Source organism: Zophobas morio, unplaced genomic scaffold (genome assembly GCF_036711695.1).
Source record: "Zophobas morio isolate AGI-343-1 ecotype UQ-CSIRO unplaced genomic scaffold, CSIRO_AGI_Zmor_V1 ptg000969l, whole genome shotgun sequence".
NCBI lineage: Eukaryota > Metazoa > Arthropoda > Insecta > Coleoptera > Tenebrionidae > Zophobas > Zophobas morio.
The window spans coordinates 1-57601 of NW_026973071.1; the positions used below are offsets into that span (position 1 = coordinate 1).

Here is a 57601-nt window from a genome sequence, read left to right on the forward strand (position 1 = left end):
AGTGCACTCTATACATCTTATACTATTGCTCACTTGCTTTTACTTGCTAGTCTTGTTTCGCTTATCCTACGAGATCTTGGCTATATGATTGGGTAACCTCATTATACATAGTGATGATCATCAAAAGTTTTATCACTATTTTTATTTGCAGGAGCTTCAGAAAGAGAATGCAGAGCGTTTTACTGCACTGCTTCATATTTTAAGGGAGAGAGAACTCTCCGTTGTTGTGGCTGAAAAAGTAAATAACTCCTATGGAGTTCACTACGGTCCGTTTTATTACTAATTTCGTTCTGCCCTTATAAGTGACGTTCAATATTAGTTGTGATGCCGTCCCCTCACAACTTCAAGTTCCTTATTAAAGTATGGAGCCATGCTTTATTAGTGGACTGTACGTCACATGATAACAGTGCTTTCCCTTCCTTGCCACTGGAAGGCTTTAGTCACCAGGGAATTTGCTTTAAATAAACAACTTATTGCGGAGCCGTCCTCCTCGTCTGGGCAATATAAAAACTACGTGCTAAACCAGTTGTCAACTGTATGTTATTCCATACTTATCTTAAAACATCTAAATTTTCCTTTATTTGGTGTAAGCTTCGAATAGATAGCGAGTTCAACACGCTGGCGTATTCCTCTTACATTCCTCCCTTCTCTTTGGAAACAGGTCTTCATTATAATACTAATTTATTATACATCGCAGCATAAAGTTAAGGGTTTGCTTAAACTCACAGAACAGCAGAAAAACAGTGAAATATTCCAGCTATTCATTGATAGTAATAAGCCAAATAAACGGCGACGAGGTAGAAAGCCAACAATGATAGAGAAAAACTAAATTCACACTATCCACAGTGAGGTTTGATAGGTGTTTCCAGTAGATCTCTAAATTATAACTGATAAAGTTACATAATATTGATTTTAGCTTTTTCCTTTCTATGAAAAAATTATTTTTTAACCATAAATATACACCTCGCATATATATATATATATGAGATTAACTATAAGTCATAGAAGTGAGGGTAAAACACGTGTTACAAAGTTTAATATAAAGTTTTCGCTGAGGTTTAGTTTAAAGCACATTCAAAATCTACTTAACTTCAACCCTCTCCTTGCAAGTAATAATTTTACGTTACATAACTAATATTGCAGGAGTTTCTTTAATAATAAGGTATTTTCTTGCAAATTTCCATATATAAATTAGTCTTATAACTAATCTATACGTAATTTTATTCTGTTACAGAGGATATATGAGTTTTTATTCGTATCTGAACCCCCATAATTATGGCCACATCCCTAACAATCGCTCTCTTTGTTAGTTTCCTACTACACTACTGCGCTATCTTTATTAAAAATATCCAAGCAAGTTCTCGGTTTGACAGTAGAATTCATTGTCATATCTAACAAACCTAAAGCCGAAACCAGAAATAAAACAATACTTATTTTTATCACATTAATTTTGGTGTTAACTCTGATAAATCACTTGTTCATACCACGTGATACCTTGTACATGCGCCAATATACCACATGGATGTTTACGTATCGTTGCACATGTTTCTGTCCCGCGCTTTGGGTTACCTTTTACTCTCCCCGATTACTCTTCCTCTCTTTCTTCTTCATTATGCAACTCTTAGTAAAAGATGACGAGCGTACTCGTTGCTTTATCAAAAAAAAATACTTGCATTTGACAAGTTCAGTTTCTTGCATAATTTAGCTACTAAAACAGATGAAAAGTTAGTCTTGTAGACCTACCCGATATGACGCCGGTAAGCGGGTAGTGCCAGTACATTAGGCATATATGCTTAACTATCTAGAACTAGTTAAAAAACGTAGGCGAGCCCTAAGACAAAAGAGAGAAACCCGATATTGCTTTGATTGAGAGTCCAGAGCCTACAGAAGGACTCCAGTAAAAATGGTGTGCGTTTGGAGAATGAAAAATTTAAAATAATTCGCTAACTCGTTTAAAAACTAAAGCACACATGATGATATGAGTTTAAAAACTTAGGTGTTAAAAGCAAACGCAAGCCATTAGACCCTTTTTTTGCTGACTGTAGTGGGCTGTACATATCCTACGCTGTGGTAAGTTACATAAAAATATTAAACTGCCAGTTGCGATCATTAGGATAGATTTAGGGTTATACTATCCTGTATAATTGACGGGAGTTAAAATTAAACTCAGAGAATTCTTTCTTAAATACTGAACAAACGAACTAATGCCTATGCCAAACAATAATGAAATGTAGGTCACTGTCAAAGAGAACATCGTCAAAGGCAGTAAACAAAAGCCTAAATTTGCGAACTTATATTCGAGTCAGTATAACCCGCACAAAATGTTCTAGTAAGCGAAACCACGAGCTAAGGTACAGAGTCGACTGAAAGGTATAAATGGGGGTTCCAAGAGGTGGCGCACAACTTCACAAAAGTGTAGCTAGCCATAACTGTTTGATATAGCGCAAGACATTCCCTTTAATCTACTAGAAATTAATTTATATCAATATTAAAGTGCCAATTGCATTGTCGTATAGGAGACATTTTAGTAAAGGATTCATAGTCCCCTTAGCTGGGGCGCCCTACTTTTTGGCGTGGCGGGAAATCTATCAATGATATAACAAGTGAAAAATTTCCTGCTTAGATAAAGACAGTAACGACCTTTCGGATATTTATAACGTAAATGCCTCAACGAATATGAAAATGATACGTGATTGTAACAGTCAAGATTAACAAATATTTTAGCAGATTTATTCTATTTACTTGCACAAAATTTATGTGATATTCTTCATGCAAAATAAAGTATAAGTATGATCGTCAACTCTACGGACTTTCACTCTGAAAAATTATTAATAAAAATAAAATAATTACAACTTTGCAATCACTGTTTTTTAGCCATTACAACGCTCTTTCCAAAGAAAAATTTCTTAATAAATAGGTAAAGCACCTTGAAGAATATCATTAAGGTTAAATTGAATTAGAAAGGCCTGCATATGATTTAAAGTTCCTTGTTGTCCTAAAACTTAATAGGTAATAATTACTTGGTGGCTTTTGAATCGCTAGAATACAGTTAAGATAGCTTGAAAAAAGAATTTCCTTTTATCTGATATCACAAGTACGAGGGGATAACACTGATTCCCCGGCAGCCGTTTTTAGAATTATTTGGTAGCTAAGGCGTAACGGATACTCACTTCGATAAGGAAATACAGTCATTTACCAGATTAAGAAGTCACGAAGCAGGCTACTCCCTCCTTTTCTCACCTTACGCCAGCTTTACTATAGTATGGTATTGCTCCAACAATACTACTCCCAGAAGAGCTTAAATCGCCTTTAACTTTGAACACATAAATTTTTATTCTTGCCTAACATTGGCTCTTTGCAGAGTATTTGGTAGCCCCCAAGATTTGTAAGATGGACATAATGAACCATAAATCAAAGGTTACGTGTGCAGCTTTATATAAAAAGATACTGCCTGTAACGTTACTTAATAAAAGTATGACAGAAAGGATTACTATGTTTTTAAGAGAGACGAAAATTTTGAACTTTATTTGACAGAATTTAAGGAAAAGTAAGCATGAATTTTATATATATGATATAAAATTAACGTATAAGACTAGTTAGCTTAAAAAATTAAGAATTTTTCATTATTATTTTATAACCTTGTATTAGAAATAAAGAAGAGAAGGATGAAGTTTTTTCTAATGTACTTTCCATGTCTTCTGTTACCGGTGTTTCGGAAAAGACACTAATTTGGGTTATAAGTATAAAAATTAAATTTCATATCTATAAATAGATATTTTTTACTAATGAAAGGCTAAGAATGAACTTTTGCTTAGCACAGAATTTATTTATGTAAATAACAAAGCTAAGATTCTATTAGGTCCCTTTCAGTTACTTTGTTATTACTTAGCCCTCTTTAAAGAATTTCTACTGCTTTTATATAGGTTGTATGCGCTGCCTTTATGAAGATGAGAACTTTCTGAAATTATCAGAGAAAGTTTTAATCGACTGTCTTATAGAATTACTAGGGACCCAAAGCATAGTACACCAGTCGACGGCTTTTGAAATATGCCGATCATTATGCAAAAGTTGTAAGAATCGTTATAGTACTGTTAGCCTCTTCTTTGAAGGATTTCCTCTAGTCAAAGTAGAAGCAGACACCAGAATTCTGACGTTACAAGTATTAAGCATTCATGCTTATCAACTGCTTTTGTGGGTCCTGAGAGAGTGCCCCATCGCCTGCCCGCTCTGGGATAACTGCTTGTGCTGCTTTTTCTATGCAATGGACTCTTTACCCTTCGAGCCCCTCGTCTCTGTGTAAGTCCTCCTTTGCACAACTAACTGCTCTCTTGGTTACTTTCTCGCACGTCAAGCATTGACAAGCTGGATCCTTCGGTTCTCGGGGGCCTCTTCGAAAGTTCGCTTTTTCTTTCTTCTATCTGGACCGACAAGCTCATAAACTACTTCGAGCTCGCTTTGTAGGGATTATAAAGGATTGGAACCCACTAGCTTTTATACTCTTTTATTAAGCTTTGCAGATAAGATTCAACTCCGGGCTGATAAGTTTGCTATGCTCTGTGGTTAGCCTTTTTAAGTCCCTATATTTTGCAAAAAAACACCTTTGTGTATCTAATAGGCGGATTAGGCTCTCTCGAACGTTCAACGTTTATAGTTTGCAAATGGTCTATTGGCACTATTTCTGAAAGAGTTTGTTCTTAAAATATTTTTCAAGGATAAATATGTTAGAACTGGGCGACCTCAAGGAACTGAAGAGCTTTGCGAGGATCCTGCTAGCAGCGGCTTTGCAGGAGCAAAACGTTGTGTCGCCATCTAATCTTTTCTCCATCATTTCGAATGCTGAGAGCTTCTGCGTTTTCTTGAAGAAAGTTATGCAACCGCTTTGTTTCTCCTCTGTCTCTCGCTAACCCCTACTGCGAACGCCTGGCGTAGGTCTGCCTCTTACCCCCCTTGGCATTTTCAGAAGTAATTTATGCCATGTGATTTGTGGTTTGCCATGGAGTTAAATATGCATTGGCGCATTAGGCTGCCCTCCAAGAATGCAAACCGCTCGCGATGCTTTCTAGTAGTGCCGTTGACTGTATAGCTCAATTGCTTAGCTGCTTAGGAGACCTACTTGAGCGAGCACACAGAGTGTGTCATCTTCCACCGTCCCTACTTTTTGTTTAAGAGTCGCTTAAGGTACAGTCCTCCTTCTCGGGATTATACCAGCGGACCATGATGGGCAAGCTGTGTTCTAGTACAGCTTCCATCATACATGGGTTACTCCACAGCGAGCTAGTAGAAGATCGAGATAATGGGATGGTGCTCTTTATTATTTCTAAGTGGGCAGTTTGTAACTTGTACTGGCAGAAATGGCTTCTGCAGTTACTTTGCACAGGTGTAATCGGCTGGTCTACGTTGGAAAGCATTCTCATCGGTATTTTGGAAGCTCCACTACCGGAAGTTTATTATTTAGGATACAAACCTGCACGCAATACTACCCTACCCCACCAGGTGCAAAAGACCTTTTATATCATTATAATGGCCGTGTTCGAACAGGCACGTTGCCTGCAGCCTCTACATTTCGCGAATGACGGGTGAGTTATTTACTATTAACCTTAAAAACGAGTGTTTCATATATCCAACGCAGAATTTAGAGAGGTTTCGTAGTACATAGTTTAAAAGTAAAGATGCTTTTAACATAATAAGAATCTTAATAAGTTAACTTGTATATAAATTGCAGCGAGTTAACGGCTTGGGTGAACTGCATGCTAACTAAAAGTAACCTTATATAGTAAAACTTTATAACTCTGTTGTATGATATTCTCCAGGTGTGGTTGACCATGGAGAAAGTGGGCTTCAAAATACACTAATAGCAGCCCACATCCTATTTCTTTTGCTATTGGGTTCATAGTTGAAAATTTATTTTTTAAGTCTTCATTCTTAAGCTTTCTTTAGACGTCAGAGATCAGGAGCGTAACTTTCGTAGAGAGGAAATTACAAATATGATCCTACACGGTTGGTAGATAAAATAATACCTATTACAAGACGGCGGCCTCTTAACGAACTCCAGGCACTAAAGGCATAAAGAAAAAAGCTTTAAACGCTATTAATTCGCTGTTATTGAAGCAATTATATTGCTTTCTTGCAAATGCAGGTTTCAATAAATATATTTAAAATACCTTTTCTGGCTTCCTGCATTATTATTTCTTTCAGAAAGCATTGAAAAAGAAAGTGCGATGAAAACCAAACAGGCCATGCTAGTATTGCTTGTCCTTCAAAGTCAAGAAGAAGCTTTCTACAGAGCCATCGGAGGTCTTGCGGCCGGGCTATTCTGTTAGAGTTGCTCGCCATTCTGTATTAGGGCCACAGTTTTTCAACAACCTCCTTGAATCCAGCGACCCATTTGTGTTGCTTGTTGCTAGCGAGTTCTTAATTAACAGGGTTTCTTTATTAGGAAAAGGTTAGTCTTTTATAACTTCGTGAGTTAAGTAGTTGCTCAATTATTAAATATGAAGATATTCCTAATGTTTTGGTTAAGAAACACGTTTGGAGCGCCACTGAAACGCACCCTTTAAAAAAACTTAACAAATTAAGAAATTTTTTAACCTGTTGATTTCGTAGGCTATAATTCCGAGCACCTGTATATTATGGACAGCAGAGTAATATTATAAATATGAAGTATAATAAAACTAAATCGAAGTAGCGAAGAGCACCGTACAATTATTTGAATATTACAGACTACTTATGTGCACTAAACCCAACTGGGCAACAAATTAAGAGAAAGAAAAACTTCATGAGGCCCTCGAGTTATACTTATTTAACTACATGTGAACACAATCCTCATATTATTAACAAAACTTGAAAATTAAATCTCCATTCTTATAGGAGACAGCATGTGGTATCTAAAATAATGATACAAACTTAACGAGCTCAGCATTGCTAATTATAAATGTTAAGGGTAAAGTATTATCACTTTGCCAGGAATGCACGTGTCAGCTCTAAAGCACGAGATAGCAGGAGTGGGAAATTTTGTTTTGTTTGCAGTATTCCTTGATAATTTAGTCAACCAGCTGCATGATTTCTTACCAATCCATCAAATTAATATGTTTTACATATTCGGCTTTTTTTAACTTGTGCAGTCTAATAAGACAAGAGACAAAAAAAAGTTTATACCCATGTATTTAAAAGTATAAAAAATTTATAAAGAGCAAAAATAACAAAAAGCAATAAGAAATACAGTCACTAAAACAAAAATGCTAACTTTATTTCATTATTAGTAGCACTGATATTAAAAATCTTTATAACCTAAGTATATAACGCCCGCCTTCTAAAAAAAAATTGAGTCGTTTAAATAAACTTTAACTAAAGAACTGAAAAAGTAAACAAATTTTTATTTTTGCAAGTTATATTTTATGGCAAACGTTTTTGTGATTTAGTGAGTTTTTGCCATATTTGGAGATCTGCATTCTTCAATCTTTTACTACGGGTTTGGTTAAAGTATTTGACTTGTTTACCGATAATCCTCTTTATCTTAAATTTGTTGTATACACAAATATTAGTAACTTTAATACTCTAATTTACTTGTATATGTTGCTAAACATTAACTCCATGTACATTGTATTTATATCGAAGATTTCTAACTTTATATACTTTCCTTACGAACATATATAAATTTGCTCAACACGCTCTCTATTCCTTTAGGGTAAAAAAAATTTGAAACTTCCACCATAGAGATTACTAGCTATAAAAAGAAAAATTTAAAAAAACCTACAAATTGCGCTTAGCAGAATTAACTAGCTGAGGTTTGTTTACATTGAAAGTGTAAGCAAAAACAAACGAAAATCAAATTAATACCTTATAGTGATATAACTACTAAAATCCACAAAAATCATTATAAAATCAAAGGGTTTTTAATTGGCCACAAAAAGTATTATAAAAAAGCAATTACGAATTTTACAAGTGTATGCTTTCTATAGATAGACCTTCTTAAGTGTTAAAAGGAATTTCTTTAAAACTTGACTATAGCGCAGTCGAAGAGAATTCACGATTTATAAAATTACACCCCTTAAAGTTCGCTCGTTAAAAAGTTTCCGAAAAAAACGAAAAGCTCTTTTTTTTTGCCTATTCATTTATTAAAATTTAAAGTGAATTACTTTTGTCATTCACAATTTCGGTATAAGAACTCAAAACTTCAAAACATTTCTATGAATACGCCACTGACCTCTATTGGTCATAACCCTATGTTTCCCCAACTTTCAAGTGCGTCAGCTGCAAGAGGTCACATAAACTTCATACGAACTCCATATTGTCAAGGTGTGCACATCTCCAACTATCGAGGTTATTCTTGTTACGACCCTAAGATGGCAAGGTTCTCTGAAGGTAGTGAGAGCTTCTTGGAATAAATTGAAGCTAAGGCACAAATGATTTAAACCTGTGCACAAGCAGTAATAGAAGAAAAGAACTTTAGACGTACTAGAGCAGGCCAAAGAAAACACGATTCGACTTTATCCAACCTCACTAGTAGGTTTCCTCTCGAACCACTTACTCGTGCTTTATGGGATAGGCTCCCCTTATGTAATCTTCTGGATCAAATCCGAAGTATACATGAACAGGTGTAGATATAACGAACTAATTACACGGGCAATTAAGAACAACCTATTCAAAATTGTTTCTACAGTTACTATTAACAGTTTAGTGGTTTCCTATGAGACTACTATAACTCAAGCATGTATAACGGTTTTGTAAAGCACGCTTTCCTGAGGTTACTGCATATGATTCCTTAAAGAAAAGGGAAAGAACGAATACGTAACACCCAAAAACCCTTATAATTAATTTATTAATTACACACGTTAATAAGTCAAAATATGCTTTGATAAATTGCGCAATGAACCTTGGGGCTTGATGTTCGCTGAGTTTACAATTTTTAAACTCTATATCTTTTTTGGCGATTTGTCGAATACAGTAGAATTTACAGGAAATAATTACATTTAAATCTGATGAGTGACTATTATACCTACGATGACAAAGTTAAGGCGGATGTTTGCGTGCATAGTTGACTTAGCCTCAACCTAATTACAAAGAAGTAGCTCCTGCTATTTAAATAGCCCTAATCACAGCGACAATCTACAGTATAAGTTAAGGATAACGATATAAGACTCTAAAAAGCTAAAATGGTACCCGTCTTTGACGATGTAACCAACACGATTAGAAACTCTTAATAAGTTTTGTACATTTCCGAGTAATAAAAAATGGCAGCCGTCGAGTGCTTTCCTAACATCTTTCATGAGTTTATTGTCGTGTATGGGGAGTATAGCAGAAGCTGTAATTCTTGACCTGATCCTAAAGATTTTGGGGAGTATTTCTTGTTCCACAGTTTCAGTTTTAATCCTATAAGTGCTACTTTATTACGCGACAGTTATTCCATTTTTTTAGAAAATGGGTTCAATTATTTTTTTTTGTTGACAGGTGCGTTAATTTGTAGAGTTCAGAAAGCTTTATCGGATAAAACTATAAACCTGAAGGTACCAGATCCTCCTTTGTTTTTTTAACTTTTCTGCTTCAGAAAACAATATACCAAGCCGGTTTATATTTGAAAGAGTTGAGATTATGAGCCCCGCAGGATTCACTGCTATCTCCGATTCTATATAATTTGTCCATGTCGAATTCTCTGCCACATCACCTTTTTCATTATAGTTGGCAGGGCTCCAAATACGCTTATTTATTTGTTACTGCCTTGAGTTATGATTTGATTCGTGGCGTATTACAAGTAGCCTACTGAAGAGCAAAGCTAATTTCGTTACCGAAGACGGGAAACTAGGGAAACTAACTGAAATAATCTGTTAGACATCCCCTCTCTTTCTCCCGCTCGGCTTACGGAAGTTGAATGTATGGGCGTTTGGATCGATAAAGAATTTTTATAACGCCATCACAATAATATACCTCATGAACAAAGTTAAAAGAGATTGTACCTTCTTTTGTGTGGAAAGGGTCTATTTTAGCGCAAATTAATCAGCCGACTTTAATTCAAGCATCCGTCGTGCGGCCTGATAACACACAACGAAAAAGGAAAACAAGAGAACGGAAGTTGTTTTATTTTTTATAATTATTACGTGACATTGGCTTAATAGGAATCTAAATGGGCGCAAATACCAACCCGAAGGAATTTGCACTTTCACAACTGTCTCGAAGGGCTGTAAAAGCTGGAAATACCGGACCCGAACTTTCTGATATTCGCCCCAATGTGGCGGAAAACCGCCAAAAAAGCTACCACCGGTGGAGACGGTTTCATAAAAACTCAGTGGCCCAAAAACTCCGGCCAGCACATATGCCAGCCAGGCCTACCCAACTAAGGGTTCCCACCCAAGGGGGATTTAGGAGTTGCTTATTACAGGCTTCAGACCGTTTACAAAAGGTTAAAGATTTTCCATTTATGTATATCGTTTAGATTAAATTTAAGAATCTTAAATTTGACTCCGATAAAAAGATGCCTGCTGTAATTACCATATTTATATAGTAAATATTTTGTTTACAAAGCCCCTAGCAAACTGTTTAAAAATGCTTTTTCTAAAACATTAGTTTATGATGCCTTAATTTGGTTTTATTTTTTAATTATAGTTTCATATGGTTTCCTTCTGTTTAGTGTAGTTGTAGGTTTGTATGCATATATTCCATGATATAGTCTTACGGAAGTACTTAAATCAAAAAGCGGAGCTTCTAGGTTATGCGGGATGCTACCTTATACCGCGACCTGAAGTTAAGACGGCTTCCTAAATATTTTGACGTTTTAGTGCAGAAAGCTATCAATGAAACTTAGCTCGTTCTAACCATATAGTTACTTAAGCCATAACCTGTGACGCAGGTATTTACACTCTCTACAGGAGACCACGGCAACTGTTTTTATGATCCTGGAAATCATATGGCTCTCTGACGATAATGAGCGACCAAAGGTGAACTTATAAGAGCTAAAATATGTATGAGGAAAAACAAAAATAATACTATAATTTTTAACAGAACTAAGATCTTAGAGCAAGAATGCAACTAATGCACAACTATATCAAAGCGTGCACAAGGGGAAACAGAACTTAAGAAAGAACGTAGAATAGAAACAGCAGGACTCAGAACTTGGACGTAGAAACAAAAGTAACTTAAAAAGAAAACAAGCAATAGGCGCTTTATTGGTCGCGTGTAACATAAAAATATCCAATGAAAAATGAATGGATAGGGGCGCATGCTTCATCACACTTGTCAGGACGTAGAAATTTTCTTATTTAAAAAATTAGTTTTAGCTTCCTTTAGGTCCCCTTTTTACCTTGGACCTGAACTGTAGTATGATAACTTTGTAGGAAGAACTTTTAGCACTGTATAAGTGTTTCTTATTTTCTACAAGTTTTTCTTTATTAAAAAAAAGAAAAACTTGCAGGTTTAAATTTAAAATTTTTACTACCTAGCATTAATTTATTTATTTATGCTGTTGAGAGTTACAAAGAGGGGTTTAAACCCTTAAGTGCTTAATCCATCTTTATATTTATTTTAAAAAAAAAAGCGGCTGGCTTTGAATTTTACCGAAAAAAAAAGGAGAGGTTGGCACAGAGTTATTCTTAAAGTCGGACAACTAATCTGCTCTTGAGTAATGGATATGTACCTCATGTTATGAAATATATGGACTTGCAGTAATACAATTAGTTTGCGTTTAACGTTTCAGATAATAACTTGAGGTGCTTAATCTGACTGCTGGAATTGTTGTAGGAAAAACGTATGTAATAGTTTTTGATGGCAGTCATAATGAAAATTAATTTTTACTTGTATACAGCGGGCGTTGGTAATCGTTCGCAGGTCTCTATTATAAAAATTAAAATTTTTTAGTTCTCTTGCGAGGTATAAGGTTAGGTGGCCGAACGCATACAAACACTGTTAATTCTATGCACACTGTATAAATAAAGTGATGGCCCACAAACACCCGGCGAGCGCACCGGCAAAGCAAGCAGTTTATCCCGTTCTAGTTGAGAAATTTCTAGGAGCCTGATCAGTACTGCAGTAGCGACCACGTTGGCTACCACGTACAAAGCTCTCCCCGAGAGTTCGGATATGCAAAGTGCAGTTGACGAAAGATATATGCGATTACTTCTAATTGAGAGCTCGAGTTTTAGAAGTTGTTTAGTCGATCATGCACTAGGAACATTCACTTTTAAATATATTAATAAATAAGTAAAGCACTTAGTCCTAGGTTTTTTTCACCAGTATTACTGTATTTATATTTAACTCTTTATGTTGGAGTAAAAGTTTTAGGGTATTGAGATGATTTTGACTGCGATCGTTGACCTACTGGCAATATAAACTGAGGAGTTTGCATACATATATTTCATACAAAGAAAACAACATAGGTGCCAGAAATGTTTTTTAAGCACTGTGTTAAGATCTTCTGGCAGATAGCGGTTTTGCCTGGAATCGACTTGGTACTCATTAATAGGCTTGCTACAGTGACTATATTTCACAGCCTTTTAGAAATCACTGACCGTGTCACTTTCCTAACGCATGACAAAAGGCTTATAGACCGGGTTCACTTATCAGAGGCACTTTTTGTTATATTTGAAAACAAGTAAAAAAGTCGCAGTGTTTTGGTAATGTTATCTAAAATATCACGATTTTAGATGCTTAAAAATTAATTTGTCGAGACCATCAGATCCACATGTTTTCTGGAAAGAACCTCATCAACAATCTTACAAACCAAGTTAACCTGCTTTAATCATTAATATGTTATCGGGGTATGGCAATCGAGCGAAGGTTGCGGACTTGATTCCCACAGCGTTCTTTTACTTTTTTAATAATCGGTATGGCTTTAGACGGCGGGCTATTACCCAAAGGAAGTCTTTATAAGTAGTTAAGGACCTAATCGAAGTTTTATGGTATACCTTTGTGATTAGTAAGGACCACTTGGTCTGGCAGGTAATGGTTGAAAATATATCTTTCTCGGACTTGTAATAATGCAATTTTGAGTTGTCTTAGCTGAAGGTGAGGTTGATTGGCGTCCTCATCTTGTTAAATAGCCAGATTTACTGTATTACTTGAATGTGGAGAAAAAAGCTCCAGGTCTGTAAGTTGTATCCACAATTTTTTAAAATTGCGATTTGTGTGGGTGGCGCACGTCTATTTCAATCAGAAGTGTTTTGATCTAAAAAAGTGCTTTTGTAAAACAGAGAGCGATGCATGAAATGAGATATTATTCCTCTGGACGAAAAGTACGTAGATCCTCTAGGCCCTATTTTGAGGGTCCCATTTTATATGCTCCAGTCTATTAGAATTGATCTATTAAAATAAATACCTTAACTCTTAAGTTAATGTTCGCGTTTAAAAGGTTCTAATAGTGTTTCAGTCCCGGACATATAGGGCGTTTACATTGGACAGAGTTAATTAATATAGGTTAATCTTGCTAGGGAATATAAAAATCCCAAAAATTTTAAGCGGTTATAGTTCAAAATTCTAATTTGGATTCTGAAGAGGACACCCGACGGCACAACAACTTTTGCAGTTTATTGAACGGCCGACTCGGAACTTCAATTTTAAGAAATCCACGGGGGCGTCTTTCTCGACTTTGAAAAGGCCTTGAAACGCATATGTCACGAGATTCTCCTTCGCAAACTACGCACATTAGGTATCCCCTTAGCCCTCAAAGCACACGTGCGTCGTTTTTATGAGGCGCACGTTTTGACTTAGAGTTGGAGGTGCCGTCGCCTACCATCGGCTGACATCTAGTGTTCCGCAAGGCTCTATACTCTTATCCCCCCTCTTCGCGCTATACCTGCGAGACAGTTCACTCTCTGCGAAACCCTCACACCCGCTTTCCACGCTATGCCGGTGACACTGCAAAGTACGCCACCTCAAAGAGCCCCTCATTATTACGGCAAGGCAACACCTACAGTGTTATTTGGAAACATTTGCTAACTGGTATCGTCAGTGGGAAGTAACCGTTAATTATATGAAGAGCAGAGCGATTCTCATTTAAAGATGCATAATGCTACCCCCGCCTTTTACTTCTGGAAGATAGGGCTCAGGCCAAAAACTTGGGCGTCGTCATCGATAAGAATAACTTGGCGGTAACATGTAGCGTTCGTCACGACTAAGGTCAAAAGCAGCCAATTCACGCACACCACCCACTGCTGTGTGCTAAAAGCACAACGTCCCTGCGCAATAAACTGCGCCTTTATAAAGTATGCGTGCGCCATATTATGATTTTGCATCTGTCGCTTGGACATAAGAAAAACGTCGACGAGTGCACCCCCCAGTCTAAGCAAAATTAAAAGCCCCTGCGATTAATGACCGATACCTTATTTCGTGCGGAACGAAAAGTTGCACGGCGACCTAGGTTTGGAACGACTTGAAGTATGCAATTTCATTTTCTTTTTTTAAACGTGTCAGTAGGCATCCCAAACCACCACTAAATTCAAGAACTTATATACGGACCCTGGAAAGGCTCACGCTTTCAAAGATTCTGCGAAGCGCACAATTACAGTTATTGTAAGATGACCTGCCCAGCTAGCTACGGTCTAAGCCTAATAACTTTAATTATTGGCAAGACTAAGCAGGCTGCGCTCAATATTACCGAGCATCTGCACAATCCCTTGATAATAATAATAGAAAAAAATCAGTTATAGCATTGCAGGTATAAACTTAAACCCACAGCTCCAAGTTTCCTATCATTAACTTTCAAAGTTGAGTAAAAAATATGCCTGGTGGTAAATATTGCTACTTCTTTTAAACATTTAGCCTTACGATCTAATCTGTACCTCAAATAATTTAATAAGGAAAAGCTATCGCCATCTTTAAGTTGTTTCTTTGAAATTATATTATATTATCTTTAGCTGCACAATTACTCTCATGATTCACGTTCCTTCTCTCAAACCCCTAAGCATATTAACTAGGAAAAGGTTTATTAATGTTTCTAAAAAGTTCAGGTAGTCAATTATGACACTACAGTTTCTTAGAGGTTAATAATAATTTTAGTGCATGTGTTACTTGCACAGATGGTGAAGTATGACCAGGTTTACAATCATTAGAAGGAGGTATTGTTTTGAATAGCGCAAGAGCATTTTGAACGCTTAGGGGAAACCAATACACTCTCAGCTCTGGGTGAAGCATTGCTATTTTGTTTATAAAGCGGTGCTTTTTTTTTTATAGTAGTCAGCGTTAGCCTTGGCCGAATTCATTTTTATTACACTCCTCATGTAAACTTCTATATCTTAGTTTAAATATGTGTAGTATAACAGTAGCTATAGCATTTAAGCAAGTAAGCCTTCTAAATAGGGAAGACAGGATATGAAAAAAGTTGTGGATGGGCACGTTTTTAAAATTAGGTAAATAATACAAATTTGCGTTCGCAATTTACTAGCTCATAAACTATACTTTTTGTACTGCAATTAATAAATTACGCTTATCATTTGTTTATAGTGCGAGCTTTTATATAACTTTGCTACCTACCATCTTTTATCCGAAGCCCGGCCGAGCTAGCTATAAAAAAAACCATTTCCGTACTATGAAATAAAACTTGAGGCGTGAAAAGGAGGGTTTATGTGGTGGCAACCAACAAGTTAGGCCCGGCCAAGCAGCTCACAACTTTGAACACAATATATTTATTTTGTTATAAAGTTATATAGGCCAAATATTTAGAAACTTTTTTTTTATAACCTTAAAGAGAAGAGACTTACTGATCATATTAAACTACTTATACTATTATATTATTATTTTTTTAAGTTTGTTTTTATGCTATCGTTTACCGTATCTTTTTTAAAAAAAAAAACAACCATGCCTGGCAATCAAAGTTCTCTTCTGTAATATTTATACGTATTTAACTTATTGTTAATTTTTTTTAAAATTAATTCGTAAGGAAATTTTATGGCACAAAGATGCCTCACAAAAATGATACTCTGGTTACTGTCACTGGAAGTAAAGTACCTCATAGTGAGGATGCTACTTTGGTTGATTCTAAGAATAAAAGAAGTTATGATATAAAAGTTTACCTTCTAGTAGTATCTTAAAAAATACTTTTTAGCTAAAATTTCCTCCTCTGAAAACCTTGAACACTCTAGAGAGGTTAGTAGCTTATTAAAATATCATCTCTTTAAGTAAAACACATTATTTGACCTCTTTTTTTTGGTTATTTACTTTTATTAATATTATAGATTTTTATTTATTTGATACGTATATTTATGTGTAATATAATATTTATTAAATTTAAAACCAGCTTATAGTCATGATTTTAGGTTACCATAATCCTTGCTAACTTAGGGATATTTAGAAATTTAAATATTAAAGTTATATCTTTTTAGTACCTTTTACGTTATAAAAGTTTATAACATACCTAAAAGTTTATACTACGCTATTAAGGATTATATATACACGCTAGTAATTTAGTTTAAAATGGAGAGACTATTAGCTGTTGAGCTTTGTTTCTCCTATTTACATTTCGCAAACTTTATAAGAATGTTGCTATGATGGTGAGATCTCTTTAAATAATATGTAGTTAAAATCCCTATCGAAACTTTCTTACTTAAAATTGTATATACATCATTTTATTTTTAATAACTTTTAAATTTCTCTCTTTAATAATTAAACTATTCCGGCTTAACGCTTGGAAAAATTGATTGAAATTCGACATACACGTGAATTTAAGTGTAGTTATAATACTATTTCAAGTTGTTTATATTTGAGTACTTTAGTTTTTTTATAAAACTTGCAACTTTTGTAATTATTAATATTATTTTTCTACTATTTGTCATATAATAGGAAGATGGTTGGACTTGATTCTATAAACTGGAAATCTTTTGATCTTTTAGATAATTATAATAATTCACTAGTTGATAAGTTTATATATATATATATTAAATAATATTTACTTAGTGGGGCGGTTTCTTTGTATGTAGAATGAAATTATTTTCCTTTACCTAGAAATTTTCTATATTTTCATTTTTCTTTTTGAGTGTTACTATAATAATTATAATATAAAACGTTATGAAACTTGTTTTATTTTGCTATTGGCTTATTTTTTTAATCGAAGCAACTATTCGCCAGTATCCCAATAGAGTTGGTTATCGCATCTGGAGTGATGCAAGTTGGAAAATGAATGAACCGTAATTTACTATTTACTATGGATTATTTTTTATTTATTCTAATTCTAATATTTTTCTGTTTAATTTTTTTTGTATGTAGAGTTCCATACTCTATTCTTGCCGAGACGTTTGAAATCATTGAACAGGAGCCAAAACGGTTTTTTCTTTTTTCTTTTTTCTTTGGTTGTACTTTTTTTGCTTAACAATAAATCTCATTTGCAGTTTTTAAGTAGAGAAGCATTAGAAAACTGGACTTTTTATTATAAACACTTTTAGATTAAAAATCACCGAAATTGTCAGCGACTTACTGCGCTCCATCATTTACTTGACTCCGGAAGATCTCCTTCCCTGTGTCTATTTGTGTCTAAATAAGGTTTTTTTTGATAATTTTAAAGATTTTTAGAACCCAATTGAGCGCTTTTCTTCTTAAATCCGTAGCTCGGGCCCGCCTATGAGGGTGCGGAGCTGGGTGTGGGAGAGTCTCTTCTGGTCAAGGCCATGCGGGATGCGACGGGCAGGAGCATCAAGACCATCCAGGAGGACATCGAGGCTCTAGGCGACATCGGATTGGTCGCAGCGGTTGTTGCCGGCCTCCTGTTGGTGCTCGTCGACTCCTCAGCGTTGACCATTCAGTATTAGTAGAGCAGTCGGGGAAGACAGAAGACGCTGCTCCGCCCCAAGCCGATGACCGTGCGAGGCGTCTACGAAACTCTGAAAAAGATAGCCGCTGTCACCGGAAATACTGTGAGCAGCTTAAACGTAGTTATTGGTCAGCAGTGTAGCAGGCCTTTCATTATATATCTAGAGCACTCAGAAAAAAGTGGACCTGATCAAGAACGGGTTAGTTGCTTGTCGGTCGTCCTGCGAAGCCAAATTCTGGATTCGGTGGGTATTCCATTGTCTACGTGACAGAATGCCACTGTTGCTCCCCTTGCTTTTCTCTTTCATTCGCTGTGTGGTTTCCTTGTATTCTTACTATCCAGCATTTTCTAAAGTGCCCCCCTTCACGATATACTATTGGCTTGAGAAGATTGTTTCCCATTGACTATAGGTCCTTGTCTGGAAAACTTCGTATTGGATTGGCTGAGCAGACCGTGTTGACCAGCTTAGGTCACGCAATTGCTTTGACACCGCCGGCACACCTGGATGGTTTAATTTTTTAGAAATATTGTGGCGTACTTTTTATGTTTTCAATTGGGAGAACTTCTTACGTGCCCCTTTTTAGCTGAAGATGGCGCGCGCGCTAAACAGGAAACTTTGGACCGCTCGGTGTCTTTAGTGAAAACCGCATTTTGGTAGCCGCTTCATTATTATCGCCGTCCTGAATTATATTTTGGCTTAAGAAAGTCTGTATTATGCTCTTTTTTTAGTGAAATGCCAAGTTTGGACAAGTTAGTGCCTGCTTTGTTGGAGCATCCGTTGGAGGATATCCCACTCTACTGCACAGTCACTCCCGGTTTTATAGAAATATATAATTATTATCTTCTATTGATGTTCTTTTTTGTGCAGGAATTCCCGTCAAGCCGATGCTGGCGCACCCAACAAAGTGCATAAGGCAAATACTAAGCCGCTTCGAAGGCCACGCCTTTACTTGCGAGTACAAATACGACGGCGAACGGGCACAGCTGCACCTATGCGAGGACGGCACCGCGAAGGTATATAGTAGAAACCAAGAGGACACCACCCAGAAGTTTCCCGATATTATTGCTCGCGTTAATAAAGTAAGTGTACATTCACTAGAGGGTGTGAGGCAGTTTGCGATTCGCAGAAAGTGTTGATTTGTACTTTCTATCGGTTAGATTAAAAAGGATGAGACCATTCGCAGTTTTATACTGGATTGCGAAGCCGTCGCGTGGGACGCTAGCAAACGGGAGCTGCTTCCGTTTCAAGTTTTATCCACTAGAAAACGAAAAGTTATCATTAATATATTTGTTGGGCAATCAGCATGTGAGCATTTTCACAGGAAGTCGAAGCACAAGCCATATCAATACACGTGTGTGTCTTTGCTTTTGATCTTCTGTACCTCAACGGAACGGTACAGAATTTCAGGTGGTCTCCTGACTTTATGAACGGCTCTTCCACTGACAGCCTTGTCACCGCCTGCCCTTCTGCGATAGGCGGATGTTGTTAAAGGAAAACTTTATACCACTGGAAGGTGTCCGTTATAGCAAATGGCCGCTCTTCAATAAGAACTTTTTTTTTTCAGGACAATTTCAGTTCGCGAAGGGAATGGACTCGCAAGACACTGAAGATATTCAAGACTTTTTAGACCAATCCATCAAAGGCTTCGCCTTCCTATACTTCATGTGACCGCGTGCCAAACTTTTTAGTTCACTACAGACAAGTGCGAGGGGCTCATGATCAAAACTCTCTCCAGTCACGCCACATACGAAATTTCAAAGCGATCTCGCAATTGGCTGAAAGTTTATATCCTTTTTTTTACTCAATCATTATTGATGGATGCGCTCCAGCTAAAGGCCGATTACCTCGAGGGCATTGGAGATACCTTGGATCTCGTGGTCATCGGTAACTGCTCAGAGTTTTCTAATTGATTGTTTCATGCCCAATGCATTGGCTAAGGCGCGACTAAGGGCCAAGGGAAAAGGACTGGCGTCTATGGGAACTTTTTATTGGCTTGCTACAATCCGACTTCTGAGCAGTATGAAACAATTTGTAAAGTAAACAAGTCTTTGATTGGCGGTGCAGTTGCACTAAAATTCTCTTCAGCTGGGGACTGGGCTCTCTGAGGAAAACTTGGATGCGTTTACCAGTACTCTGCAAGGCGTACTTCGCTCTCTTTCATTACATCAGTGCGGTCAATAGTGCATTCCTTTGCAGCTCGTAATAAAAGCACCAAAAGGCTACTACAAGTGCGATAGAGCCGATGCAAGTCGGTTTTATTTCCTATAGGCTAATGATGTACTGCTTTTTTGTAACTGGCTGCTTGCTAGCCGTGTGGTTTTCTCCTTCTGTAGTGTGGGAAATAAAAGCGTCCGACTTGTCCATCTCTCCCAAGTACCAGGCAGCCAAGGGATTGGTGCGTTATTTGCTCGGACAGCCTTCGTCCAATTCTACACCACGCATACTTCCAGGTGCATCCCAATAAGGGGATTTCCCTTCGTTTTCCGCGCTTTCTACGCATTCGCGAGGACAAGACTCCAGAAGAAGCCACAACATCGCAATCGGTCTCTTTATTTACATGATAATTTGCTAATTCTCTCGTCTTATTATTGTTAGGTGGCACATTTCTATAATCTTCAGCAGAACAAACAAGAATTAGTAGAACACGATGAGTATTGAATTAAATAAAAATTATAGAATAGCTTATTTTTAATAAATCTTTTATCTATCCCATAATTTGAAAAGTGCTAAGCATACGTAGATAAAAAAAAGACGTGTACATATTTTAGGTAGGCTACAGTAAAACTATTGTTGACGCGAAGTGTTTGAACCTAACAAACCTCCGTTAGGAGCTTACGAATTGGACTATTTTCGTTTTGTAACTAAAGCGCCACTTAGTATATCATTCCCTCCGTAATAAATAAACTTGCATATGCGCTTGGTTGTGCTAACTCTCCGAGAATGCAAGTAATGATGGAACCATTAGTGCTAAAATCACTGCAATATAAGATTTAACAATCAATACCCTTTATCTCTTTAAACCCCGTTATTCCCGTTGAAGTCAATAACCTGAAAAAAGGCTCTAGAAGAAGAGCAAAGGTTAAAGTTGTGGCCTTAAAGTTTACAAAAAATTTAAGTATCTTTGAGGGCCAATAGGCTTAACTTTATGTGTTTTATGCACAGATAAGCTATTATGCGAGCTTCTCTTTATAATATTGTCAATAATAATGGACTTTTCACCCATTTAATATAATTTTTGCAAGCAGTCTAGAGGGAAGACATATCCAGCCCTCCAATTTAGCTCGGCGTGTCGTCTCTCTAGCTGTACGTTATAGAATGCCAACCTTACTAGGCTTCAAAAGTTCTTAGTAACTGGAAAATTTTCAAACTTATAATATTACTAGAACTAATCATACCTATAATTTAAAATAAGGATGGTAACAAAGTTATAGCCTACACTCGACAACGGACGAACAAAAGTAAAATAAGATAAAAGAGGTCCCGCTCTGAGTTAAAATTATACAAAAACAAATCTCTTTAGGAAAAATGTCGTACCAAACTTTATTAGCTATTTTCATACTTTTTTTAATTTAATAGATATCCTTGGACAAAAGAGTATGATCACCGACGAGTAAAACAGAAACCAAAGAAGAAAGGAGACGAGCGGAAGAGACCACACTCCCAATAAATAATAAGCCCGGGTGAATAGCGACAGGTCTTCAGTGGGACTCCGACGAAGAAATTTCTCCGTAGCAGTTATTAAGACTGGCGGTATCAACAAAGGATAAAGATGTCCTCGAAATATTATACTGACCAGTTTGTTCCCAATTACGTCCTCTATACGATGATAAAAACAATAAAATTTTTTTATTTGCTACAAGGTAAGACCTGCGAGCGGGCGAGCCCATAAAAGGAGTGGAATAGCAACGAGCGAAACCATCACTCCCAATGGAAAATTGAGAAAGAAAATACCCAAAACAACACTGCTCGTGCATGTGGCGGTGAGGTACTTAAGTAGCCTCCAGTTACCCTCTAATGGTGAGCGGAACACCCAACGGGGCACGCTTACGAGAGCAGAGAAAAGCCCCATTGAAGCGAAAGTACACGTGCACACAGAGGTGGGAAAGTGGAGCAAAAGAAGCGTGGAGAAGCCAGCTAGCAATATGGACAGGACCGCGAGGAAGAAAGAAACGCGCAACTGTCCGGCTATCAGAGAAAATGCGAGGCCGCCTTTAGGCTCATGTGGCTTGAAGTAACGGGATTCAGTGAGGTTCTTGGGCAAATGGTCTACGGGGCACTGATGGTGAAAAAAAAACTACTTGTAGGGCCGATAAAATTGTACCGCCAGCGGGGTTGACGGCTCTTGGATTCGCACGACCAATCAGAGATATGCAATGGAGCCACAAGCCCAAGGATAACGCCGACACGGAGAGGAAAAAGAACAGAGCAGGTATGAAGTATAAGCCTGCCGAGAAGAAATGTTATAACAGTCATAGATTGTGATGAAGAGAGCCCCCGCCCAACCTGCACCATAAATAATACTACTAACTGACCAAGGGTGGGAGGGTAGGACATTGCAACAGAAAAACATAATGATCATAACTAAGCGGCAGAAAATGCTTGTCCGTCACAAGTATGTAATAGAAAAACGATTGGTGCAGCTTTTCCTCCACGGTATCCAGTACTCGCATGACCTTTTCTATTATGCTGTGAAGGCTTCAGTAAACTATTTATAATGCTAATGAATATACAAGTGATCGATTACCGCCCAAAATATAGTATGTCCACGCCGTTCGATTTAGTTCCTTCTAAGGTTCTCACCGTAACGAAAGGGATATTCAGGCTAATACAACAACGAGGTTGTTAGTGAAGCGATATATGTAGAATGCGTTTTGAATTCTAATAACTACGAACGGCATATAATATTTATATAAAATCGAGTAGATAACATAAAGAACACTGGTACGGAGTAAAGAAATAGAAGTAAACTTCAAAAAAGGGCCATGAGGGCCGTTAGGAAGGCCGGTTATTTGGCTCAGAAGCATATTCACAACCAGATCAAAGAAGTCCGTGCTCAATTTAAAAGGCAAATACGCTAAAATAATGTTAAAAGACTCAAGGAGAAAAAAAGTAAATGAAGTGATTCAAGAGTTTAATAAAGTTATGAGAAGATTAAAAAATAATTAAGAGTAGCAGTGGAGGAATTTATCACGAGACTCGAAGTCAAAGTTAGTATAAATAATGCCTCAATGCGCTTAAAAATGCATTTTCCTCATAAGCCTTCCAACCAGATAGCGTAGCTAAATATCATAACCGGCTTACTCAAAAAATGGCATGTAGAGACCGCGACTCAAAACATACAAATGAAAAGTAAAATAATAGACCAATGGAAAACCTCCTAGATATTCATGAAGAAAAGCGGCCGAATGGATTAGTTGTTTTTCTATGGACACGTGCAAATTGAACTCTTCACTCATCGAGGAGATTAACTTGAGCAGATCCGAGTTTGGTTGAATACCATTGGGACCCGCTACAATGCATATATACTAAATGTTGGCTTGTCCTATTCTTATTTGAGATCACCTATCGAAAGTTGGAGACCGGAAACCAGTAAACTTCGTACATCGATGGAGAAGCCGCCGAGAAGTTCTCCCGCGTAACCGCGAATGGGCGAATAGCGCAGGCCTACAGTAAAGGAACACATTTGTGATTCGGGTGATGTTGATTGTGTGAATATAAATATTCGAGGCCTATATTTATTATGTATTATAACTTTTTTACTTTATTTACTTTCAGTCTACTTAATTTGTTTATGATAACTTATTTTGTTCTTACTCTGCTGGTGAATTTATCCTGTCTATTACTTCCATTTTTTCTCGTAAACGTATCTTCATATTAAGTTGTGTTTGATATAATTATGATACCCCTAGTGTAGTCACAAGCTTTATTTAGCTTTTTACTAGTCATTATTATTTCTTTGCATTCTTTTTCTAACTCGTTTTCGTATTTCCTTTAATATTATAACTTCTATAGCGCTCTAGAAGAGGTGTAGTTATTTCTTAGTTATAAATTATTTATTCCCATTTTTATAGACTCTTTCTTTGTATATAGTAATTGACTGAGAATAATAATAATGCAAACCAGTAGGCGACGGCTTCAAAGGGAAATAGTGATAACCGTTGAGCCAGGCTTGAACCCCAACATCTCCGCCCTCCGTTACTAAAAGGATAAAATCCCGCGAAAGTGTCTTCAAACCTTCAAAAAAGTCATGATTGGTGTTTTATTATCCAATATAAAACAAATTATGGAGAGTAAACTCTTAAAGATAAAATGATTGGTCAATAATGAGAGAGTGGCGGAAAGAATGTTATGTTTGTTATGAACGGCCAACCCTTGACTCCTATTTTAAAGTCAACTGTTTTATAGCCAATCAATACTTATATAATATGTAATTTATGACCGAGCGAACCTAATAAGGCTTCATTATTATATGAATAACAATTTTCTTTAATATTATTGGACAACAATTTTTCTTTGATAGACAACAAGAAGAGAAATGCTTACTTTTAAAATAACGAAACAACTCATAAGCTACTCCCACACTCAAATGACTCCGCCAATCGCTAAAGTTGGCATCTGGAAAGGTTAAAAAATAATAATAAAAATAATTAAAAAATAAGGAGAGCCCATTATATATTCTAATGTGACGCGTACTGGCAGTCAACAATCTTGTTTAAAAGGTTAATGTGTTAATATACTAAACTAGTGAAGGTTTTCGGCTTATCAAAATAAATTATTATAATTTTATCCAATCAAACTTTTACAGTCAAGTCTGGTGGTACATGTGCCTCGGGGTCGAAAAGGTTATAAGTTTTACTCTAAATATACTAAAAACGATTCGAAAAGCTTACGCAAACATTTATTTCTAATAAATTTAACGGCAATAACTTCTGAAAAAAAGAAAAATCAACTCAAAAAATATACACATAATTAAAATAAATATAACTGTTTTCATATCTTGCTTGTTTACTTTTATAAGAAGTGTTATAAATTTTAATTAAGTTTAAACATAAATTAGTATTTATAACGTAATATGTTGCTTACTATAACCAATGAAAGATTTATATATTAGGCATAAAAAGGTTATACAGGTATATAACGAAGTACTCTTATTATTAAAAACTTATTAAAAGAGAACTTACTAACATTCAAAAAGCTAACCTTTATTGATAAATAAAATTCTTTAACAACTATTATGCGCTGTTGCAATTTAAAAAGTATGTATAAAAAACCTTCAAAGAAATGAAAGCTTTGATGACTAATTGTAATAACTAAAAAACTTAAGAGATTTTAAAATATAAAAATATTTTGTTTAAAAAGAAAGCAGACTACTTTGTTCGTAAGAAACCAACAAGACGAGACTCTCAACACTATGAGCACGCTGCGAGCGCAAAATTCCATAAATATTGCTTCCGTTAACTCTGAAAAACGGATCTGAATCAACCTTAAAAGTATAAAAATATATATAAATGTGAAAATCCAATTTAAAATAAAAAAGAAAAAATTTCAAAGCTGTATTTTTTGAATATACAAAAATACCCACTCAAAGTCCTGTTTATAAGTTTCCATTTCTAAAGCACTAAAACTTTCCAATAACCATGTATGCCTGCTAAGATTTTCGAAATTTTCGACGGGCTGAGAAGAAAGTGTTTCGACAAAGTTATAAACATTTTTCTTGTTTACTCTTGACTGAGGAAGAGGCTGTAATGTAAGTTATAATATAAGTATACTCCAGTTCAACTTAATAGCTTATTACATTAATATTTCTTTTAGTACTGAGAAAAAAAAAATATACTTTACGAGTTTTAAAAAATATATACATATATACTTGAAGTTTAAGGGCGTTTTCATCAAATTTTAGTTCAAATTTTACCAGAGGTAAAGCAAATAAAAAAGAAATCCCCAAGGAATATAACAAAAGACTTAGCTTACAGTAATTGCCTTCTACTAATTTTAAGGATTTCTTTAATACGCTTACAAGACGCTTATTATTTTTCAATGAAAGCCTCATATTATTAATATTGTATTGCTTAATACAAAATTTTTGCTTGCTTTCTCAATGTATGAAAGAGAAGATGCAACGCGCACAAATACTTTGTTCCAGCGTCGTTGATTCGTTACTTCCTCGCAAAGCTCTGCTAAAACACGGTTTTATAATTTGATATCTGTAGGTTATGTGAAGGTTACTCGTCCAAGGGTTTTGCAAATTATGTGAGTAGGCACCCGCTGGCCAAATTTTTTTGTATATTGTATTTACTTGCTTTTAGTTTGTGGTGGTCGGGTCTCGGGGGGGGTTAAAGATTGTCAAGTTAATTACCACAGTTTTCTTTTAGTCCTTCGACTTTCCTATATTATATGTATATATATAAATTTATAATATACTCGTTCTCGAAACTATCAGACAGTCAAAACGATAAATCTCAAAAGGGTGCATGGCACTGAATATTTAATGGAAAAAACAAAAGCGGAACTCAATAATGCCTGTTACAACTCTTTTTTTTTAACCTCAAAAGGTTTATGCCTCTCAGGGCAAAAAGAATTACATAGAGTATTGAGAATTCATTACTTTATATTATTTAGGTTAAATATTTTTTTCCTTTTTATAAGTACTGTCATTAGTAATGTGATGTAATATAAGTATTTGAAAATTTTAAAGCACCGTTTAAATTTGTTTATTTTTATAAACTTTTTAGTAGCGCTAAAGAAATCTTTTAAAAAGAAAAAAAAGAGGATAAAAAAGATCATGGTAGCAGCCGTGTATGGCCAAATTTTATAAGCACATGCACCCTGTCCTTAACAAATCTTGAAAAAAACAATAAGGTAACAATCTATTACTTTCCTAGATGGATACAGCAAAATATTAAAACACTATATAGGATTAATTTTATTCATTTAAAATAAGGTATAAACACAAATTAAGAAAACTGTTCAATGTTTGAGTGTTCTTGCGAACACCGTATTGTCCAATCTTGTTATCGCAAACAATTTTTAATTTGTAATCCACCTCTTCTATAAAATATAATAACTTGTGTTAAAATTTGTCTGTATAACGCGTTAGTAAGGACTGGTAGCCCTAAAACTAAGATATGAATGTTATAAGGATGTAAAAAACTCAATTCTGTTTTTAATAATATCTCTTTATAGCCTTACTCAAGCTTGTTTCGCTGGTCTGTTAAGTAATTTCACATATATAAGTTTAAAACCATGAATATTATCTAATTCTAAATACTGTCTTATTAAGGCACTACAACTCGCTTACAAGTAAACTTTTTAAATCTGTAATTAAAGAAAAGCTGTAACTTTAAGAGGGTTAAATAAAAAATTGTGATATATATAAGCTAGCGACAGCGTTGCAGCGCGACTTTCTTTTTGTCTCCACTCGGTGTAAGTTTTAAACCAAGCAATTAATTGTACCATGGTCACTATGTTGAATAGATTTGGTCTTAGTACTTAACAACCTCTTCAAAGCACGCATTATATATATATAATCAAACCTCAAATGTAATATTTGGAGCCCCCTTTTGTTTGTAGCGTTCTTTCAGTCTAGAACTGGAAAGAAGTTTCCTTGATTGTCTGGAAGGCAAGATAAATTAATTTTTTTGGTCTACAGGGCTGAACATAGTGCTGTTACTAATTGGACAGAGTATACTAAACTAAAAGTCTAACGTCTATAGAGCGTGTGCAATTACAAAATGATAGAACTCCAAGGGATAACTTTTAACAGATTAAGAGTTTAACTCTCTGTGAGACGCCATTTCGATTCCCAGAGGTGGACAAGTTTTTCTGGAACCTCTAGAGGAGTCTAGGAAAGTGATGGACTTCTGAACCTCTGAGCTCGTCTGGGAGCCGGATCCGAGAGGTTCGAGATCTAAAGGGTCTGAGAAAGAGAAAGGGCTTGACACTTGACCTGAGCTACCATAGTTCCCTAATCTAAAGGTAAGAGGGAGTGGCGAACTTGGATACCTTATACCGGATTAATTGCGTTCAAGTGTGTGGCGACCTCTTTTGAAGTTGCGGAAGCCTCGTGCCCTTATTAATGGATACCACAAGATGATCGATTTATCTACTTAAAAAAAGGATTTGGGTGAAAAAGTCTCTTTTTCTGTTTTAAAGTGATAACTTCACGAGTTGCTTTAACATGATATAAAGCTAAAATTATGAAAGACAACTTATTGACAAATTTCAGCACATACGGGATTATCTCGAATTTGATATTGATTAAAGGACGTCTTGATATCCTTTCAAGTATTACAAGTATGATCAGTTAATGAAAGTATAGATAAGACGCCGTAAACATTAAGTTAGGAAGTAATTAAACTCCCCGTAATCCATTCTAAGAAAGCAAATTGGTAAGGATGTATGCCAGTTTTGTTGTATAAAGGTGGAAAAATCAAATTAGAGAGCAGCGCTATTTGGTACAAAAGCCGTATAAAGCTCTTTGCAACTTGCATACGCCTTGTTTTACTATTTTTATTTCAACGTAGCACCTAATAAACAGATGTCTAGATAACGGAAGATGAAAATTTGCCTTAAGTTTATATTCGTGTTGGTTTAAAATATTATAAAAGATTGTAGCTATTATTAAAAAATATTTATGTTATGTTAGTCTCCTTTATAGAAACTTGGGCTTACATATTAAGGATAACCTAAAGAACCCTATAGTTTCAAAAAGTTTATTTAATATAACAAAATACATTAGTTTAAGTTAAAGGGTTTTTAGTAGTAGTGATACGGCTGTTAAACATAGGATTTGCAGAAGGCCGCTCCGTCAAACGGTAATGTACCTTGATTTTTTTTTAAAACCAAGTTGCTGTGTTTGTCGCTGGAACTATTGCAGCAGCCGCTCCTGGCACACCTAATTCTCTAAAAAGATTTTTATTATCAACAGCTTTACAATTTACGGTATATTCCTGTCTGCCAAGCATTAAGTATCGCAAATTTCACCTTGCTGTGGTGGTTTATTCCCTACTACGATTCTGTGTGCGTTCTTGAGTGCTCTTTCCTGACAAGGACTCACTTTGCACTAATTCCATTCACACCAATCGGAATAAATGTGGTAATTAACTTTAGTACATTTTATTATACAAAAACGCGTATCCGTGAGAGGTTCTTCGTTTTCCTAGAGAAGGTGTTTTTATTGTCCCACTTCTTTAGCTCACTTCAATGCCTTCTTCTTCATTACAAGGCTGAGGCAGTTCGCATTGCCCTCAATCTCTCTAAGGGGGATAATTTTAACAAGGGAAGATATTACATTTTACCTCGCAAAAAAGGAATTTTGTGACCAAGATTGTCTAGTTCTTCATTATTAGTACATTGGGTATCAAGAGATGTTAATATTATTAGTTTGCGTAACAGACTTGCTTTGCTCCTGGCAAGGTTGGGGAATCTCGCAGCTGCTCCATAGGCTCCATTCAAAATAAGGTACAATGGTTCTTCTCTGGGTGGCGGCGGATGTTATTCTTCCCCTCCGTTTGCGGACTTTTCAAAATAACTCTTTCGGTGGATACTAGTTCCATTGCAATACTTAGGTTCACATGCCCCCCGTGGATTCCAATCAGTGTATCGCAGTTATTAGCACATATTTTATAAGCCAATTTTTTCGCCTGCTTTACCTGGAATCGCTAAAGTCTGACATCTATCGTTAAATTATAATCTCCTGTTAAGTTCATTAAGCGCTCTTTATTATTCTTGATAACCATTTTAAAAGCAACTATGTTATGTGGTATAGGCTGCATGTTACGTAACCAGGGCCCCACCACAAAAAATGAATCGTTTATATTAAAATAGCTGTAACCTTCCGTATCACAACCAGAATTTTTTTAACGTCCGCTCTGCAGATAGGTTTCTAATTATATATTTCTTCAGGTATTTTTTACATATGCCTTATTAAAATTGTAATTGCGGAACTTTAATAGGTAATCTTTAAAATTATGTCATCAGTTTTAACAAGGTATAAGATGACTTTTCACTAATTATTATGTTGCACTCATTATTTAAATTTGAGATGATTACCAGTGTTTAGGTTTCAGCAATTAGGTAAGGTATTTATGTGTTTAATGATGTTTAGAAAGGTGTTAAACTTTTTATTCAGACTTAAATTAATTATCAATTAAAATAGATAAATTGTTTATATCTATAAGAAAGGTAACGTCTCTGAGTTTCTAATTTATGTTTTCTTTAGCAAACACACCTTAAAAAGGAATAATTTAAACATAGTTTCCGATATATTGCGAAGTGATATTTTTTCCCAGTGTTATTTGGTGATATGAGTCCATTAAAAGCTAAATTTGGTTTTATAATTATGTTTGTGACTTTATCATACATTTCTTATATAATTTTTATATAGATATATGGATTGACTCTACTAAAAAAAATTATATTATTAATACTGTTAAATGCATACGGTCACGTACGACAGGTCACTTATTCTAAAATAAAAATGAGTTAATTTTCATAATATTTAAAAATGCCTGAAAAGGTAAAGGCCTTAGAAAAATGTTTGATAATTTTAGAAATTTCCATCTCTAGAAAGGAAGACAAAAATTACACAGCTACTATATAGCTATGAACAAGATCGCCCCGCAGCCCACCCTAATATTTGGTTTTTAGTTTATTAGATCAAGTTACTCTTAGACAAGAAGAGCACTGGTTTTCCAAATAATCATTAGTAAGAAATTTATGCTTTAAAAAGTTACGGAGATATTACTTATAAGTGCCATCTTTTACCAACAAAGAAAGTTTTGAAATTTCTTTTTTGTACTAAAAAATAAATGTTTACATTTATGTAATAGTAAAATTTTAAAATTGTCTTACTTATATAAGCTCGGATTCTCGGTTTCTTAAATAAGCTCCAATTATTGATTGAGGAAGTTTGTTTTGTTCGGTGTGACATAATTAAGCATAGCTTCATTTGTCTATAAGATATACTGAACGTAATCTCATAACTATTCTGAAAATTCACTTTGTAGATTAACACTTTGTAAGTCTATGCAAAGTTATGATAAGTAACTCAAAGCATACGTATACTTCTTTTATTATCGTAAATATCACGGGTATTGCTTCTAAACACTCTTTAAGCTTTTTATGTAGGCCTAGCTTTTTAGTATGCTCAACCACATTTATTTAATGAGGCATATACAGAGAATAATCTACTGATCAAAAAGCTATATAACGAACGTTAGACGGTTTTAAGTCAAAATTTTATCGATTTTTTTTCTCGTTGGACCATAAAACTTTGTTACGTGTCTCGCACTCTAATGAGTGCTTACATTTAAATTGCGAGATATTTAAAATCTTTAAAAGTTTTTTGTAATCCAATTTAATTTATTTTCAAAGCTGTTTGAATTTATCAATGACCTCACAAACTCAAACACCTACCACTGAGTTGTTTTCATAATCTTTGTTTACACGTTTTAGTTAAATTTTTTTGGCTCATAGACTGTTCTTATTTTCTACATAAATCTTATTTAATTATTGTAGGTTCAAATTAGTTGCTATACTAATTGTTCAAATAATTTAGCTTCCTATATTTTTGTATACCCACCACACGAATTAACTTTGTAGAAAGTTTAAGTTTATGATATGATTTATTACATATATAACCTCGTATGTAGGCAGGCCTTCTCTAATACGAGCTCAAAGAATTTTACCAATATAAATAGTTAGAGATATATTTTAAACATGGTCAATAGAGTATCCTTTTATATATATCTCTGCCAAAAAATATGATAGAAGGACAGATTAAGCAGTTATATCCCATTTAAACAAATAAAAATATTAAAAAGCCAATACTGGTTTTCGTGATAAAGAAGATCTTAAACATTTAGTTTTGCTTCCTTGATCCTAATCTTAAATACCTCTTAACGCTCATTTATTATCGTGCGCCTTAATACTCTAGGTGTAAGGTAACTCAGACCATCTCCCCAAATAGTAAGAGTTTACTCTTTATTTTTATTTAGTGCTTGGCATACTACGGGGAGGTGTGGGTTTCTTAAAGACCTTGAAGAAGCTTAATCTGTGTTTTCCCTAAATGTTTGCTAGTGTATCCTACCAATGGAATACTCTAATTTTTTTTTCTTTTGGCGGTGGCATCCTACGGTAATCTTATAAATTATCTTAAATCGCTTGGTCCAAAATCTCCCTAGAGAAAATTTTTTGCGCAAAAATTTATCATTGTATGCCCTCCAAAGAGCTACCATGGCTGTTCTAAAGTACCGAAAACAGCGGAGAAACACCTAGCTTGGACTACCGACATTGGCTTAGTGTGAAAACAAACCGCTAAAAAACATCCTTATAACGGGCCCCAGGCACTAGAATCAAGGCCTTTACTCAGTCTTTCTCTACTATGGATTCCAACCGGAAGGAACTAATACTCTGTTGTTTAATAAATAGGTATCAACTGTATATTAAACTTAAGGCTTGTGTTCATATAATCTTTTACCTTTTATATATTGCCTATTGGTTTCTCCACACTAAGGGTAACTAAAGAAAGAAAAACATTGGCCCTCCCCTCTAGAATATTAAAAACAAAAATTAAAGCTGAGCTATTCCAATAGGACAACAACTCCTGGCACAAGGTTCATAGATAAGACAATTGATCTTAAAAGATTTGGTCAAGAGATGACATTGATGAAAAATGATGAAAAACTATAAATTAATATTATTTAATCTTACAAAACAAGTGAACTTAGACTTTGTATAAAAGCAAGATAATTTACCACACAAAATTTAAACATGTCCTTATACAATTTGCTAAAATATAGGAAACTGACTATATTGTTTTTTTATGACAAGCAGTTATTATTAGCAAACAAGGTGAGACACTTGAAGATGAAAAAAATGGTTAAGTGAACTTATATTACTTACCTTATAAAAAACAGGTAAGAAATGTAGCTATGAAAGCAAGAATTTATACTATGTAACTGAAATATTATTAAATACGGCCATGCATGCTATAAAAACCTAGAACAGATAAATCCGCTGTTAAATTCTTTTTTTCTCTTAGGAGAACTGCATGACTTTCAAACCAATTAGCAAGATAGTTAACTGATAAAAATATAAGAAAATCTTATAACAGCACGGAAAATGGCAGATCGTAGAAGATTATGAAGTCACTATGTAGCTGAATGCTAACCTTATGAAGAATCTGCACTAATTAATAAATATAAGTAATATAAGATGTACACATAGTTGCTCTTTTTTACGTATTGTTTGTTAGCTGGGGACTGGGGGATTTTGTTCTACTTAGGTATCTCAAGGGCTATCATATAAATTACTCGTTTCTGACCCCTCTTCATTACACTTAGAAATTTATTTGAATTTGTAAGCTCAATAATATTTTTTTTTATTGAGAATAAGAGAAAGGTTCCCTGCCTTGAACGGAGAATGATATACGAAAGGCTGGCTGACAGTATGCTATCCGGAGTCTCCAGCAGGCCTCGGTTCAAGTACTCATGATCATATCTTCTGGCAATATTTTTTAGCGGCTTTTCACCGCACTTGGCCGAATGGTTAGAGTCCTAATTCTGTGTTCCTTCACTGTATTTCGGCCCGTTGGGCTATTCATTATACTCCTTTGGGAAAATGCACTAGTTTGTATACCATGTTCCAAGAGGATCTATACAAATTGAGCGGTTTAAGGATTACAAAAGGTCGACCGTTGCATTCCAATGCTAAAAATAAAATAGGATATGTTTTTGTGCTGCTTGTGCTCCTTGGCTATTTTGTTTACGTGTACCTGCCAAGTTAGGTTTAAATTGCGATTGATTTAATAGCTTATTAAGCGTGAAATCGTTTTAGTCTACGGGACTAACCTTATGTTTAGTGGTTGAGTTTATAAGTCTATAAATTTTTAAAACAGAACAATTAACTGCAATTTTCCCATTGAACTAACGCGTAGATTATAATCAAGCGTTCAATCGCGTAATTAGATAATTAAGAGTTTTATGTTTTAAATAGAAGTAGATTTTATTTTAAACAGTTTATTAACTCTTAACTGTGAGAAAACTCTTAATGACAAATTTAGCAAGCTAGTATACTAATCACATTACAAATGTGTATATTCCTTTTAATTATGACTACAAAGGGCACTGAAGCTATAGCTAAATACATCCACATTATCTCTTAGAAGAAAACCGCATTCTGAAAGATGAAATATTGAACTAGGTTCATTAAGGGGAGGTTATGTACGCAATCAGACCAAAAAATAGAGTTGTGTCGGTAAATCGAAGCTACAACCTTGAGTATGTGCTTTAACGCTTAACATAGAACAATAATTGCTACTATGTAACTTTCATAGCGAGAGATTAGCGTTATCATTCATTCCTGGAGAAATTCACTAGTACGTGATTAGCGAAAAGAGCGCTCCAGTTTTCTGTAATTAGTTACAAAATACAACGAATAATCTACCATCTAGCTTCTGTTTAGTTGCCATACATAAAAAAGTATATTTTATAATAAATATAAAACTACTAACAAGGTTTATGACATAAGTAAGGTTGATATAAAAACGTGCAAACCGTCAGGTTGCAAAACTTTAATACATAACCCGACATTAAAATGTAGGCAAGAAACCTACCATAAAAGGAACTGAATACCCTAGGTGTCAAGAGAAGATTAAAATAAACCCTTAGCTAACTAGCGCCGAAGTTCTTTCCTAACAAAAGTAAGTTTTTGAAGTCAGTATATTGTAAACGTAGTTACCAATTTTTAAATCCTTTAATTAAAGTGACAGTAAGTATAGAGAGACCTAAAGGAATACCTAAAGGAATATTATATGACAAGATGGCTGAGACTCCAAGGTCAGTAATTTTAAACACAATTTCAAGATTAACTCTTTTAAGGAACTAATGGAAAATTTAAGCAAGTTACAGAATTAACATCTAAAATTCGAATTGATAAAATTGGAAGTAATTTAAACGATGCTAATTCAAATTAATTAACTCAATTTTTGTTTGAAAAAGCTTTATATTTTGAGAGAGAAAAAGAGGAGAAGCGATCAGTATGTTGTTCCGTAGAGGAAGGGTATTGGATACCTTCAGGGAAGAAATACAAAATGTACAAAATATGTTGGCAAACCTAGAAACCCGTGCTCTGGCACCCATCACGCGGTAAAAAGCACGTGGTTCATAATTAGAGAGACACGTGCAAGGACATGTGATATGATACCACATGATTGACATGAGCACGTGATTTATCCGAGTTGACTCCATATTCCATGCTACTTTAAATGTTAATATAAATGACGTTGATATAGAAGACCATGATAAATAGGCATTACCTCAAACTACCCCCAAAAATAGCAGTACCCAATTTAAAATTTTTAGTTATACTTTTAGCCAGAATTAATAAAAACCGTCAACGTACTAAAACTTTAATCAGTAGTAGATAGAAAGCAAGGTTCTCGCGGTCCCCAACTAAGATGTAAGTGATCTTGCAGCAAAATTTACTCAATTTAAGTAAGAATTAATTGCATCTACGAAGGTGAAAGATCAAAAAAGTTAGTTATGTCCTCAGTTGGTCAATCCTCATAATCCTTTCCCCTCAATTCGCTTTGTATCTTTTGTTCCATCACTCTTTTTCTTTTACGTTTTTATATATCTAATGCACTCATGCTAAAGGTCATTGAAGCGCGTGTCCCAGGATCTGCAAAATTTATAATCATTTTTAAAGACGAGGGGCAGCGTGAAGATTAGGACGTAGTAGTAATTGACAATTATCACGACTTTTACCCATCTAATTATGTTAGTTACGTAGTCCTTCGAAGTTTACAAAAATATAAAATAATAATTGTGTGAATAGATATTTATTTATTTATTAGCGTGGACCACTTGCCTGGATAGCTTAAACATCTACGCTTATTATTTCTTCAGGCCATATAAATATACGTTTATAAAAACGCTTTTAACGCACAAAGTGAAAACCTTAGATGACGTAATAGGTTCAACAACCAATTGTGGTCGTAAGGTAGATTATTGCTCTGCGAGCTGTGCGTGTTGTTGTCTTTACTGATGCCGGTTGCCTTCTGTTACGTGGTGTTTTTGCGGATCGTGCTGGCGTTAAATGTTTTGTACATCGAGAACAGTATGTACCTCACCCGACTTAGCATTTTTTGGTTAACAGTTCTCGGGTTGTTAAGTTTTACAGTTAGTATCATATATTTAACCTAGTTCTAAAAATTAGCTGAAGGAGAATTTACTTTTGTTGGTGCCTATATAATATTATAGAATAACTTTGTTACAATAGAAAAGTTCCTGGACTAATCAATTACGTTCATTCTTTATAATGTTGACAATAAATAGCTTCCACTAAATGTTTAGAAAACTACTTAATCTAACCAACCAACGGTATATGCACACGCAAGAACAAGAAAAAGACCCACAGCTAAAAAGAAAAAGTTAGTGATTTAATTTTAATAGAGAAGGATTCATATATATTAGGTAATAACTATCCAATATCCTGCTACCAAATTACTTAATAGAAAAGATTCATTTCTTTGATCGAGTTGAGTGCAATACTAATATATATATTCGGGGAGCACAGTGTGAACTCTAGCTCTCTCTTTTTTATTTGCTTTCTCCTGTTACCCATTTACCTTTAATTTTAAGGAATATAATTTTATGTATTTAATTTTCTTTTTAACAGATTATTTTTTATTGTTTAATTTATAAATAATAATAACTTTATCTCTCTTTTTCTTTTAAAAAATTATTTTTTATGTTCAATTTAGGCTGTAACCGGGTTAATTTGCGTAATGATCCTATTTCATCCGGTATGACAACTACCTTCAGTGAAAAGTTGAAGGAGCAAAATTTTTGGTTTTTTCATGACCCCTAAACTCTGTTTTAGGAGACCACTACGGCCTTCTCTCCTGAAGAATAGGATTCTTCCTTAATAAAGTTAAAGTCATACAAAATTACAATTTGTGAATTTTTGTAACGTTTATATATTTGCGGCCAGAATTATACTCTGCATGGGAAAATTTATCTGATCTGAACATGTTAATTGACTTTTTGGAAGGAATTTCAGATAAACACAACATATTGAGATTATAGAGCCCCAGACATGCTCTATTTCTCAAGCCGGGGGTGAAGGCCAGCGTTGTGGCAAGTTTGAGGTCTTATCAGAAGAGAACGGGAATCTACTGGGCTTGCAATAACTTTTTACTGTAATGTGCCTGTTCTAAACGTAAATTTGTTTTACCTACTACCCTCTGGTACAATTCTGTTAAGTTTAGCTGGCTGAAAGAGCTAAAATATGACACTTTATCGAATTAGACTCATCTCGGTTTTGTTCTAAAATTCCCGGAATCATTAAAATGTTTTATACAGAAAGGACATCTTCTTCTAACTCGGGCGTCGTATGCTGCAAACTATTTGGGATTATTTCTATCAATCTAAATTTGCACCTGGGCTCCAGCAGTAGATGTAGAGCCAGTGCGGCTTAAAAAATTGAAAGTATTTATGATGACGGTGTCCTAATAAGTTTGAGGCAAAAATTTATGCTTAAGATTTTATACATAGATACAGAGGTGTTTACCTTAAAACTTTTGTCCTTTTGCTTAAAGTTATAGACTACTGTGCTCTTTTTCTTCTCGGCTACCCTTGTAAAGATGAAGGTACTACAGTTTTAGGCGGTGCATTTATCAGTTCTCTAATATGTATAAAAATCCCACGAAAACTGGTTTTCAAACATATTATTTTATATTGCTTGAATCGTCCGAAACACTCAAGTGTATATGCAGGATGATTTTTTTAAATGTATAAATTATTATATATATATATTATGTATACTTTAATTCCTATATATTATATGATGTATAATAAATAAATTTTGACTCGAGTACGTTAAAGAATAAATTAAAATGTTATCATTATTATATATTTTATTACCTATAAATATGGGAAGTGTAAAGTACTTGTTGAATATGAATTAAGACCAGATGAGGCAAACTTAAAACTTGTATGACTCTTTTAAATTTGTTGTACTAGTTTGAATTATAACTAACAGAAATAGTTAAAAAACTATGAAAATGTTCACTGTATTCTTTATATCTTTTACTCGCAATTATTGAGAACAATGCCTAAATTGCCTTCAACTTGTAGTCACGATATAACTAAGTATTACTTATGCAATTATGAAGTTTCCATGGTCATCTGAAAGAATTTATTTTAAAAACTTGCATTTTATATAAATGACACCCAGTTAACTCCCAATACTTAGCATGAGAGCTCCACGAAATAGAAGTTTACAATAAGTGTAGGACTTTGCTGTTTTGAATTTATATCTATTTCTTGCAAATAACGCAATGCTGAACTTTTAGGATTTTTAACCGTTATCCTATATCCAGTAACAATGGTTTACCGATTATGTCGTAGGTGTTTTTTTCCACCGATGTCGATCTTAAACTGCCAAAATAACCGTATCTTCCGCATATCGGGATAAAGACACGGTTTTAGATGGGATGTCCATTGTAAAGATTGCGAATAAAAGTGGTGATAAAAGTAATACTTGAGGAACAACAATGTTTAAGAGTCTTACTTTTGAATTAACTGTTTCCATGCACCAAAACTTTTAGTTCGATAAAAAATTTTTATTATTGAAACTTAATTATCTTTTCTATCAAAAATTATTGAATATTTTCAATTAAAAATATGGCGGTGTTCTTTCGGTAGTTAAAAGTTTTAAATACACACTCTATAACAGTTTACAAATATTAGGGTTCCTTTAATTGTAGGGTGCTACTAATAAAAATCAAATGGAGGCCCAGGGATAATGTTTTTCAGTTCACAAAATTTCTTGATCCCGTGAGTCTCACGGGCATAGCAACTATACCGATTCAGAAAAGCTAACCTTTGAACTATAGTCCTTGACAAAGTTTCCTAATTTTTTTAATCTGGAAATTTAAGAACGACTTTTGCTAGCTTTCTTCAAATAAAAAAATAGGATACACTTAATATCGTCAAGAACTTCTTTGTGAAGTCAATACTTGGTAGTAAAGCGATTTAGTATAAGGCTAATACAACGTTTAGACCTGCTGCCTTTTTGATTCGAAGTTAATTATACTTTTAATTTTTTTGCAACTGATGCAATAGGGACTTCCAAATTATGGTTATAGGTTGACGTAAATAAGGGATTCTCTTCGAAGTTAGAGTTAAATTTTACCTCAGAAAACGAGAATATGTGTTGTGCTGTGCGAAACGAGAGATTTATATCTAGTGGTATGTGTTACGTCCTCTAAATGATATATTGGTGATATCGTTATTATTCCTGGGACGGCGCTAACACTGGAAGTGGCTTATACGTCTACATAAGGTAGGATTATAGTATAAATATTTATTAGATCATATTATGCCACACAGTTGTTAGGCCGCCCCTCCTTATATTACATTAACACGTTTTACCAAGGAAAGGCGGAGGAGGAATTATATATCCTCCTGCGGAGTTTGCCTAGATGACATGACCTTGAAAATTTTTATAAGTATGCAGGATTTAGGCATTTTGTTTTAAGCTACTTTGCCTTTGAGAAGTTTTTCTTCTATATATTTCTATTTGATTGGGCGTCTTCTTAAATTTATTTGCTTAACAGCGATATATTGGAGAGCAGTAAGTTAAAAGACCTAGGAGACTTAGCATTTGAGGTAGATTCGTATGCTTTTTGTATTTCTGCTTCTAAACTAAGTCATCGACACCTGGTTCTGTAGACGGAAAAGTTTATTTATTAAAATTTCAGTCTAATTGTGATTAGAAAGTTAGAAAAAGAACTACTTTTATAGTACTTGAGTCTTCATGGGGATAGTGGCTCTCTGCTTGGTAAAATTCTATGGTAGAAGGAAGCTCGGAATTAAAATTTCGAGAGGGGTATATACTTTCAAGTACTGCAATGATGAACATTTTAGAGCTGCCCGTGGTGTGATGTGAGTTGCGAGTTAAAACATTCGGCCCTGCATCTTGAAAATTAGGTAAACTAGTCTATAAAGCTGAGGTTTTCATTGTTATTCGCATAGGAGTTCTCTTAACGCGCGTGCTTCCAATTGAGTCAGTAAACTGAGCTCAATAAGCTGAAGCTATTTAGTTCGGGGGTTTGTAGGCTGAAACCACTTATACATCGACAGTTTTCGGTTCTTTGGCGTGTACCCTAACAGCTTCTAAGTTCTGAAGATTACTTATATCTTGCCCCAATTGCTAAATGCCTTTTTTTAACTATAGTTCCAATCTTCTTAAAAGCAGTATATGATCGCAACCTATAAGTAATGAAATTGGGAATTAAAAATTTGTTCCTTCGGGTGAGTTTCCGATATGAGGTTAATTCTTAATTGGTAACTAATAAAAAGTTCATGTGATAAACGTTTTTTGTTTCGCAAGCCTTCCGCGTGGTTACTAATAACCTCAGTTAGGGAGACCAAAACAGTGTTAATTAATAAGCCTCTAGACAAGACGTTGAGGTTTATATTATAAATCCATATGTTGAGGGCTTATTCATTTCTAGTTTAATAAAACGGTTTCTGATATTTTCCTTTTAATTTTTTGTCTTTCCAGGGAGTATGTTAAAGGTGACGCGAGGCGGGGTAAGCTCCCTTTTAGTTTACAGACCTTGCTTTTCCATCTTTTTCCTTATATAATAAGTCCATTCCCTTCATTGCATTTTACACATATGTAGTCGGAGAACAAACTTTTTCGATACACTCGCTTAGTTGACATCTTAAGTGTTTTCCTAATTCTACCGTTATCCATAAAAGGTTATACAGATATTGTTAGGCAGCCTATGTTTTTGAGGTTATATATACTTTTCTCATATTGGGGTAGTCTACAGAGGACAAGGGAAGCGGAGTTCTGATCTCGTTATAGCAACGCATATTGAGGACATAAATAAGATGGAACCTTTTTTTACAGCTTTTGCCTGAATTTTCATTTTCTATCTTAATAAATACGCTTTCCTGAAGGTAAATAAAAGTCTAATATATATTTCCAGTGTCGTCAAGTAGGGCTCTAAGGTTTTAAAATTAGTTTTGGAAGTACCATCTTTTAATTTCCACGTGCCTGTTTTTCAGCGTTTTAATACAAAATATTATTAGCTTTTTAAATCGTGGGGACAAATTTCTTCCAAGCTGTTTTATTAAAAAGAATGATAGGAGTTTCAATAGTTATTATAATTACTACTATTAATATTAATATTATTAATACTACCATTATAATAATTAATGTTTTCGTTACAATACTGTTAACACAATTGCTACTATGTAAGGTATTAATATTATTACTTCTTTTATTCTTATTAACCAAATTTTGCTAAGATTTTTAAATTTAGATTTGCGCTTCCAATAGAGACACTGTTAATATCATTAAAGCTATTAGTAAGATACCTTAGTGGGTAATTATAAGTGAAAGAATTTTTTTTATAAAAAAATATTTTATACCTACTTTCCTACTCTTTCGTTTTTTAAGGATTTTAGCCTTTTATTTTTCTTCATTTTTTTAGTTTACAAGAAGTTTGTTTGCATAAATATAATTTATTTGTAAATCTTTGACGGTAGCTAGTAATTTAGCTAACTTTTCCTGGGATGAGCCTCCTTCCATAACTTTTCACAAATTATTAATTAAGTAAAATATTTTTTGTAGTAATCCGTAATAAAGGTTAAGTGCACAGACTACATCCAAAAAGTCAAGGGGGACTAAAAAAACACACAATTTATTTTTATTAATGGTATTTTTTCTAGTGCTCGATTTCATATATATCTGTTTACCTCTAGTTCTGGCCCTTATTATAGAAACATCAAAAATTTGAAGCGCTTTGCGCGAACGGCGATAGAGTGTGCCCATCTATCTTCATATTTGAACTTTTCTGCCAGTAATCGGCTAGTGTTCTCGTAAGATATTGATAGATGGTATTAGCATTGCATTGAAAAAATGTGGCTATGGACTCGAACTAAAAATCTTAATGTAAGTAACCGTTTCGAGCAAGCTAAGCGTGCCCATAATGACACGTAGCAGCTTATTATGTCTAACTTGTAGCGAGAAGGTTATCACCAGCGAATCTTTGGCCAGGCAGCAGACGCGTAAGTTATTTTTGGCTAGATATGCAAAAGATACGGGAGTCTGTTGGTGGCATTACGAAAGTTTACTTTGGGTTTTGACACAAGGTAAAGGACACAGAGCTATCACCTAACCTTTGCGATTTTATAATCCTTAATAGAACTCTTCCAGTGACATTACCAATTGACCAACGACACTGGGTAGTACTACGGATACTTACACAATAAGGCCGCCGACTTGGGTTAGGAGCATAGCGCCGTAGTAGGTCAAGCAACTTATCCGCTTCCAACTAAACCATCTTCTCTAAAGGCCGCTCCTTCCTTCAAGTAAGAGTTTTCAAATTGATCAGTGAGACAAATTCATTATTGAGGTAATAAAAACCAGGAGTTATTGACTTAAAAAGAAGAGATACAGTAATGGTCTTAGTTCAAGCTACTATCTTTTAACTTAATTCAAGCTAACGTCTTTTAATCTGTGGATAAAACTCAGTCAGCATAGAACAATAACAGTTTAAAGTACTGGGAAGGAAGGTTTGAAAAAGATCCTTAAGGTAGTGAAACAGAACATTAATGTTGTGGCCTATCATTTAGTAGTACTATTTTTTTATCTGTTAACTACGTCAAGATGGTTTTAATAAATTTTAGAACTAACTTCTCCCTTGGTTTAGGTATTTAAAATTCGAGCAGGGATAAAACTAGAAGACTTGAGTATGACTCGTGCTCAAGTATTAGTGCTTCCATATCATCTGAACCCTCCGGTAGTTATATAGAAGATTTTGACATAACTTGCCTAGTGTCACATATATATTTCTCCATATTTATAAAAACCTGAATCAAGTAATTAAAAATTCGAGCAAGAGGACTGCTCAATAAGGTAAGAAATATTAATTATTTTGAATTGATCAAAATGACTCAAAACCTTGACTAGGATCTAAATAGAATAATAATACATGTTTTAATCGCCTAATTTGGATTTAAACTTCGACTTTGGCTAGAACCAGGAGATATATTGATTAGAGATAGCACCTTCCTTAAGCTTAGGCTAAAGGTTTTGCCTCTACTCAAAAATTTTACTTAAGAGTCGACTGATAAGTGATAAAGCTTATCCCAATTTTTTTACTTGGCTACACGTATGGTGTTAACCTAACCTTAGTAGGCGTAACCTGCACTAATCCTGAATTCTTTCTTCTTTTTCGAACCTTGACTTATTTAGATCGTTACTTTTGAACCGAGCCTAGTTTTTTAACAAAGCGCTAATTGGTTTATTCTTAATTTAAAGTTTACTGTAGCGAAATTAACTGAAGTGAAAAGAATTCATTCATCATTTTAGGATACTTACCGAGTTGGGTACTAGTTTATGCACTCTTCGACGGAATAAGGCTATATTTAACTTTTATATTTAATGGGGTAAGTATTAATTATTATTTGATTTGGTGAGTAGTTGAACTGCAAAAATTGGTGAGGAGTTTTTACTGGGTAATGATGCTATTTTAGCCTCGAAGGGGATCTTTTTAAAAAGTTAAGACCTCCAAAAAACCAGTGAAAGAAAATGGAAACTCACTTACCTTCTTGATGCTCATGCATGTACCAGCGTCACTATTTCAATCTCTTTAGCATCTTAAGAAATTGTCTTGCAGTAGCTCCTCCTTTGGACTTTGATCACAGTGATGTTGGTTTAAGCCCTCATTTAAAGATCCTTTCTTGACAACTGTGTAGGTGAGGGCTCTTAGTGGGAGTGCTATTCTCTTATTTGAGGCATTCGACCGCGAGCTAGCATTCTCATTCTTTGCATTGGCTTTCGTCCTTTGTTGTACACTCTCATCACAAATACGAGGAAAATAATATATTTAAATATATGGGCTCTTGAGTATAACTTTTGCAGTAGGCGCTAAATAGCAATTTCTTTCGAGTGGCACTCTTATTCATTGACTATCCTCTGTTATACTCGAGAAAAAAGTCAGGAACAGTGCAACTTGGGGATAAGATCCATATAATGAATCGAATTGAAAAATGAAAAAAAACTCGAACAGAAAAACTGACCTTTGGGGGGGATCTAGTCCCTCTGATCTCGACAGGTTATGTTATATTTCCAGTTTACCTGTGGCTTGGTCTTACAAGATCCTAGGATTTGCACGGTGTTAGTGACTATGCCGGCCTAGGTCTTCTCTTGCAATAAAAGTCTTTTATGGCTAATTAGCTTTAAAATACCAAGCTTCTGCTATGGATATATTACTTACAGTTTGTGACTGCTCCTTCCGCTTCTCTATCTGGAGCCCAGAGATTCTGCACCTTTTTTGTTAGGGTACGGGCTAAATTAGGTTAAGTTAATTAATTAACAAAGGCGAATAGTTCGGACAATAGTTATGGATAGTTTATAATGACTCATATGTATTTTGAACGGAGTCTCTAAAACAACTAGCATAATGAGTGGTACATGTAGATCAAAAATGGCATTAATCTAGTTAATGAACTAGTTTAAAACTGGTGTAATTATATATGTCTAACTAATATCGTATTAGGGTTGCATTCTTATCGTTGCGAGATGTAAATTCTAGGTACTAAATAGTTCGTTGTGACCGAAACAGTTAGTGCTTTTTTCTCAGAGGTAGTGCAATTTAGTATTGTACTGAATAGAAAGCCATATATAAAATTGTTGTTTATTAGTATATATATATGCCCTGACCTCCTCTTTGTGTGCGTATAAGGCAAATCGCTTATAACGATCCGTCGCGCATATAAAGTGTGACGAGATTTTTGTGGGATACCCGCTGGTGGTAGTTTTTTGTGGTCGTGCGCTTCTTCCTCACGTGTTTTTAAAGATGCAGCCCTCCAAAAATATTAAGCACGTTGATAAGAACAGTGGAGAGGGCTTAACGTGCTATTGGTAAAGAAGGTCCTTGGAACAAACTCTATTAGTTAGCTTTTTCGACTTTAGGAAAAAGGCGCCATTTGCCTTATAACTGAAAGCACGAATCGTTCATTCTGTCAAGAGGAGGAACTGTTACGTCGTTAAATGCCCTTGCCGACACCCTAATTGGAGCTCTGCGGGTCTTAACTTCCGTTAAAAAAAAGCTTCAAGCTGCGCAGTATGGCGGTTTCAGCTACTTTAGAACTTCTGAAAATAGGCTAATAGGTCTGTATTTGCTTGGCGAAGAGGTTAGCTTTTATAATTTTCTTAATTTCGACCTGTGGTGATTAACTTTAGCTGTTCTTCGGTATCAGCAAAAAGATTCGACTCAAGCATTTTATCTACACCCAAAGAAGCAGATGGTACCCACTGAGCAGAGAGCAGGCCAGAAAAAAGTGTCGCTTTGTCTACGTCGTTTTTCCCGTAATATTGCCTTCTAATAGAGGGGGTAGTGGGAACGCGTTAGGTTCTGTTTTAACAAATAAACTGTCAGGAAGAGGGGCTGTTGTCATCGCCAGACTCCGAGGTTAACTTCATCTCCCACTGACAGTCGTTTTCCAGAGACTCAGATAATTTGCTTCCAATCTGTAAATATCCTAGTAATTTCTCTCTAAGACTCTTTTCGTCTCCAGCTCAAGAAGATGGCAGACGACTCAAATATCTTAAAGAACTTTGGTTCCCCTTAAATTATGTATATTTATTAAAACGGCGATATTTAGCACGTATGATGTTTCAGTCTTCGCCACGTGCATTGAATACCATAGCTTTCTTTGCTCAGTACGCCCTCAACGATAAAAGCTTCGAGAATTCGGTCTCTTAAAATTCCGGCACGCCTGTTCCCAGAGGAATGCTTGCAGTGAAGGCCCCCATGTAGCACAGCTGAGGGAATATTTATAAAAGGACTTCTAGAATGAGGATTATAGCGGCCTTTTGGGGGGCTTACAAACTGCAATCACCTGCTTGGGCTCTTGCTTAGTCAAGAAGAGGTAATAACCCTATTACTTTGCAAGACTGACAGAAAAATGAAAGTAAGTTCAAAGTGATCTACTTTTCCTATTTTCAGTATCAAACATATCATTTAGCAAACTTTCAGGAAATCCTAAACTCTAGATTTTGACTAAATGTATAAACTATTATCTATAGATAATCCATTAATGAATAGAGTTTATAAAAACCCCAGCTATCGTTCTAACTCCCTAAAATAAAATAAGAGCATGTTTAAAACCCTATTATAAATTGAAACTGAGCTTATATTTACTACATTTTTATAATAAATGCATCAAATAATAATTTAAGTTTATATAAAGAAAGCAAGTATACCTTCAGAAGTTTAATTTATATTAATGTAGCCGAAATAACTAAACGATATTTAACATTACCGATTTATTATTACAAAAAATTTTAAGGTATTTCTTAACTTATTAGTCGCCAATTCAATATTAATTACATAAAGATAGAAACCAGTAAACTCTTTCTACATACTTAAAAGCATATAGTTCTTAGTGAACGTTAGTAAGGGACACATTTCCTCTGCAGGCCCAAATTATAATCTTCCTTATATAATATATAAATAATTTGATTGCGGTGCGTAAGAAGACCAAATTACTTATTAAATCTCTATTATACATATGAATTCTATCAATTTTAGAAAGTCATTTTTTTAAGGCAGTATTAATTTGGGAAATATTTAATTGATGAAGCTTAACTTACCTCCCTAAGTAACTAACCCTTCATTGAAAAGCATAAGCAATTAGTAGTACTAGCAAATAAGTTAATAGATATATTAATTAGAATAATAATATATATATGTAAAAATAATGGGCAGCTTATTTAAATAAATTCCTGAACCAACTTTAGATTTTAATTATTACCCGCGAAACAATTTAATAATAAATACACGGAAAAAATGGTATGTATCAGTTGATAATGAAGCCAGCAAAAGTACTTTTAACCATCTCTTTTCTTTATGGTGTATTTGCCCAGCAAATTCAAAAATGTAAACTAACCGCGGATGTTACTTTTATAATAGATAAAAGTGGTTCCATTGCTCCGGGTGGAAATATTAATATCGCAAATGATAGAATTGACATCGTTAAAAATTTCACTTCTAAAATTATAGATATATTGCCTGTAGGCGAAACGAATACAAGAGTTGTCATTTCAGAGTTTAACAACTATTGCCACTTATTAAATGACTTAAATGAAAAATCATCTTATACGCTTACAGAGCTAAAGCGTATTATTTCAAGTGTTTACTACAAAAAAACCGATTATAACCAAGCTACTATGTTAGGAGCGTGTTTAAGAACTATAAATCAAAAAATATATGATAAAAGGCCTAGTAGCAGAGCAAAAGTCAGAAAAATTTTAGTTGTGATTACAGATGGGGACGCCAGTGATTACAGTAACAATAGGCCTTCTGTGGTTGGACCCTGGTTACGTGGAATGAAACCTATACCATACAACTTAACTGCTTTTAGAATTGGTAGTAGCTTTAATGAACAAAGTTTTATGTACTTGACAGGAGATAAAAATTTAATATTTGATGCAAGAAAATTTGATGATATGGAGGAGCAGGTTGAAAGTTTTGCTGATAAAATATGTACTATTGACTGCCAATTCACTCCATGGAGCCCATGGGGAGTGTGTGAACCTAAATCTTGTGATGGAACTGGTAGGAAAATTTCTAATAGAAAAAAGCTAAAAGAGCCAGCAAACGGCGGAGAGGAATGCTTTCCATTGGTCAAAGAAGAACAATGTGAACCTTATTCGGAGTGGAGCCCATGGAGTCAATGCCAAGTTCTCCAACCTTGCCAAGAGACAAGCAGCCAGTTTCGCAAACAGATAATTTTAACACCTCCAGATCAACAATGTTCTAATAATGAGGAACTAGATAGTCGCAGTCGCATAGAAACCCGTTCCTGTGAAGTAAAATGTAAAATCATTCCATGTGAAATTTATTCTCCATGGAGCGAATGGGGGCAATGCAAAATACCTCAACCTTGTAAAGAGGAATGGAGCACCGAAGACCGCAAAAGGGATGTTCAATATACAACACCTTCTTTAGGTGAACGATGCGAAGATTCTAAGAATGAACCTTTAACGGATACGCGCCCTTGTATGGTACAGTGTACTGAAGTTGATTGCCACATCTATTCCGATTGGAGTGATTGGGGTCTGTGTCCATTTCCTGTACCTTGTCAAGAGGAAAGCAGTCATAATCGCACAAGAACTGTGTTAGGTGATAAGCCACCACAGCAAGGAGAAATTTGTGATGATTCTCTGAAGGAACCTTTAGAAGAGTCTGAACCTTGTGAAGTAACGTGTACTAAGATTGATTGCCATATCTACTCCGATTGGAGTGATTGGGGTCAATGTCTATTTCCTGTGCCTTGTCAAGAGGAAAGCAGTCATAATCGCACAAGAACTGTGTTAGGTGATAAGCCACCACAGCAAGGAGAAATTTGTGATGATTCTCTGAAGGAACCTTTAGTAGAGTCTGAACCTTGTGAAGTAACGTGTACTAAGATTGATTGCAATATCTACTCCGATTGGAGTGATTGGGGTCAATGTCTATTTCCTGTACCTTGTCAGGAGAAGAGCACTCAGAATCGTACAAGAACTGTGTTAGGTGATAAGCCACCACAACAAGGAGAAATTTGTGATGATTCTCTGAAGGAACCTTTAGAAGAGCCTAAGCCTTGTGAGGTAAAGTGTACTGAAGTTGATTGCCACATCTATTCCGACTGGAGCAACTGGAGTCAGTGCAAAGTTTTGAATCCTTGCCAGGAAAAGAGCACTCAAGAACGCACAAGAACCGTAGTAGGGGACAAACCACCACAGCAAGGTGAAATTTGTGATAATTCTTTGAAAAAAGATAATGAAACACAAGGATGTACCGTAAATTGCAAAGAAGTCGATGATAATAAAAATCTTGCTATTGGATTGGGTGTGTCAGGAGCGGCTGCTGCAGTTGCTGCAGCGGCAGGCACTGCATATTGGTTCAAAAGGAAATCAAATAAGGGTACATCTCCGTTTGACGAGGGTATGGAGAACGGGGGGGCTTCAGAAAATCCCTTATATGAAAGCCATGTTTCTACTAAAGAGAATCCTTTAGCTTAACAAATAAAAAAAATTTTCCTTTTTAATAAAAGGATGTATTTCGCTTTATTTAATAAACTTATTTTATTTAACAAAAAAAGCAACTTTAATGCAATTATTGGTGAAAAACCCTTTCTACTATTGATTAATGTTTAATAGCAGGTATTGTTAACAATATAAAGAGAGCTCAAGGGGCTTTTCTATGGAAGTGAAATAATTTTGTTTCACTAAATATATTTTAACAATAACTATTGTGCTATCCTCTCAATGACTTGCGTGAACACAACGAGTAATACTAACGAGTTTTCGTGCAGATATAGATGAGAAAAAAGCAATCCCATCGACAGTAACTTAAAATAAAACTTTTTAACAAAAATTTGGCGACGTAGACGTACCTCTCGCAGCTTCTCTAGACACAACCATTTTTGTGACAAGCAATCTTGCGATTGCAAATGGTTATTAGTACTTTTAAAGCGTTACCGCCGTCTAAGCGATGCGCTATGAGCGACTTTATACATATAAATTTATAGCTGGTAGACATGCTAGTTTAAAAAGTGATAAATTTGCATAAAAAAACAAGTACTTTAGATTTTCTACTCTGGAGAACGCCGAGTATCTGCCAAAAGTCATTTACAATATATAAAGAAATCAATATTTTTTCTTACTTTAGTTACTCCCTATTACCTATTATATTTGAATGGATAAAAATTGTTATATGTGCTGTGCTACTACGCTCAATATCTTCAAGTTAGCCATCAGGCTCCCAAAATAATATATTATTACAGGACTGGGTACTTGCGCTATATTGACCTTTAAAATAAAAAAATAAAGATTTTTAAGAAATGTAATAAATAAGATATATAAAAAAATTACGCAAAAATGGTTATAAAATTTTTTAATAAATGCTCCTTTATTTTAAAAATTTTATCGTTTTCATTATTTTGTTTGGAATTAGAGTTTGTATTTGTGCATATTTTATTATCTTTCATTAAAAATTTTTTAGTGCTTTAGCACCGCATTTTTGTTTGACAACTTAAAAATTTTTAAAATTTAAAGCAAGGTATCACAAAGTGGCTAGCTTAAAGCAATGTGACAGGTTAAATACGTAAAACCATCATACTGGGGTATCTAGAGTTGCCGTAGCTCAGCGGTTAAGGGCGTTGACTCGAATACTCAAGGGTTGTAATTTCGATGCCATTGTATCGGTATATAGTAGCTGACTAGCTTTATTGTTTACGTGTGGTTTACTACGTTTATTTGTATTTTTTTTTTTTTGTTAAAACTGTATATTATACTATTGTTTGTTTGTAGATTTGCTCGATAAGTTTTGAGGCGAGGATTTATGAAAAGAACGACAATCTTGACAGTCACTAGTAAAATCACTGTTGAAAACTATTACCACTAGGAGGCAAAATAGAATGTATTATATGAACTGTGGGAGAATAGCAAATGTAAATTCTAATCCCGAATGCCACGAAACATTTGGACATATTGGCATAGGCAGATTACAAAGAGCCTTCAAGAATAATAATATAGAGTGTACTAGCCCAAGTGAAACCATCCGATGTGATGCGTGCTCTGAAACTAACACAAGTAAAGAAAAAGTAAATAGAAGAGTAAGTCAGGATCATTCTCATCTAGGTATTGATGAAGAACTAGACATGAACCTTTATGACCTCTATCCCCAATCCTTTGGTGGCGCAATAATGCACTAACAATAGTTTGCAAAAGAACTGTTTATGTCGGGGCTCTCTTTGCAAGACAGAAGCGAAGATTAACCTCTCATAGAGATATTCTTTAATGATGTTTTGGGCACCCTTTTCTAATTAAAAAAAAATACCTACGGATAATGGCACCGGGTATAAATCAAAGGATGGAAAGGTATGTGCTGTAAAAGAGGGATTTTTCCAACGTATACAGCACCTCAACACGCCTTCTCATAAACCACTTGCAGAAAAATTTAACGGTCTTCTAGGAAACATGCCTAAGGCAAATGTTTCTTGGGTCGAAACTATCATACGAATTCTGGGCAGAAGGCATGAATTATGCTGCACTAATTCTGAATAAAACTTCAGAGGCGTGAGAAAGGTTTTTAAACGTTAAATCTGATTTATCAAAACTTAGGAGGTTTGGGGATACCGATTATTTTCATTATCATAAAAAAAAAGGAAAATTTTCCAGTAGTGGCTTTAAAGGAATTTTATTAGGCCAGGTCATAAATCCAGTCGGAAACTGATCTAAAATTTTTAACCTTAAAACCAGAAGGCTTATTGAAAGTAGAAGTTTTCATGAAGTTCCAGGGGCATAAACACTCCTGCGTTTAATGGCACACCTTAAACGCAAATTACTCATAATGAGGATTCCGAAAATAACGACCTAAAGTTTCCGGAAGACTATTTTTAAAAAAAAAGGAGACAGGGTGGAAAAAATGACAATGACTGTAACCATGAGTGAACCCAAGTCCATAAGAGCCAACCTAACGGAGATGGATCTAACGAGAATATTTTCGTCGAGTTCGAGTTCGACGTCGAGTCGAATGCCACTGGAGAAGAATGTAATTGCAGTGGCAATAGGGGGACAAGTTTCGCAAAATTCAACGAGTGCAAATCCAATTTAATCGCAATGGATACCGCAAATGGTGTAGTGGTTCAATTACAGAAGTTTAGTATAAAGGTGCAAATATAGCTTCGATGATGGAGAAATTGTAAACTATGTGTGGAACCACGAAATGCGACCTCTTATTACAACCGTGAATGATGCAGGGACTTACTCTAACCCTAAAGGTGCTCACGATTGCACTAAAAGATAAAAAATGTGCCAGGGCTAAGAAAAAAGAAATGTTTTCTAAAAAAGAGAAAAACACCTGGGACTTATAGCCCCAAATAAAAAAAGCACAAAGCTTAAAGACACTGCAAGATCATTAAGACTTAAAAAAAATAGTTCCTTTAAAGCAAGAATTTGCTTCTGAGACTTCACGCAAATTCATGGAAAGGAATACCACGGACGCTGGAGCCCTGTCGGTTAAGGGGAAACCACGACCACTTGAAGTTGCATCAACTGCAACTGAACTTCAACAATGCATACTTGAATGCATCCATCAATGTTAAATTATTGACCAAAATATCCGTTGTCTTCCATATAGTCCATAGCACTAATTATCGAAGATTAATGCTTATCCCATTATAAAGCATTGTACGAGACCAAGCATGGAGGACATCTGTGGTACGAACTAATAATAAAAAATTAAAAGAAGTTGGGTTCCAGTAGTCAGCACTGGAGCCGTGTCCTATAAATTAACAACTACTACCTCAATTTCTATGCGCTTCTTTACGTAGCTGACCTAGGCAATCTTACAAGCAATCTCAGTAAGTTAAAAGGCATGAACAGTTTTATTGGTTTTGTATATAAAGAAGTTTACGAAAAAGATTTGAAATCTCTAGATGTCTTGGATCAATAAAATTACATCTTAACAGAATGCTAAACGTTCTATAGGTTAGATAAGCGTACATGCAATTAAAAGTTAAAACTAATTACGCACAAGTGGTCAATATTAAAAATATCGATTGACACGAAGAAATAAATGATATTGTCAAGAAGAAAGAAGATATATTGTGCTGGAAAAAAATTAAACAAGTTCTAGGGAAGCAACAAAAGACTATGGAAAAGGATAAAAGTTGGCGAAGTTTAAGAACGTAAGTAAAGCAGAGAATCTTAATGGGTGATGTTATATGTATATGAACCAAATAAGTTAAAGTAAATTGGATTGACCCAGCCGAGATTGTAGGTGTAATTTATTATTATGACTTATATTAAATTAATATACATTACGCACAGGAATCAAATTAAAGGGACAAATCCCTGAGTTTGGAAGCTGATTAAGGCTGTTTGGAAGGCATGGTAATAAATTATTTAAAACTGAACTTTTGATTAGAAAAAACATTAAAACCTAAGAGAAGTCATGAATGGTAAAAATTCTTAAAAAAGGGGAAAAAATATGGTTGGGAGAAGTTCCAGCGGCAATGGTAGTGATGGTGAAGATCCATTCGAAATGCCTACTGAAGAGAATATACCAATATAATTTAAAGGACTCCCAAAAATACTTTTAATTCTAGAAAATCTAATATTTTATCGGCTTTCAAGATGTTACACTTCCTTCAGACTATAGGAATAAAATAGTAATGAAGTTGAATAACTTTTTACTATGCTAGTAAAAAGGGGTACTGCAGTTAGTTGTTTTTAGTATCAAATAAACTGCCGATACCAGATAAAGCCACGTGCGAAGCCGAAATTAAATAAGATTATCCTGTAAATGAATATAGGCCCCTCTAAAGGATCTGTAACAGCTTTTCTGGTTTGGTCCTCAGGGTGAGCTTGTCAACCGCTTTTCCACCTCCAATAAATTATTAGTTTTATAGTTTTATTGATCACTAAAAATTAATAGATACCACGTGTAATGGTCTACTAATGTTAAAATCTGATTGGTTTCTTTTTTAATAGTTTGTCTCATCTCTTGATTAGAAATTTGAATTAAGTAATCTCAACTAATTAATTTTTTTAACTAGTTTCTTTCATTAGCAGCCCCATTACCCTTTTCACCTCGTTTTTTTACTCTTCCCTCCCTATTAGGAGGCATATTTGAACTTTAATCAAATGGTTCTTTTAGTAAGACAGTATGTTAATTACTTAAACATCCCTTCACTTCTGGTAAAGGCGTAACTATAAAAAAACTATCAAATTCGGCATCTAAAGTTCTACAATGTCCAGTTTCTAGTAATCTGGCATAAAATGTTCTGGTGTATCTTTAAAAATTCTAATAACGTATAATATTGAAACCCTTCTTTTGGGCACGTAATTAGTACAACATTGAAGGATATATTGATAAAATTTATAGAGATAACTAGATCTTTAATAAAACAAATGCAAATCATATTTTATACATTTGAAGTAACTCAGCTATTCCAAATCGAGTTTCTGCAATGGTTCCGTTAATAGTGCGTCCCAGCCCTTAAATCCTTTAGTGGAACGTTTGCTCTGCCCCTTTTTGGCAAATTAATTATGGTGCTTACTAACATTTCTTCACGTTTACTGCCTGGAACTTCTGCTTACTCTACATAAACAAACCTCCGCTCCAAATCAGAACTGAACTTAAGTAAAATGGTACTCTACATTTATAGGGGGATTCTGTTTATTAGCAAGAGTTGTACTAATAAGTTGATAAGAACATTTAATACCATCTCGTCTTATTCTCTTTAATGTCTTTTGCAGAAAAGGCTACTTTACCTACGTGACAGTCATTAAAATATTTGGTTTAAAAAATTAGCATTACGAAACACGCTTTATCTCCGCTTATACGCAAAAACAGTGTCCTTAACCTTAATAACAGGTTATGCCTCAGTAGCTTGGACCTATATCTTAACCTCTAGCACGAACTGCAACTTAAGCAACATAAACTTTTAAGCAGGTTTACATGAGCACTTTGGAAAATAAGGACCTCCCGACTGTATAGTGAACGCGAACTGAAAACATTTAATAAAGTTTACTAAGAGTTAGCTGAAGGCTGCATCAATACATCTAAAAAACATTGTAACAGATCATTAGCTTTTTTCTAAAATTATTTCCTCCTACTCCAAACAGACGACCGAAACATCATCATACTATGCTCGATAATATCTTGAAATAGAAAATCTTTACTAAAAAAAAATATTACAATAATTTTGATAATAGTGGTAAACAAATAGTAAAAACATTAGTAATAATACTAATTAGTAATAATAATATATTAGTGGTAATATCTAATATAATAGTTAGATAATAAAAACAATCTAGTATATTGTTGCTACTGCGATAGTAATTATGATATATTAATGATTACTATAAAATAATGAGGTAGTTTTACTAAAAAAAATTTTATGGTATTTTTATAGCCTGCGAAAGCTTACATAATCTGAAATTCTTTTAAAAAAAAGAAAATTCCTTATAAAGTAATGTTTTAATTTGGCAGTTTCACTTTCTTGATGGACATGGCTTTTAAGGGCAGCAACTTCGCTGAAAGAGAACCCCTTAACAAGTTAAATACCTAAACCATCATACTGAGATCGAGAGTTGCCGTCGTAGCTCAGCGGTTAAGAGCAACAACGCGGCTCTATCGGTCTTTAATGGTCGTATGTAACGTCGCCCTCATAAATTCTGGAACGTTATAAGCACGAAGCTTTAATCAGCACTAAACAACATGGGTATTACTGAAAACGAAAAGAGTACATAGAGAGGGATACAAATGAGAAATCCTGGTCAGTTTCACCACTAGATAAAACAAATTAAATCTATACTTTATAGAACATAAAATACATAACCTTTTTTTTCCCTTATGGAAAAAAAGTAGCCAAAATGAAATACATTTATCCGAAAAATTTTACAAACCCAAAGATTATACGTGAAAGTATACACCTTGAAATTTTAATTAAAATAGCTAATTTAGACATCGAGCTTCCAGAACTCGCCATTCAAACGTTAAGAGACGTCTTTGAGGTCAGTCACCGTTAACCTTCGCAAGGAATTAGAGGAACTCTGTCTGGTCAAGTAAAAAAGCGCGCTACCGAAGCTAGTTGAATTATTAAATGCATTTTCTATAACCTTTCTCAGTGCATACAAAGTACTATAATCGAATAACATTTCCTAACTACAAACCAACAACGAATACGCAAACCGACTTATGTCAGAAGCACAGAAAAGACAACAAATAACTACTATGAACACCTTACCACAATTCTTCAACCCCCCTTCATAATAGTTAGAAAACTCCTACACATAAACAAACAAAAAGGCATATCCGTGTCAGGTGCGCAGAGCCACACCTCACATATCAATGCCACAACATGAATTCAATATGCACCTATTGGTTAATAAAAGGACAAACTGAGAGGGGCGTGCCATCGAAAACGCAAACACGTTAAGTTAACAATACAACTACGGTATGGAAAAGCTGCAAATAGAAAAAAAATATAATAAGCCGGTCGAACTAATACTTGATACTGCGGTTTACCCTCGCTACAACAAAGAAGAAAGCTTTATAACAATATGAAACTTGAAAAAAACAAAAATAATACAATAAATGGTTGTTCTAACTTTTATAACACCGGTTCTTAAATTTTAATAGATTCAAGGATGGGCCATTTACAGCCCTAAATTTAAACACAACTTAATATCCGTTGAAAAATTAGATATAAACGGTTATACTACTACAACATTTATCAGCAATCAAACCGTTATAACAAAACTTCGTTTAAAGCTGATAAAAGGGGAGGACTATATAAAATTCACCTTGCAAACTCATACCAAACAAATAACACCACCAACTTACCAATTGATACTCAATATAAGGACATATAAACTATAATAACCTAAAATAAATCTTCTCCCACATATAACCCTTTACAAATGAGCGATGCAAAATATGCATGGAAGTAAAATGAATAAAAGGAGAACAAGTTAGTTAGTTAAACACACAAACAGAAAACAGGGTCAACATATATATATATATATATTGACACATTAGAAAGGGACACATAACACACGAAGGTTACATATACGTAATTGTCGACACTGATGCACGATCAAAGCACATTATATTTTTTAGCAAAAACAAGTGCGGTTTAAAAGAGAACCCAATTAGATAGTTAAAAACCCGTAAAAACTATATTAGAAATTTAAAAAGCAATGAAACTATACATACCGCACTAACTGAAGAAATTAGACTAGATAAAGGCAGAGAAATCTAAACGAATTAAATAAAATTAGTAACGAAGGCGTACTACTTAGTACAATTTCGAAGCTAAACCTCAAGCCAGGCCTTAGCCAATCTTGGGTACTCATACGTTTAGCCCAAGGCAGAGCGCTTGCAGAAATACGCGACCGGCAAAGTTTGAAAAAAGAGAGCCGGAACCAAACCGACGACCTTTCGTATGAGCGCCAATGCACTTAATTGCTGAGCTACGACGAAAACCCCCGATCTAGGTACAATGGTTTTACGTATCTGAACAGTCACCCTACCGGGCCCTCCCAATTGATTGAATGTAGTTTAAGCTATTTTTTTAATCTTAATGACTGCGGCATGCCAGTGCAATTAATAGATTAAATATATTAAACTTTATTAAATATAGAGTCAACTGGGGGTTTTATCTCTCTTTTCATTCTTTTTATATACACAATTTTTTCCGTTTTATATATTTTTATTTTTGTTTTTATTACTTTAAGCTTGCATTTACTTTACAAAATAATTCTATTTATTCATTCGATATTTATTTATTCATCTAGCAAATCTCTGATATAATCTCGTAATACGATAAGCAATAATATTATTGTTACAAACTTAATTTTTAGCCTTTTGTGCGGTTATTAAATACTCACTACTATTGTTCTTTAGGGCTCTCCCAACGGAGGTATTTACTAAATAATACGTAAAGCCTTGCGATACACTATATTTCTAGAGAAGGAAAACTTTTTTATTGATCGTTAATTCGTAAAGCATTTTCTTGGTTAAAAGTATAAGTTTTATAGATTATGAATATAACAATTGTTTTTGGTAATCATTTTAAATTTATATTGAAAACTAAGTTTTTATCGATTTAAAGCTACTTGTTAAACTCTATTTATTCTCATTATCTAGAAATTTTTGTGCGCTGGCTAAACATTATACTGTAGTTAACTTAACGCGCCAACCTGTTGAATTTTACCCAAATAAAATATCTATCTTTAAATATACTTTGCTTGACCCATATATTTTAGCTTTAGCCTTATTAAATTCT

At 34.7% G+C, this 57601-nt stretch overlaps 3 protein-coding genes and 1 long non-coding RNA gene across 5 annotated transcripts; 3 read left to right on the forward strand and 1 right to left on the reverse strand.

Moving 5' to 3' along the window:
* The first annotated feature begins 17 nt into the window (after positions 1 to 17).
* LOC135122208 (uncharacterized) lies at positions 18 to 849 on the forward strand. Its single transcript, XR_010279285.1, has 6 exons — positions 18 to 92; positions 152 to 266; positions 320 to 360; positions 434 to 535; positions 592 to 661; positions 729 to 849. It is a non-coding gene; the product is annotated as an uncharacterized LOC135122208 (long non-coding RNA).
* A 2807-nt stretch (positions 850 to 3656) lies between these two features.
* LOC135122211 (uncharacterized) lies at positions 3657 to 6721 on the forward strand. Of its 2 annotated transcripts, XM_064046425.1 has the most exons (20): positions 3657 to 3733; positions 3793 to 3859; positions 3924 to 4070; positions 4122 to 4296; positions 4353 to 4457; positions 4510 to 4559; positions 4616 to 4661; positions 4712 to 4865; positions 4930 to 4962; positions 5023 to 5130; positions 5209 to 5301; positions 5350 to 5442; positions 5494 to 5576; positions 5723 to 5760; positions 5811 to 5885; positions 5938 to 5997; positions 6053 to 6136; positions 6196 to 6294; positions 6344 to 6442; positions 6498 to 6721. In XM_064046425.1, exons 1-20 carry the CDS (start codon positions 3692 to 3694, stop codon positions 6593 to 6595), a joined length of 1749 nt encoding a protein of 582 aa, XP_063902495.1. In that variant the 5' UTR covers positions 3657 to 3691; the 3' UTR covers positions 6596 to 6721. The 2 variants fall into 2 exon arrangements, with proteins under 2 accessions (XP_063902495.1, XP_063902493.1); XM_064046423.1 differs by having other exon boundaries at positions 5350 to 5576.
* A 10310-nt stretch (positions 6722 to 17031) lies between these two features.
* On the forward strand, positions 17032 to 20381 carry LOC135122209 (DNA ligase 1-like). The gene is made up of 22 exons (XM_064046421.1): positions 17032 to 17102; positions 17182 to 17238; positions 17358 to 17454; positions 17520 to 17660; positions 17724 to 17825; positions 17887 to 17966; positions 18133 to 18230; positions 18307 to 18376; positions 18452 to 18537; positions 18591 to 18802; positions 18881 to 18994; positions 19045 to 19116; positions 19170 to 19236; positions 19288 to 19365; positions 19422 to 19504; positions 19553 to 19607; positions 19662 to 19759; positions 19809 to 19865; positions 19920 to 19971; positions 20033 to 20118; positions 20174 to 20266; positions 20319 to 20381. Exons 1-22 carry the CDS (start codon positions 17092 to 17094, stop codon positions 20379 to 20381), a joined length of 1872 nt encoding a protein of 623 aa, XP_063902491.1. The 5' UTR covers positions 17032 to 17091.
* A 357-nt stretch (positions 20382 to 20738) lies between these two features.
* On the reverse strand, positions 20739 to 25870 carry LOC135122210 (glycosylphosphatidylinositol anchor attachment 1 protein-like). Its single transcript, XM_064046422.1, has 14 exons — positions 25857 to 25870; positions 25302 to 25463; positions 25095 to 25206; positions 24267 to 24338; positions 23844 to 23957; positions 23286 to 23387; positions 23098 to 23232; positions 22692 to 22797; positions 22468 to 22545; positions 22306 to 22409; positions 22045 to 22167; positions 21591 to 21989; positions 21283 to 21539; positions 20739 to 20771 (listed from the first exon to the last, which is right to left on the reverse strand). Exons 2-14 carry the CDS (start codon positions 25329 to 25331, stop codon positions 20739 to 20741), a joined length of 1665 nt encoding a protein of 554 aa, XP_063902492.1. The 5' UTR covers positions 25332 to 25463; positions 25857 to 25870.
* Between the last annotated feature and the right edge of the window lie 31731 nt (positions 25871 to 57601).

Coding starts and splice junctions, on each gene's coding strand:
- LOC135122211 (XM_064046423.1), top strand. CDS start 3,692: ATGTCTTCTGTTACCGGTGTTTCGGAAAAGACACTAATTTGG. Junction 4,963..5,022: donor CCCCCTTGGCATTTTCAGAA/GTAATTTATGCC, acceptor TTGGCGCATTAG/GCTGCCCTCCAAGAATGCAA. Junction 5,886..5,937: donor CCTATTTCTTTTGCTATTGG/GTTCATAGTTGA, acceptor AGCTTTCTTTAG/ACGTCAGAGATCAGGAGCGT.
- LOC135122209 (XM_064046421.1), top strand. Junction 18,995..19,044: donor TATCCACTAGAAAACGAAAA/GTTATCATTAAT, acceptor GCATTTTCACAG/GAAGTCGAAGCACAAGCCAT. Junction 19,237..19,287: donor AAACTTTATACCACTGGAAG/GTGTCCGTTATA, acceptor TTTTTTTTTCAG/GACAATTTCAGTTCGCGAAG.
- LOC135122210 (XM_064046422.1), bottom strand. CDS start 25,331: ATGGAAACTTATAAACAGGACTTTGAGTGG. Junction 22,798..23,097: donor TCTTCATGAATATCTAGGAG/GTTTTCCATTGG, acceptor ACATTATTTTAG/CGTATTTGCCTTTTAAATTG. Junction 21,990..22,044: donor AGCCGTCAACCCCGCTGGCG/GTACAATTTTAT, acceptor AGTGCCCCGTAG/ACCATTTGCCCAAGAACCTC.